This window comes from Lissotriton helveticus, chromosome 10 (assembly GCF_964261635.1).
Source record: "Lissotriton helveticus chromosome 10, aLisHel1.1, whole genome shotgun sequence".
Lineage (NCBI taxonomy): Eukaryota > Metazoa > Chordata > Amphibia > Caudata > Salamandridae > Lissotriton > Lissotriton helveticus.
Window position 1 is genome coordinate 100075659 of NC_136071.1, and position 72089 is coordinate 100147747.

The 72089-nt window shown below is 46.2% G+C and overlaps 1 protein-coding gene across 1 annotated transcript; it reads right to left on the reverse strand.

The window, feature by feature from the left end:
- Positions 1-6007: 6007 nt before the first annotated feature.
- Positions 6008-40266, reverse strand: NDUFB10 (NADH:ubiquinone oxidoreductase subunit B10). The gene is made up of 4 exons (XM_078664868.1): positions 40045-40266; positions 26996-27134; positions 21106-21245; positions 6008-6444 (listed from the first exon to the last, which is right to left on the reverse strand). The coding sequence occupies exons 1-4, from the start codon at positions 40190-40192 to the stop codon at positions 6341-6343; spliced, it is 531 nt and encodes a 176-aa protein (XP_078520994.1). The 5' UTR covers positions 40193-40266; the 3' UTR covers positions 6008-6340.
- Between the last annotated feature and the right edge of the window lie 31823 nt (positions 40267-72089).

Sequence of the window (72089 nt, forward strand, 5' to 3'; positions counted from 1 at the left end):
GCTCAGTGTCTCTGGTTATGAGGCTGCATCCAATGTAACTTGTGCTCGGGTTGTTTGAGAAAAACACAAGTGTTCGGATTATGTACTAAAAATCATTACTACTCATTGCATCCCGAGGCAAATATGTATGCACAGAATGTAACTCCTTCAGTCTTTATTTTTATTCGAGCTATGTTAATTCATTTTTATATAGCGCCAAATCACCAGCAGTTCTTGAAGCGCTTTACAGAGACCCGATGCCAGTTGGTAGTAACATAACAGCTTTATAGGGGAGGGGTAGTTTAGACAGTACCTAAGGCTTCCCTGAATAGGACTGTTTTGAGATGTTTCCTGAAGGGGAGGAGTGCAGGTTCCTTCAAAAGGTGGTCAGGCAGCTGGTTCCAGAGTTGTGGGAGTAGGACCGATAATGCTCTACCTCCTTTGGATACAGTGTTGCAGCGTGGAGTGGTTAGGCGACAGGCTTGTAATGACCGCTATCTATGGCCCGAACCATAATTCTCAAGGCGATCTTTGTTGTATGCTGGGGCATTTCCATAAAGTGCCTTCTGGACAATGCAGAGACCCTTGAACTTCACTCTCTGCTCAATAGGGAGCCAGTGCAGCTTACACAGTAGAGGGGACGTGTGAGAGTTCCTGGAAAGCCTAAATATCAGCCTGGCTGCATTGTTAAGTATCACTTGCAGCTTGTGTATTAATTTCTGGGGAGGCTGATATATAGGGCATTCCCATAGTCTAGTCTGGAGATAATATTAGCTGACAATTGTCTGTAATGTTATTGAGAGGATAGGGACCAATTTGAGCAGCTTTCTCATGAGCCCTATACAGGTACCAACCACTGAATTAACTTGGTTGGCCATGGATATATCAGTCTATTTTTAAGCCCTTGCTTTTTACAACGGATACTATGGTGGGTGTATTGCCCAGCTCTTGGGGCCAGAAAAGGTTATTCCAGGGGTTATTTTTTGTAGGGATGACAAGGACTTCGGTTTTGTGTGGGTTCATTTTTAATGAATTAGTTGTCATCCAGTTTATTATAAATCCAATAAGTCCGCTATTCCGGAGAAGCCCCTGAAGTGACTTTTCCCTCTCCTATTGGGATACAGAAGGCTCCCACAACTGTCTCTTCCTTTTTACAATGGTTCAGAAGTGTTTGTTTATACAAACTTTAAAATGGAATAGCGGGAGTTTGGACTGTGATGAGGTTTAGGCCACGAGGTAATGCTGATTACTGTTTAATCACCATTGTCTCCTTGCATCATGAGGATGTACACCAGCCTGAAAAACCTGAATATGCAAATTTTAAAATGCTGGAAACAAAATGCAACACTTTGATAATTCTCTAAACCCCATAATCTTTATTATCCCTTTCTGTACTGCACTCTGAGCTGAGAAACCAAAAGCATTAGAAATTACATAGCCTTTATCTAATGTGGAAGGAAGCTGTTGGGAAAAGCCTTTGTAGCTGCAGCACAGATGTCTGCAACGGAAGTTCTTTTAAAAGCATCTCATTAATCTGTCCCTGTGCACAACCTAAAGAAATTACCACCCCAACCAAGAATTAAAAATGCAATAGGTCTCGCTTTTCATTAAGTGAAAGCCATTTGCTTTGCTATACAATACCATTGTGAAAGCAAATGGCTTTAACTTGATCAAAGGTGAGACCTATTGCATTTTCAATGCTTGTTTATCTTAAGCAACCAACAACTATTGACAAAGCCAAGAGTCCTGGCTTAATGCAAGTGTAATATATGTATGTTGAATGATATATCAGCAAAAGACCAGTCGACTGGCTTACTATGCTAAGCACAATTTTTAGCTTCGGTGTTTTAAGCCACGCCCTAACGTACATCGCAACATCACTTTGAGACCCTCCCCCAGTTTTTCATCCCACTTAAAACCTTGATTGTCTCTGTATAATGTGTGATGTGCTCCAACACGATAATTTGGCATGAGTGGTGCTATAAAACAAATGAAATGCATGTGAGAGAGGGGCTATGGAGAGATGAGGGGCACTGTATATGATGTAAAGGGAATCCGTGGAGAAAAAGGTAATGTGGGGTCATCGAAAAAGATTGCCGCACCAGCCTTGGTTCTATCACGTCATTCTACTGTCCAGCCGATACTAAATTCCACACCTACTTTTAAGTATACAGCGTATCCTAACTTAGAACAAGCATTAGAAATGCAATCGGGCTCGGATTTATTTGAGTTTGAGCTAATGGCATTGTAAATGCCAATGTATTGTTGCTATGTGTTATGGAGTGTGTTCATGTGGTGTGTACTGCCAGTGATCTTGTGAGTGTGAGAATATTGCACCGTTACTGCCTGTGATGTCCTTCTTGTGAGAAGCTTGCACCTCTGCTGCCTGTGGTCTCCTTGCGAGTGTAAGAAGCTTGCACTGCTGCTGCCTGTGATGTCCTTCTTGTGAGTGGGAGAAGATTGCACCTCAGCTGCCTGTGGTCTCCTTGTGAGTGTAAGAAGCTTGCACAGCTGCTGCCTGTGATGTCCTACTCACTACTCTACTCACTACTCTACTCTGCACTCACTACTCTACTCACTACTCTGCACTCTCTACTCACTACTCTGCACTCTCTACTCACTACTCTGCACTCTCTACTCACTACTCTGCACTCTCTACTCACTACTCTGCACTCACTACTCTGCACTCACTACTCTACTCACTACTCTACTCACTACTCACTACTCTACTCACTACTCACTACTCTACTCACTACTCCTTCCACGTGGACGTGGCAATTCCCAGCCTGCCGGCAACACCAGCTGCCGCCTGTCTCCACAGGCCGAGGCCCCACGCGCTGCTCTCGGCACGTGAAGGTTCAATAGAGTGAGACCACATCGCCCAGCTCTAGCAGAACAGCCATGTTTCCCCCGTTGAGAAATGCCGTGTCTTCGACAAAGCGGTAACCCCATTAATCCATGCTGAAAACGAGCCGACCGATGTGATACAAACAGAATGGATATTAAATGAAAAGTAACGTAGCAGGAAAAAAAGCTACTAGAAGGCACATTTCAAGCTCAGCACCCAGCGTCTGGAATAAAACTCCTGACCACGGGTCCGCTGCTCATCCGCATGGAGATGGCAACTCGGCCCTCTAAAGACATCTCGCCTTCCCTTCCATCGAAAAGGACTTGGACTGCCCCTCGTATCCCATGTAGTTATGCATAGCCCGCTCTGCCACGCTGTGCATGCGGCTGGGAACTGCCGCCCACCTCCCAATACAGCGCTTTGTTCCTGTCCAGCTATTTGTGCGCGATGTAACTGTAAACCGCAAAAAAACTATTTATTATCGTTATGACTAGTATCCACTTTATTATACTGCCCTAAACTTACTCACTTTAAAAAGCTCAATTTTAACAACTAACAAATAAAAAAAGATTTTTAGGTATAACTATCAGTGCTTTTAATTCCACAAGAGGGATTTCTGCAATTTATTATTGCTGTTTTTAGTTTCGTGCTCGCAATAAAAGATGCAGGTTATGGTCATTCTTAGCATGCCACAAATACAAAGGAAAATGACTGAAACAAGCAAGGCATGAAACATTCCTCAGATTCCTTGATCTCTTTGTTTCAAGGCCACCAGGTGGCGCTCTGGCGTCATTGATAATTCACGCTGTTCGACACAAAAGGGCGCAATTTACTGCTTGGCATCCAACCTAAATTATATCGAGCCAGGAAAAATACCATTGCCAAATACCTCATATGTCTGGCTTTCGGTTCATAGCCAAACGTGTTTGCGCGTGGAGCAAAGTAATTCACTTTATGCTAAAGGACACAGTCGCAGTGTGAATCTGTTCGCGCTTATTAAATCTGAAGCCTGTGTGCACGTGAGGAGGACGTGCGCCCGACAAACGCACTGCTCTATGGTGAACGCGCGCACACCATCTGGAATGCATTACACGGCCACCCTGACAGCTCCTAATTAAAATTAATGCACTGCCAAGCACGTAACCGCAGACAAAATGCCCAAAATGGCGCCCGACAATTACAACTGCCCAATCGCATCAAGACTACTAAAAATACATCACCGCGAGGACCAATCACCATTCAGATAACAAACAAAAAACTCGCGCACTAAGGAATGTGTCTTTCCCGAGCCCTAAGAAACTTTTTTTTTTCTTCTTTCTTTAATAATAGGATCTCGGAGCTCCGCCCCGAGCCCTAAAAACGTGATCTTCACTCACCCTAGATTAGGAGATTTCTGCTGAAACCATTACCCTAAGCTAGGCAGCCGACTGTCACAGCAGTGGACGTAAGTGATATAAAGTCGTAGCAGTATCATGACACGGATGCGCTCTTTAATTCGTCACTGCACCCTGATAGGCTTTAATGCCCATCCCCAGAATGCAAACAAGAAATCACTTTCCACAACACCACCCACTAACTTGATGCTATCTTGGCACCTAGGTTCCACCTCACAACAAGATGCCACCTACCTGACACGGGTCTCTGGGTTTTGCTGCTCCTTTATATATCAATGTAACGCTGCCACTGGAAAGCCACGTAACACATGTTTATATTTGTTTATATGTGCTGACAAAGGGTACACCTGCTGCATTTAGTAAAGCATTCTGATTGAGCCTCCTCTCGTGTTTCATGATTCTGGTAAGTTTGCACGCCAGCTAGTACCGAAGCGCCCTGAAGCTGCCCCACCTGCAACACAGGCTCAAGTGCAGCAGTGCAATAATGCCTTTGTTTGCCACAAGGCGCTCTCTTCCGGTGCAGGGGAGGAAGAGGCACGACTGGTGTGGAGCGCTTAAGTAACTAGTGAACTGTGAGGAGGGACGGATCTTCATTTTAAGCAATGGGTGACTAAGAACCCTGGGTGTCAATTATTTAAACAAAGCATGAAAATGTAAAGTCAAATGATGATATAGACCAAGATGGGTGCTATATAAGTCCTGTGTCCAGCCGGACATGGAATTTTAATGTATCAATGTATTTAAAGGTGACATAATATGCAAACAACAATGAAGCGGGACGCAATCCTGCACCCGGTACAAAGAACACAATTTGGAACAAAAATAACAAAACAAACAAAATACAGGCAAAAAATTAAATTGGAGCTGTGGTAGCATGTGTCAAACATACAATGTGACAAGCTAAACCAAATAGTGGCCACAATAATTATACATATTAGACATTGTGGTACTATTTTATATTGTCGACGTTTGGATCCCAAGCTCTTTAGATAAAAGGGATCATCATGAGGACTAAGGAAAAAAGGATTGCCTGGTATACACCAAACTGCCGGACGGTTTGGCCAGTTGCGAGGATGGTGCCGAAAGAAAGCAACGAGCCCATGCGACGCTAATTTTTGAGATGGTCACGGCACGTTTCATCTGCCGATGGTCCAATTCGTGTTATGGGTTAAGTTGATGTCGCAGAACTTCATATCACACTTTGATTTTCCGGTCCCGGGCGCTGCCTCCGCGAACAGGGAGGTGTGTTCAGCGTGGGCCGGGCGTGTTCTTCAAAGGAAGCGGCAGCAATGTGCCGTAGGTTCCTCAGCGCGTTGGCAGGAACAGTGTGTCTCCACAGCACCGTAACTCTGATGGACTATTTCTGTACCACAGTGATTTTTATGCTGCTCTGCAATACTAATGATGACCTTCGGGACGACTGGTAAAGGTCTCTCTCTTAGGAAGAGTGATTGGCATTAACATCATCTACCTACAGATAATGGGCAGGTGAGCACGTAGTTCTGCCTAGAGGGCTACACACAACAACACATCCAGCTCGCAGCAATTACTTGCTCATTGGTGACGGAGTGCACTAGTCCACTGAGAGCACGCAACACTAGAAGCTCGTACCTAAATAGAAATATATGGAGGGTGGAATCTGCTGGCTTGTACAGTGCTCTTGCCCATCAGTAATGGATGGGCCCTTTGATGAACACCCTCAATTAAATATAAATGATACAATAATCGAACCTGTATGTGGCATGGTGCCTAGGCCCACCCTTTTAAACAAAAAGACCAGAGTATATTTTTGTTTTAGATACTTTATTGTACAGCTAGGTAAGAATCCACGTAGGCTGCTATTAGATACCAACCAGACATCTCGGAATCAATAAACCTCATAGTGCCCATTACAAAGCGCCAGATTCACAGCTTTGGGTTCTAATATCTGGTTCCTTCTGGAGAAATTCTCAAAATGGATTGCAGACATTAACCGCAGAAGTATGTTGAAGTCAAAAGACTATTTGCTCAAATGTCTGAGAACACTGCAATATCCACTGATTGATTTGGGGACCAAGGGGCACAGACACATTCCCACAATGTAGGTTGAGAGGTCAAAAGAGAGAAAAAATAAATCCGGTTAGGATTCAGCAGCTTCCGCCTGCGCTTTTCTTTCAGCTATCATTCTATGTTTCTGCTTCATGAGGCACTTCCGGGCATTCCCATACGCGCCCAGATCCGCATCTGCAAAACAAGAGCCACAGTTAACGTCGACGGTCCATAGTCAATAATGGGATTCAGCCGACAGGTCATACACCTCTACATCTTGTTACTCAGCCTTCCCAGACAACCTGAGAACATAATCTCAGGGCGTCATTCATACAAGTTGTAAAGTTCAAAGTTATGCTACCAGGTTGGTGCTAAACTTGAAAGCTAAAGATCACATTTCACAAGCTTTTTTGGTTCTCTCCACTTGCTCCCGGCTAAGAAGCACATTTATTTGCCTTACTCGCAAAAAGGCCATTCTTATAGCTGGTCAGTTCTTAAAAAGTGTTTTAAGTGGTGTTACATTTCATGATTACATCAAGATATCAAATGTAATAACATCATGTAGAATGTGTAGAAACACGCTATAAAAAGAACATACAGTTATAATTCATTAAAAGCATTGTGCAAAGTCTCTTGGTTCAAATGGCAATTAGTCGAGTTTTGAGCTTCTTGATCTAAAAGCAGCCCGCAAGAAACTACAAAAAGAAGAGTATGGTCATTGGGCAAAAGCTGCAAATACGCAAGTGCTACACAGGCATGTCTGAATTTCATAACTTTTAAAAAGGGACCGGAGGAACAGTCTCCAGGGGTAGCTAAAATATTAACATAAGAGGACAAAAGTGGAAGGTGTCCTGTGTTGACCCTAGCGCTGCGGCCACAGGGCCCACTCACGTTTGCAGGGAAGAAACTAGACGTAGGCACCGGGAGATGGTGAAGCTGACTGAATCTAAACCGAGTTACTAAAGATCTATCAGAAGCACTTGAGAGTAGACAGGTATTTCTCCATACCCTGCAATAATTTTAGTAAGACAAGCCCTGTCACAGTTGCTTTCATAAGCTCAATATTATCGCGGTGAGCAGCGGCATGTATAAAAAACAACTCCTTTACTATACTCTGGTCCTGAGGCCTCACTGTATTGCGTTTAAGAAACATATCTTCCCTGCCTAAAGCCATAAAGGACTCCTTTACATACCGTAACCAGGGGATTTTAAGGGCATGATCTAGTGACAAACAGTCTAAAAAAATTGAGTGATTTAACTGGGCATCTTACCAAGATCATATCTTCACCCAACACAACAAGGGCTTCTTTGCCACCAAATCAACTATGTAATTGCCTCCAAGTTCTTTGTGTATGGAAAACAAGGGGGTGCCCTGTGGGGCCTTCAGAATTAGTTTAAGAAACTTGTTTGGAGCGAGCTGTACCTTATTAGCCGCTGTATATCCCAAAAACGTTGCTACCGTATAAGAACTTGGAGATACATATAGACTGGTATAAGTTTAAAATCACGCCTGGAGAGCAAGATCCCAATCTGTGGGCAAAGTTGGCAATAGCTCTCATAGATTTATTCATGTCGCACAACTTTCCCTCCATCAGTTGTTTCCAGTTAAGTTTAGCATCAAATAAGATTCCCACATTGGGGAAAGCTGGGACCTTCTCTAAGTTGTGGGCTCCTGCCTTAAATGTTTTAGACCTAGTCGCCCGAGGGCCAACTTCCAAAACGTACGATTTTGTGAAATTGACCATTAGGTCCAACCTGTCCATAAAAGAAATAAACCCATCGATCAAAACTTGGAGGCCCAAAGGTGTGTGTGCCATCAGCAAAGCATCGGAGGAGTATAATAAAACTAGCAATGATTTCCTGCCCACTCGGGGGCAATCAGACAGTAATAAGGACAGCGAGGCTTCTAAACCATTAATTTAGATGGTAAATAAAAAAAGGGGTAGAACGCAACCTTGGCGGTTCCCCCTATTGCAGTTAAAATTATCTTTAAGGCCCGCCCCCTGTGAGCATCTAACTGCTGCTGTGGTGTGGGATGGAAGGTTCATTAGTAAAGTTATGATAGCAGGCTCTATTCCCTGGGAACTAAGAAGGTCCCACAGTTTATTGCGGTTCACCCTTTCAAAGGTGGACATAAGGTCTATAAAACTTAAAAATAGGGCACCACGTTGAGCTACAGTGGTCACTAATAAGTAGAGGTGAATACATTGCTCGTAGTTGATTGTCCTGAACGGAAACCGAACTGCACCTAAGAGATTATTCGATTTGTGTCAGCCCAGGCAGAGTCTAGTCAATAAAACCCAACCCATAACTTCAACTATGGAGTCAATGAAGGATATGGGGCAGTAACAATTGGGGTTGTCCTTATCCCATGTCTTAAAAATCGGAATAATGGTGGCAGTTAACCAAGAAGACAGCATCCCTTTCCTTGCTGCTGCGTCAGAACTGGGGCCAACACGTTTATGTTGTCCCAGAAAAGATACGGAGGGATCCCATCGGGTCCTGGTGCCTTGATGCCCAGGCATACTTCCTCCAAGGAGAAAGTAACTGGTGTATCACCTGGGCAGTGTTCTCTCTCATTAGGTGACCCTTCGCAATGCCCAAAGTTGTACACTCCTTCAAAGTGGTCGATCCACTGTTCCGGGGTAATATGACGGAATAACGCGGGCACTGATGGCTCTGAAAAACAAGGTCTGTTTATGACCTGCCAGAAAAAGTGTACTATTCCTCTGCTCACTCACTTGGGCTAGCTCGTCCCATGCCTGTCTCTGTAGCAAATGCCTCTGTTCTTTCAGTGCCCCCTTGTAATTGCTACAGCAGTTTGCCACCCGCGCTCTATCGCTAAGAGACTGCTTCAAGGCTTTCTCCAGGAGACGGAGGGCCCAAGAGCACTTGCTGTCAAACCAGTGCAGGGGCAGGGCCAGCCACGGGCACCGAATACAAACCAGCGACAGACTGGGCGATGAAATAAATGAGCTTAGAATCTCTTCACCAGAGGCTAAGGGGTCTAAGCAGGTTCGTATCTCCTTCCGACGGGTTTTGAAAAGAGTGCGAGTTTAAACCTTGGTGTCTATCTGCGACCAGAGTAGTCGCCTCCCCTGGTCAGTTAAAGATAATATTCCTGGGGGCATATGAGGATGCTCCGACTGGCAGTGGCAGCGGCAGCTCCTCCGCTAAGGCGGAGGAGCATCGCCCCACTGCTTTTTTGCAGTGAAACAAAGGTAAAATAAAAAGATAATAACTCGCATTATTATCATTGTATTTTCTCCATTTTTGGCAGCTGTGCATGACGGGGCAGGGAAGGGATGGTATCCCCCTCCTGAGTGCACAATGACTGCTTGGCCAGCACTCTCGGGTCGCCCAAAACAGTCCTGCGTACTTTGCATGTTCTTCATGCAGGCTGCATTACAAGTTCCCAGTCAGCGTCTGAGCACCAAAACACAGCGCTCAGACCAACCACAACGCTGCTAAGGCAGAGTTATGATTGGCTGACTGGGAGCTTGGGTGTGCTGCCTGTTAAGGCTGAGCGAGGGTGGACTGCGGAGGAGAGATGCGGTGAGGAAGCGGTGAGACAGAAAGTTTAGCTTGAAAGGGTTAGTCATGTTATCCTGGGTGAATACGAGATTGTGAGAGTGTAAAAAACTGTTCAGTTCTGCACCTTCTGGGGAGTGCTCCATATGCGCGCCCTCGTTTATCATGTAGGTTTGGTTGCTGTGCAATGAATGTAATGAGTTTGGGCACAGGTGGCAGTTCAAGCCCCTGCCAAGATAAGATTCTCTTGAGTAAGGCACTCCCACATTGAGTCAATAGCGCTACTTAAAACTGAGAGGTTTGAGGGCCCTCTCTTCCCCCTTTTTGCATTGTAAAAGTTGATAAATGCCAAGCAAAGAGATCTCCCAATTTAAGGCCCGGGAACACTTTGGAGTCCCACTTCACTGTCTTCACGGACCCACAATGCTTGAGGGCTACAAAAATAATTAAGCCCCGCTCGCTCTTCCCGCTCTAGAGTCCACGGTCGGGCCGAAAACGTTTTAAACCCCTCAAGTAATTGTTTTTGACTTCCCACGTCACCTGAAGACATATGATATTGAAGGACTTAGTAAACAAAAATCCACCTTGAGTCTAAAAACTTTGCAGAAAGACTTGCCACGTTCCACGAGATGAGGCATAAATCTTTCCCAGTACCCTGGCTGTGGCCTAACAGGGCGGTTATAAGGCTGACAGGAGAGTCTGTGACTCCATGGGAAGGTAACCTGCTAAAATGATGCTCTAAATTTAAATAGGCGAGTCCTCAGTGTCTGGAGCGTCTCGTAGGGGCGGCCCTAGGAGAAGGCCCTGGGGTATGCTTCTGTTGTCACTCTCTGGGAGTCAATCCAGGTCATTGAGATCCGCCAGAGAGGGGTAACGATTTGAAGGTGTCTGAAGCCCGCTAATGGCTGAGCCCTACTTAGAATGCTCTGAGAGGGTCTATAAAAGAAATCCAACTGAAGTGGTTTGATACCAGATTCAGGAAAATAAGTTTGGGAAAAGCAACTCAAGATATTTCTTACCATTTCTGGGTGTATGATCGTAACGGTTACACAGTCGCCCTCAAAAGATTTCCGGGAGGACCCTATCCATGAAACCCTCCGAGCCATCAAGATGTTCCTGTAGTGTCAAGACTATAGTGTAAGGGCAACAAGTTGGGGGGTGGGGGGGGGAGGTTAATTACCAGTAAGAGGGGACTATTAGTGGCAGAGCCAGGAATTTGTGTAGTTACTACGGGGCTGCATGCCGGGAGATGCTGGCTAGCAAAGGCTAAATCCTTACCATAAGAGTGAGAATTGAGAGGTTGGGTATGAGCCTTCTGACTTGTGGCTACCGTTAGCGTAGGATTACCAATGCGAGGCTGTCCACAGCTTGAGTGATCAGTGGGAGGCAAGTCAGTAAACGTGGTTTGAATCTGCGGGGGTAGGGATGTGGAAGCTTTATTGATGGAGGACAGAATTCTCTCAGATCTACCAAGCATTTCTCTTGAGTCAGCCAGCAATTTTGTCCCAGTACAGAGCCATTAAACCAGTGAGTAGGTCTGTGATTTTCTGCATTAAGAGATTCTAAAAGTCCTCTATAGTCCAAGGAGTGTTTCTTGCGTGTTCACTACCGGGCCCCTTCCGTGTCTCTTGTGGATCATCAAACATTTTGGCCTTACGCTTCTGTTTAGGGGCAGGAAGGATCATCAAGTCTGTGCTAGCATGTAAGGTCAAGGCAGCAGTGCTGTTAGTGAGGACCAGGCTGGGGGTGAGACAATCTGGGACTATCAATGATACCTGTGTCTCTGACTCCTGAACATGTAGGATGGCAGAGTGAGGAGCCTTCAGGGACAATGACGGGAAGAGCCTCCAGGACCTACAGAGAGCCTCCTTTCCGCCCGGTCAATTTCTTTTGAAATGGGCCCCACAGCTTTTGCTAGGAAGGAATCAAAGGTTGAACGGTTCTGTAGTAGGGGATCTCTGTGTATAGTCATAATCTAGTGAATAGTCCCGCCCATGTGCGTGGACCCCGGAGCAATCAAAAATAATCTCTTACAGTGTCAAAAAATGCAGAAAATGCATAGACACTTAAGAGAGAATTTAAAGACAGATAATGCAGCCAAAAAGGCTACACTGTCCAGTACTTCAACTAGAAATTCCACCATAAAATCCACAAAACAGCAAAGCCTGTACAGATTTCCCTTGCTTAACAGCAAAATCCCTCAGGAATGATAGAGAGAAGAACCTGGACAGACAAGCCCCATAGGCTGCCATTATGTGGCTTAATTAGGATACTGTGCCTTTAAGGAACCTTCCAGAACCTTCTCTCAGTATCCCAGAATGCATAGCAGGTCCAACTTAGCCTCAGTTCTTTTTTCCGGCTCCTGCAAGCAGGACCCTGGAGCATTGAGCTCTCCCTTTTCAAGGGTTTTTGTTAGTGTTTTACACTGATTTCGATTTTTGGTACTTTTAAAGTACTTTGGTGGCTTTCTTTCTGTGTTTCTGCACTCTTTTTTGTCCATAATGCCTGCATTATTCGACAAATGCCCTGAGTGCTCAAGAAAGAAGGCCAGGTCAGACTCCCATGAGGTCTGTATTCTCTGCCTTCCCTCTTCCCACATTCCTGAGGAGTGTGTGATCTGCAGAAGCTTCTCTGGAAGGACCCTGAAGGAGAGGAAGAAGATCAGGCTTCAGGGACTTGAGGAGAGAAAGTTGAAGGCACGAGGTGGGTCAGGAGGGGCTCCTTCTACCCATGCTGAGGCCTCTGGGGGGCTCCCCAGGGGCAGGAAGACCAGCCCTCGCCCAAGGTCTCCGTCTGGGTCAGTTGCGCTGACCACGACGTCGAGGGGACGGTCAACGGCCAGTTCCAGGTCTCCCCAGGGCTCTGGGTCGAGAAAACGTCGCCCGTCGACGTCGAGGAACGTGTTCCGGCCGCCGTCGAAGCCGGTGTCGATATCCTCGTCGTCGCTGTCGGCGTCGAGTGGTCGACATCGGAGGGCCCGGCGTCGGCGCTCGCCGTCGAGGCGACACCGCCGTTCGCCGTCGAGGACATCGTCGTCGAGGGGATCCTCGTCGTCGAGGTCGCCGTCGAGACGGAAGGCGTCTCCGGCGCCGAAGAGGTCGACGTCGAAGCATTCCAAAAGACCGACGTCGAGACGGTCTAGGAGATCGACGTCGAGAAGGTCAGAGAGGTCGACGTCGAGAAGGTCCAAAGTGTCGACGTCGAAGCGATCCAAGAAGTCGACGTCGAGGCCGGCGAAGAGGTCGAGGTCGCCGTCGAGGCACCATCGCCCGTCGTCGAGGTTCCGTGGCTCGTCGATCTGGTCGGGGTCGACGTCGAGACGGAGACACGGTTCGACGTCGAGAAGTGTGATTCGGTCGACGCCGAAGGACCGTTCGACGTCGAGGGGACATCGGTCGTCGTCTGGACACCGGTCTTCAACGTCTGGAGGTCCTAAGGACAGGCCCAGGACTGTGGGGGGCTCCCCACGCTCCGGAAGAGATGGTGGCTCGCCGGGAACGGCGCATTCCGGGGTGGATACTCCGATGAAGCCTTCTACGCCTCCTTCGCGGCCTGCTGTGCCGAAGGGCCCGCCTCCGAAGGCCCCTACCCCACCTCCGAAGCCGGCTCCGCAGAAACCGCGTCCGGTTGCTCCTCCACCCCCGGTCCAACCGAGGGCGGTGTCGATGCCTAAGTTTCCGACGCCTCCGAAGAAGACTCCTAAGAAGCCTAGGACTCCTGACCCTGGGAGGCCGAAGGAGCGTCCGAGGCCCAAGAGGTCTAGGTCTCGCTCGGGGAGACGGGACAGATCAAGGAGTGGCCGTGGATCTTCCTCACGATCCAGGCGTCATCACAAGAGACGTCGGTCCAGGTCACGTTCTCCATCTGGGACCCGTTCCTACTCGCCCACGCTGTCCGATTCGCCGGAGACTAGGGTGTCTCCTATAGACGATATAAGCACATTTCAGGAGGTTCTCCTGCGTGGAGCGGCGAAGTTGGGCATTGAGGTTGAAGCACCTACGGCTTCTACCTCGGTGATATTTGAGACATTACACAAAAGGCACTTGTCTCGCCCCCTGTTACCTCTGGTGCCGGGGCTCCTTGAGCCCGCCGAACAGCTATTCCTGACGCCGGCAACGGTGAAGTCTGTACCTTCCAGGATCCTAAAAAAGTACAGGGCTCCGGACTCAGACCCAGCCTTCTTGAGGAAGGACCCGGTACCGGATTCGGTCATCGTGACTGCTGCACGGAAGCTTCATGCCACCTCCCCGGCGTCCACGGTGCCTCCGGACAAGGAGAGCCGTTGGATCGATTCCGCTGGTCGCAAGGCGTGTGGGACATCCGCCTCGTCCATGAAGGCTGCCAGTGACTCGGCTTTGCTGGGACGTTACGACCGGTCCCTGTGGGACTCGATGGAGCAGTTCGCAGACCTTGTCCCTCGAGACCGCAAGGAGGACTTTGTGGAGATCGTCAAGGAGGGGATGCTGGTCTCTAATCAGGCCATCGGCGCCGCAGCGGACATATCATTGCTGTCCGCGCACGGATATTGCCACGGGATTCACCAGAGACGCCACGCTTGGCTCAGGTTGACGTCCTTGAAACCGGAAGCACAGCAACGCGTGGCGAATCTCCCGTTTTCCGGAGATACCCTCTTCGGGAAACACGCGGATGATGAGATGGCCAGGATGAAGGCCGAAGCGGAGACCCTGACGGCAGTGGGCTTGGAGAAGCCCAAGGAAAAGAAACCCTTCCGACAGTACCAACGTCGGTTTGGGTCGCAGGGTCGTGGAAGGGGGCAGTCTGCTGGACAACATCAACAGCAGCAGCAGCAGCAGCAGTACAGGCGGCCCTTCCAGAAGCGACAGGGTGGTAGAGGTCGTCAACAGTCCTCTACCGCGACCAAGGGCCCGGCCGGGTCCCGTCCCTGAGCTGTTACTTCCCCCTCGTCCGTTACCCGCTCCGGTGGGGGGAAGCGTTCAATTTTTTCTGGCAGAGTGGAGAAAAATTACTCAGGACAAGTGGGTGCTGAATATTGTTTGCAATGGATACAGTCTACGTTTCACCAGCCCTCCTCCATCGATTCCTCCCGTCAGCTCGCAGTATCAACTGCGCGAGCTTCAGGCGGAGGCGGACATTCTGCTAAGGAAAAGGGCGATCGAAGACGTACCTCTGTCTCAAAGAGGAAGAGGTCTTTACTCTCGGTTCTTTCTTGTCCGCAAGAAGGACAAAAACGAGTTCAGGCCCATTCTGGATTTGCGACAGGCAAACAAGTGGATTCGCAGAGAAAAGTTTCGCATGCTGTCGTTGCATCAGATCTACCCTCAGCTGCAACGAGGAGATTGGATGTGTGCCATAGATCTACAGGACGCATACTTCCACGTGCCCATTGCATGCAAACACAGGAAATTTCTGCGCTTTCAAGTCGGCACCAATCATTATCAATACACGGTGCTACCCTTCGGACTGAAGTCTGCACCCAGGACATTCTCAAAATGTATGGCAGTGGTAGCGGCGCACCTGAGGAAGAACAAGGTGTTTGTCTACCCGTACCTGGACGATTGGTTGATCAAGGCCTCCTCCTTCTCGGAAGCTCAAGCACACTTCCAGAAGACGTGCGTTCTCTTGAACAAGCTGGGGTTGCACATCAACATGTCCAAGTCGGTCCCGATTCCGGTACAGTGCATCCAGTACTTGGGGGCCTCCATCGATACGCTGTCAGCAAGCGTGTCTCCTTCGGAAGAGCGACGTTTATCACTCGTTCGGAAGGCTCAGGCTCTCATGAAAACTCCGTCTACGACTGTGAGGACGGTGTCTTCTCTACTGGGGTCGATGGCCTCTTGCATCTTTCTCACTCCACACGCACGGCTACAGATGAGACCTCTGCAGGAGTGCTTGGAGGATCAGTGGGACCAGAGGAGAGGTTCTTGGGACGACAGGATACGACTGTCTCTACATGCTCTTCAGTCTCTGAAGTGGTGGTGCTCGAAGGAGAATCTCCTCAGAGGCGTTCCCTTCCACAAGAACATTCCCACACAGACCATCGTGACGGATGCGTCTCTCCAAGGTTGGGGGGCGCATTCCGGAGACCTGCAAATTCAAGGGACGTGGTCCCCGACGGAGTCCACGTACCACATCAATTTCCTGGAACTGAGAGCTGTTCACTTGGCACTGAAGGCCTTTCATCCGTCCTTTCAGACCAACTCTCTGCTTGTTCAGACGGACAACACGACAACGATGTATTACCTCAACAAGCAGGGGGGCTCGAGATCGCGCACTCTGTCGCAGGAGGCGCAGGCGATCTGGCACTGGCTTCTGGCTCGAGGACTGTCGATAACGGCCACCCATCTGCCAGGTGTGCAGAATGTTCAGGCAGACGAACTGAGCAGAATCGTGCAGGAAAACCACGAATGGGTCATAAACGACGAAGTACTAGGAGAAGTCTTCGCAAGGTGGGGAACTCCAGACGTAGATCTGTTTGCCACCGCCGAAAACAGCAAATGCCGAGGCTTCGCCTCCAGGTACTACCAGCCGGGGACGCTGGGGAACGCGTTATGGATCAACTGGTCGAACAGCTTTCTGTACGCTTTTCCACCAATTCCCCTGATTCCGGCGGTTCTCATCAAGCTGTCTCAATCCAGGGCGAGGATGATTCTGATTGCCCCGGAATGGCCCAGACAGTGGTGGTTCACGGACCTACTTCACCGATCTCTCCTTCCTCACATGAAGCTGCCGTGCAGGCCGGACCTTCTCACGAAGTTCGGGGGGCGGATGGTGCACCCCAACCTCTCGTCTTTGAGTTTGGCGGCATGGCTCCTGAAATAGTGCAATATGGCCATCTGAATCTCCCAGAGGATTGTATGGGCATACTGAAGGAGGCTAAGCGACCTTCCACTAGGACTTCCTATGCTTACAAGTGGAAGAGGTTTTGCATCTGGTGCAAGTCTAAGAACTATGACCCTACGTCATGCAAGGAAGATGTCATCCTTCCATATCTGCTTCATCTAGCGCAGTCGGGCCTTAATGTCCATTCCATTAAGGTTCATCTGGCTGCTTTGACTGCCTACAGGAAAGGCCCTTCACAGACTTCCTTTTTCCAGATCCCTGTGATCAAAGATTTTTTGGAAGGCTTGAAGAAAGTGTTCCCTCCTGTCAGGCTTCCTTCGCCTTCATGGGACTTGAATGTGGTGCTGTCCAGATTGATGAAGGAGCCTTTTGAACCCATTCATAAGGCTTCGTTGCAGCGCCTGTCCTGGAAGGCGGCGTTCCTCGTGGCCATTACATCGGCCCGCAGGGTGAGTGAGATTCAGGCATTGTGTTGCCAAGAACCTTATACTGTATTTCATAATGCTAAAGTTGTTATGCGTACTCACCCTAAGTTTCTTCCCAAGGTTGTTTCTGATTTTCATATCAATCAGACTATCACTTTGCCTACGTTCTTTCAGAATCCTTCATCTCCGGCGGAAAGGTCTTTACATTCCCTGGATGTGCGGAGGGTGCTGAAGTTTTATCTTGATAAGACTAAAGACATTCGTAGGTCAGACCAATTGTTCGTCAATTATGGCTCAGTCAGGACAGGTCTTGCTACCTCTAAACAGTCCATCTCGAGGTGGATTGTGTCCTGCATACAGTTGTGTTACTACAAAGCTAATAAGACCTTAGGAGGTAAGCCTAAGGCTCATTCCACCAGGGGCAAAGCTGCTACGACAGCTATGCTCCGTAATGTTCCCATTGCAGAGATCTGCAAGGCGGCCACTTGGAAGTCGGTCCATACCTTTGCTAAGCATTACTGCCTGGACACTGATGCCAGGGCAGACGCTCAGGTTGGGCAGGCTTCGCTGCGGAATCTGTTCGCACAGTAGTGGCGTTATTTTATTCTCCACCGCCGCTTGGTGTGGGGATGGGCTTGCCATTCTATTCACTAGATTATGACTATACACAGAGATCCCCTACTACAGAAGGAGTAGTTTCTGTCCTGTAACTCCAGTTCTGTAGTAGGGGTATCTCTGTTATAGTCATAAGCGCCCTCCCGCCTCCCCGGTGGAGTGTTGTTCATGATCATAATGCTACAGGTCTGGCGTTTTCTGCGCCTTCAAAAAGAACTGAGGCTAAGTTGGACCTGCTATGCATTCTGGGATACTGAGAGAAGGTTCTGGAAGGTTCCTTAAAGGCACAGTATCCTAATTAAGCCACATAATGGCAGCCTATGGGGCTTGTCTGTCCAGGTTCTTCTCTCTATCATTCCTGAGGGATTTTGCTGTTAAGCAAGGGAAATCTGTACAGGCTTTGCTGTTTTGTGGATTTTATGGTGGAATTTCTAGTTGAAGTACTGGACAGTGTAGCCTTTTTGGCTGCATTATCTGTCTTTAAATTCTCTCTTAAGTGTCTATGCATTTTCTGCATTTTTTGACACTGTAAGAGATTATTTTTGATTGCTCCGGGGTCCACGCACATGGGCGGGACTATTCACTAGATTATGACTATAACAGAGATACCCCTACTACAGAACTGGAGTTACAGGACAGAAACTACTCCTTCAGATTCATGGGTGTCATAGTGGGCATAGCTTTCCTTTTCCCCATAGTCACTCTATCGCAGAAAACCACCGGGGGGGGGGGGCAGAACCACATGGCCACAGTATGACGGGATGGCTACTTATTGCGGAATCTTCTCATGTTCCCTGCTGCCAAATATGCCGCTGTAGTCACTGCACCGGGAGAGTTGGGAGGTGAGGGCTTGATCGAGGAGGCTGAAGAACTAAGAGAGCAGGCCCAGCCCAGCTTCTCCGGCTGCTGACTGGCGCAGATGGGCCCGTTCTTAGTCCGGGCAATGCCCGGGCATGACCCACGCAGTGGAGCCGCCTCCCGGAATTTGAAGAGCTCTTCCAGGCGCAGGGAACGTGCGTCAGCGACTTCCAGTTGGAAGGAATCCTGGGGGTTGTGGTCTGCCTGCGCCACAGCGCTTCTCACAGCCCAAAATGTATGGATTAGAGATGGTCACTGGTGGGTTGTTCACTTTTACTTAGAAAGATCTCAAACTTAAAATAGAACTAGTCAGTCCCTCTTTCAGCGGGCTCAGTGGTTCCGTGGTGGGGGTCGAAACAAACTGCTCAAAATCACAATTCGGAAATTATACTCATCATTAATTCTCCTATCTTTCCAAAGGATACAAAACTTTCTGCCTGTACCTAACCCCCCTAACCTTGCACTAAAAGTATGCAGGTGAGTTCTACACAGCACTGTTCTCCGAAACCATCCTTGCTGAGCACAACAGTCATCCTCTTTTCTATTCAATGAAGAATTATTGTTGACGCAGTATATACTGCTTTTTTATGGAGTGGTTAAAAGACTGCAAGCATTTATTATTTGAAAGGAAGGGATTCTATAGAGTTTATTCTTCAATGCCAAATGGATTACACTTTGTGCTTTTTCCCAATTAATGAATTGTTGAGATGATACTGGAAGCTGGTGAAAGAACAATACTCCCACCGTAAAACAAGTTTTGTAATTCCACGCCCAGTAAAGTCATCAGAATAATCTCCTTTAACCACACGCATGATACATTAAATGCATAAATGTAATGAAAGGGAAGCAAGTGGAACACCAACATTAATGGTCTCAATCACTCCCTCACTGGAGGTAGAATAAATAATTCAGAGAAACTGTTGGCTGTAGATACCTGTAAATCCCTTCTCCCTCATCTGCAGAGCTTTCCGCATGGATGATCTTATAACCAGTGTTTAATTTGTAAATGAAAGAGTGCCAGTGCCCAAAGCTCCGACTCAGAATTCTGTGACTGGTGCAATGAAACGTCTGCTTCTTTAATTCACTACCAGTCACTCCTTTACAAAACTTTAACTTACTTTTGTATGTACTTCCTTTCTCAGTTTGTGATGGGTTTTCCATCTATGCCTTCCTCGGTCTTTCCTGTTTGTGTGTTTTCCCCTCTTTTGCTCTCGGGGAATAACGGATGTAGAAAAATAAGTGCCAGTCCCCAAAAATAAGTGTTGGTTTCCCCTATCCCTTCTCGAATTGAGCACTACTTGCAACCTTCAGGGATTGGAAGTTGCAAGTTGGGGAATGTCGTGCCAGTAAGCAACGCGTCACTGATACAAAACATAAGGCCCATTGTTGGGAGGCAAAATGGACAAATAATGCTTTTTCGGAAGGCTGATAATGAGTGTACATTTGGCTAAGGCCACTCTGATTGCCCTTGGACCATTTATATTGTGGTCCTCACACTTAGAATTTGTTTTTGGGTTGTTGGAGGTGCTAGCACAGAGACAGAGAAGTCCGTCCAAATAGCAAGCACTTTTAAAGTAAAGTGAGAATGTGTGCAGCGTAGGGCACTTTGAAAGCATAAAGGAAAGAGTAGATATGTTTGACATAGAAGCATAACTGTGAGTAAGGAGTAGCATTTGCCCCTTGGCTCCAATGTCCTGCTGTGGGCGGGCTTGCCTGTGGAATGCAAGGAGTGCGGCCGCACAGCGACAACTATTAAATAGGAGTTCGTTATTTTGCCCATGCTCAGGAGGAAAACTGATGCGCTGCTTCCTCAAAATGGCAACCGTGTGCAGCACGTTCTTCAAAAGAAAACCGACTCCCCAGGTGAGACCCAGAAAGCCCACAAAAAAACTGAAAGAGGAGCAGACGGATCTCACGCTAGCACACAGTCAAACAATGAAGGCAGACTCTAGAACTAATAACAAGCAATTAATTTGTTTCTACATGCTGGAAACAGCAAGAAGTCACTTTAAAAGCCATGTAGAGGATAAAATGATATTAAAAGGATCAGACTATCTAGAAATAATTACAGATATACAAAATAAAAATCAAAGAGTAGTTTAAGATTTGATTATAGGTCTGGATCAAAAAGCAATGAAAAGGAGCAATGAAATTCAGCAACTGGAGATTTTTCATTCTCCAACCCAATGAAGGGTATAGTGAGGCATAGCTCATTCTGCACTCTAGTAAATAATCACAGTAATCTGCTATGATCTAATACAGAGTAGTCCGTAATCAGATCTAGGGTAAAATAATCAACTTAATCTGCATCATAATAAATAATCAGAGCAATCCCCCAGATTCTATTAGAAAACTAAATATTGTTCTGCATACTAATATATGGTAAAATCATCTATTTTTTGTGAAGTTTTTTTCTTTTTCTTTTAAACTAAACACAGCGAATCTTAATGCCGCTGGAACCTGGCTCAGGTGGATCATTATTTAATTTGATAAAGTGCAAACTTATTTTATTTTACATCATGATGAATAAGCAAATAATGCTGATAAAATTATACCTGCTTTACAAACACATTTAAGCACAGTCAGACACTTTGGAATCACTCACATCTTGACCGAAAGCCCTTTGCAACCTCCTCAAACTGTTGCACTTCCTTGGCACAGTTCTGGATGTAGCTGTTCCCTTCCCGCTGATGGCAGGCTTGCATCCTCTTCTGGACTATCTGCACTATCGCCTGGTCAACTTTACTACGTAAAAGAAAGAGAACAGAAGTACTGTGGATATATTTATGATTGGTGCACAAATCCTTCGCACGCACATACATATAATGTATTTATCTTGGCTATTCTTATGAAGGCAGTCACAACAAGAGATGTACAACAGGACCTCGCAATAAGAGGCCAGCGTTGAAACTTTAAATGAAACTTGAAAAGGCGTACAGCAAAAAGACAAGTAGAAATGTCCTGGAATGAAAGAAGATATTGTTTGGAGGAAGCCATGACACACACAGTGACAGGTGTGTCATGGCAACTCCCCACTCACCCAACAAAATATAATCAACATCTTTTACGCTTTTTAGGTTTGCTTTAATCCCACATTCTCCCTTTTTTGCATTCCACTGCATTAGGATGATGCATGCACGGGTGGAAGAGTGGATGGGATAGATTTCCTTGCCACAGAGTTGTTGGACCAGGTACCAAGGCATTATGATTTGAAAATATTGAAATGCTTACATATTAGCTACTGTTCATGTGTTTTTTTCATTTTACATTTTCGGGAAAAACAAATGCTGATGAATATCGATTTTAATATTGGATTCAATGTGTTAATAATACCAGAACGTAGCTGAAAAGCTCTTAAAATGATGTACAGAAGTGTTTATTAACTTATTTTGGTTAGGCCACATTTTGCAAAAGTCTCCATTTAATTTAATAATTATGCGGTCTGTTGCTCAATCCGGTTTCTTTCCGACTCTCAACTCATTCCTGTGTGTATTTGTCCTTCCACAGCTCTGCAGAGTGACACTAAATTATATCACAGTTGTGTGCATGTATTGGGAATTAACTTTTGTAGAGTTTCTAATGTTGCAAGTGCTCATGGTTCTTCTGCTGTAGTTCAATTGCTGGGCATAGTACTTTTCCAATAGTGTATGGTCTATTGCTTACGGTGCACATCAGTTGAGTTTTCTATGACAACGTGACGCCGAAGATGTTTGAAGCTTTCTTAGAAATGGGATAGAGTTATAGGCCATAGGATGACGATTCATACTCCGATTTACTCCATATTGGTTACTTTAGTCATGTCATGATGAAACTGCAAATTTCTCTCATTTGCTATGCAAGAATTGTGTACAAGAACCCCCTGATTTGGGGGTGTGCCAGAAGACTTTCCTGTAGCTATGCAGCACAATTTCTTATGATTTTGCTTTTCATTTGGGATTTAAGAAAAATCTGATTTCCTGACTTCTGAGCCTTTATGGTATTTATAATTTACTCTAAACCACTTGGTTTCTGAGATTTTTGTAATAAAAGCCTTTAACGTTTCCCTGATTTAGAACTCATTTATTGAGTGGTTCTAATTACTGATTTGCTACTCTGCTTAACTAAATGTCGAGTCTATTGATGGGGAGGGTGCCTTTTAATGCAAGATAAACCCAGAACGGTATCGACGGATGTCAATTTTGGGCGTTTTGCATTTTGAGGTGTCCTAAAAGTGGGGTTCGGGGTTTTGCTTGCACACTATGCAACACTCCCTCTGATGAGCTTCATGAGGAGTTAAATGCATGCTAGAATTTACAGTGGAGCCGAACGTTAGGAAATTAGGTACTATGCGAAGAACTACAATGAACATAATACAACAGGACCTAATAATTTGGACTACAGAAAACTTCAATTATATGTAAACTGTGGCACACACAACTAAAGGTCCACAATGGAATAGAAGCACAGAATGGAAGGACAATTCAAATCGCACCATAGAGAGACATTGCGATATAAGTTCCTGGTACTAAACCATAAACCTTGTTTCCTTGCATTTAAACATAGAATCTGGGATTCTGGGCGTAACATGAGTGAAAGAAGAAACATGGGTTACAGGTACTGCTTACAGAAAGCAAGCTAGACCCGGTTGTAGAAGCGTGCAGTGAAAAGTCTGGTAAAGACATGATAGGATCAACTTTTGAAATCAAACAGATCAGCAGAGTGAGCATGACAAGAGTGTACGTTTCTGCCCTATTCATACCAGAAAATTCTTTTCTGATTGGAAACACTCTGAAAAAGAGATACACTGGGATGTTTATATGGACAAAAGAAAGTTAGGGTCTCTCAACAACCTAAACCCTCCTCATCACTCAGTACTGTTAAGAAAATAAGATGTTAAAGCGTTAATATAGACCCCCCCCCCCCAAAAGATTTTTTTGAAATGTTTGTGAATTTGAGAAACACAAGGGCACTTCCAGCTACCAAATGTAGCTTGGTCCATATAGAGAGTGCGCGGATGAAAGAAAGACTGCACAAATGCATAATTTGTAGAATCTAGGAGTTTCTGTATCATGAAGTACCCACTTTGCATTTCCCGGGCACTCAAAGGGCGTCAGACATCGAGAGAGAAAGACATAAATCATTGAGCACTCTAAAGTCCAATTCAAGTGTTCTGTTCGTGACTTGTTATTGTTCCTGTCTTGACTTGTTACAATTAAATCTTCATTGAAACAGTCTTCATTGTGAATCCCAATTGATATGCAGCCAACGAGAGAGAGAAAGATGGACTCATATTTAAGCCACACGTGCCACTCTATACTTCAACTGGTCTCCAAGGGGCAGCCAATGATGCCACAGAACACAGTTTTCCGTGGCCATACTTTCACCTTCCACAAACCTTCGAGCTGCAAAAACAACACTGCCATAATAGGAACAAAATTGCTTTTATTAGGCTGCCGCAGGGTAAGTATACACCACCACTTAAGTCTGGCCCTCAGAGGTAGTCACACTGGAATAAATGGTTAATTTTCTGAAGAAAACAGAAAAAAGTGATGACTTCTCCACATTCTAACCAGGCCCAAATAAAAGTGAATGAGGCTAGGGCTATGTCACCAGAATCTGCTACCAATATGCCCATCCACTCTAGCATGGGCAGATGAGAAATATCACTGGCCAGCAGCAGATTGCGGACTTCGACTGAATTTGGAAAGATCACCGTCAACCATCCACTAAAAACACAATCATCTCAAAGAAGGTGTCTTTACCCGCACAATCTATGTATTAGTTTTCGGAACAGACAATGCTTGTATTCACTGGCACGTCTCTAAAGAAATATAACCAGTCTTCAGAAGTACAAAGATTCTCATTTAAATTTTTTACAACAGAATGAGGAGGACATGGTAACTTCTGTTAACAGCTGCAAAATAACAAAATGATGCGGATGCCACACAGTGCATAGTGAAATGCAACTTAATAGGAGGAATATGGAAAAGATTATTGTAATCCCGGGTAACAGGTTTCCCTCAGCTTTCCATCTTCTGAGGTTTATAAAATAGGTACCAGAGTCGGATAAAAACATTTGTCATCCTCGCATACCAATAAGAATCACCACTGAATGAATATGCACTCTAGAAATATACTCAATATGATATGTAACGCACAATGCCTAGCATTTTACTGGCAATCGTGCAGTTTTTCAAAACTTGGCTATATTAACTTGAATAATACCTAGCCAAGTCTATCTGCAAAGCTGAGCTTGCACTAACAACACGAAAAACGCATTAACGTTCAAGAGCAGTTCCATGCTTCTTGCAAAGAAGTACATAAGCCTTTTATAAATGAATGATGCTCAACCACCACTAGCTTATGGAACAAAATACAACTGTAGGAAATAGATTCTGCATAGTACTGTTTCTTGGCAGTGAAATAAAATATATGCCTAATGTGCACTGAAAGAAGGAAGAATCCATTTGACCAATCTACTAAGAAAAAATGTTAATAAAATATAAAACCACTAGCAGCCCGTCCCGACGTTGTCAGGGTATGAATTGCTGCCGGCCAGTAGTATATTGTTTTGTAGGATTTCGTTTTGATAGCATTTCTTATCTGTGACAGGCCTGTGAAACGCTCCGATTCACAGTGCACTGCTGATGCACTTAAGTGGTGCGAGTTCAGTAGTGTGTGAACTTGAGTTTCCCTACTTTATTTTTCCTTGCAATATTATATAGTGCAAACTCGACAACATGGCATGAGCACAATTTACATTACAGAAGAACACATTCATTTGTGGTAGGCACAGGGAGACCAACCGATTTGCCTGGAATCACAGGATGTTGAGCTGATGCCGAGATTCGAACGTAGCTCCCCAGCTCTAAAGTTCGCAATTCTAGAACTTGTGGCGGGAGGTGTGTCTAAAAGTGTATGTCGGTGCTGGCAGTCAATGAGAGAGACCTGTGCATTTTTCAAATGGGTGGTGAAAAAATATGAGTATGTTGCTGGAGATGTGGGCCGCCGTGCCACCAATGTACTTACCGGGGGAGGGTAAACACCCATTATTCCGCAACTTTCTTTCCTCATACCATCACTCCGCATACTTTCATTACGAAAGTACCATGACTCCGCAATGCCATTATAGCGCATGGGATTACATTTTATATGCTTTTACCACGCATTCATTTACAACGAAATTCGTTGTAAATGCATGAATGGTCAAAGCATGGTTTTTTTAATGTTTGGATAAGGTAAGTATGGGTATATGTTTTGGGGTACTGAGGTATATGTTTTGGGGTGTTTGGGTATTTTAAGGGTTCAGATATAGTTTTGGGTTATAGGGTACAGGGGTAGTTTTAGGGTTTAGGGATAGGTATGGGTTTTGGGGTACAGGGGTATTTTTAGGGTTCAGGGCTAGGTTTTGGGGTATAGGGGTATTTTTAGGGTTCAGGGGTAGGTTTGGGTTTTGGGGTACAGGGGTATTTTAAGGGTTCAGGGCTAGGTTTTGGGGTACAGGGGTATTTTAGGGTTCAGGGGTAGGTATGGGGTTATTTTTAGGGTTCAGGGCTAGGTTTGGGTTTTGGGGTACAGGGGTATTTTTAGGGTTCAGGGGTAGGTTTGGGTTTTGGGGTACAGGAGTATTTTAACAGTTCAGGGCTAGGTTTGGGTTTTGGAGTACAGGGGTATTTTAGGGTTCTGGGGTAGGTTTTGGGGTACAGGGGTATTTTTAGGGTTCAGGTGTAGGTTTGGGTTTTGAGGTACAGGGGTATTTATAGGGTTCAGGGATAGGTTTGGGGTACTGGGGTATTTTTAGGGTTTAGGGATAGGTTTTGGGGTACAGGGTATATTTATAGGGTTAAGATGGGTTGGTGTTTAAGGGTGTTGGGGTATTTTAAGGATTACGGGTGGGTTATGATTATATGATTATGGGGTGCAGGGGTATTTAAAGGGAGCAGGGTGGGATTAGCACACGATACAAGACATGGCATGAAGGGCGGAACGTACCACACGCCCCCAGCGTTTGTCACGCCCCCAGCACAACGCAGACATGCTCACAAGGGACTACTTTGCTGGCACGGTTCTTTTACCTTTTAAATGTATATGGTTGGCGTCTGCATAGCCTATGTCCTTCTGCTGCAACTGCCCTTTCCGTCGCTGTATTGGGTGTTGTGATTGGTGCTGTGGTTCCTGAGATTACCCACCTCAAAGGTTTGGGCTCTCTCTTTATTATATTAGTATGGATTATACAATGCATATTCAAAGTACACACGAGGTCTATGTGGAGCAAAACAGTAGCTTTTATTCCGAAGTGTAATTTAGGGAGATTCTTTATTTTGCGATTTTCTCATTGTAACAGGTACAATGAAAATCTCACGCTTTATGTTCTGCTGTGCAGATCTGTTTTCGGATGTTTGCTGAGTAAGGAGAACAACCGATTAACCCACATGACTTCCGCCCTTCTTTTATATATTCAATCCGCCAGACAGCTTAAAAAAAAAAAAGTGGTAAAAAAAATACAGTTTACATACTGGTCTCGTCTCCATTGCATCTCTGCTTCAAAATGGCATAGGTAATCCTTCTCCTCACACTCAGTCAGATCTGGGACGCGGCGGTACTGGCGGTGATAATAGTAATACCTGTTCTTTTCACGCTGGCGGTCAATCAAATCTGCAAACAAGAAATGGAAAATGCAATATTTTGCCAAGTATGAAAAGATGATTCACACCCAATATTAAAAACTGGCAAAACAAACAAAAATAGGGTACTATTAACTCCAAGCCGGTGTCCTGGAAGAAACACTAGAATTTGTAAACTTATCGATATTACTTATCTACAATAATTACCGAAATTTCTGAAAATTAAAGGATATGTTTGGTTTAAATAAACTTGAAGACTTGTGCCCCCACTAAGCTCTTTAATGTTTTCACTCGGCCTTGTTGAGATTTAAAAAGCATTTAGTTCAAGGGCTGTGCCCGAGAATCTTTATTTTCTAGGGCAACGAGCCTGTGACAAGAAAAGTTTGAGTCAAATCTGCGTGACTGACCCAAACTTTTGACCCGCTGGTTTGCAAATTACCCAGCTCCCAACACAGTGGAACCTTTTTAGATGCTTTAAGTCGTACCATGGGATCCAGCGGTTCTAAACTGTGGGAACCAAAACTGTCAAAGACTCGGAAACGCCTCAATTCAAAGAACCAATCATTTTCAGGATTGACGTCTTGAAGATGGAACTCTTCTAGGGATACCATATATTTTCTTCAGAAAACAGATCAATATCCCTTTTTGCAGTACCATCCAGATAACACATCCTCTCTCCCTTCCTTTCAGATATTCGGGTCATACTGCTGGGCAATGCGCTTGTTGCCAACCTAAGACTTGGTTGAGCAATTGGTAAAGTCATTCATCTAAACCACAGACCAAGAGCAGATAGAGAAATCCCATACCACCCAGCCAAAGATGAACCAACCAAAAACAATTTGAAAAACAATACCTGTAGAAACAGGAGCTCATACCTCAGTCTGCAGTGGAAATCAAGGACTAATGACAGCCAATAACTAACTATGAGGCTGAACTAATGACAGCATGTACGTTTTGCAAATGCCTGTGAAATGACACCAGGAATTCTCCAGTCCCATAACTCCCTCTCTAGCTATCCTGGTTAGTCCAAGGTTTGACTTCCATTGATGCCAACAGAAAATCAATGTAAAGAAACATCACTGCATCCTCAACCTCTTACGTGTAATGCACGCTGTTGCCCATATGGGTTCTGTGTACGCATATAGGAAACTAACATATGCTATGGCAAATCAAAAACAAGCAATGGCAAATCCTACAGGTCTAGTGTTGGCTGGTCGCCCTTTTGCACAGGCAGTGCTCGTTTTGTCCTGGTTTTAGTAAATCTTCATTTTAGAGGACTAGCCGAGCCCACATCGATTTAAAAAATTGGCTAAAAGAAAAAACATTATTTGATATGAAAGAGCAAAAAAAACACAAACATACTGCCATAATACTCCATGGCTCTGAAGTGAAGTACTTTGTGCATAGGTGTGCTCCTTTAAAAAGAGCAGAATGCCGTCACAGTGAGATTAGGTACATGTAGAAGTGGTCGGAGTCTAATATTTTTGGAGTAACAAATACCTCAAAAAATCAAAATTTTTAGGGGGTAACTTAGCTTATATCTAAACCATAAATGTCACTCAAAATAGAACAGGTTCATACATTCGGTGCATATTTTTATTTTTGCACATCTTAATTATGAATTGATCAAATTCAAAACATTAGAGTAGAAAATATTGCAATTAATTCATTGGCAATATAAATCAACTTAAAGAAAGCACATTTAAATACAATAGATACATTCAAGTATGTCAACGCGCTCACAGTGAGATTGGCAAAGGGCTGACCCACTGCGGGAAGTGGTGGAAGAAAAAATGTGAATGGCAACAAACCAGTGTACGAATAGGGCTGGCTGAAAGCTCATATATGTGATAATATATACATAAAATTACAGAGTGGCAGTAGCCACTCTGTAATTATAGTTAGAATTCCCAGCGATAAGAAGTCCGATTTTTGCTTGCTAATAACTTTGCTCCCATCTAACGAATCTCCACAAGACTTTGCAGACCTAGTCCTGTTTCTAAATTGATGGACGAAGCAAAGTTTCGGGTGAGGCCGATTCACAACAGTAAATGTACACTTTTCTGCAAGTTTACCATTGTTTGCTATTTACAAAGGCATTTTAACAGTAGTTTCTTTATGACTGCACACCTTCCGCATCCATCTTTTCACGTGCAGAGACTCCGCAGACAAAGATACTAGTCCTAAAGTACCTTTGTGAATAGCAAACAATTGTTACCTCACACTAAAGTGTATGTTTACTTTTGTGAATCATAGCCTATAAGTTAAAAACGACAATTTACATCTAATAGTAACAAGCATTTACAATGCAATAGGTCTCGCATTTGCAAAAGTTAGAGCTATTGGCATTGTAAATGACAAACCTTTTATTTATGTGTTGATTTTGAAAACAGATAAATAAATGGCATTGTCATTTACAATGCCAATAGCTTAATCTCTCGCAAATGCGAGACCTATTGCATTTCCAATGCAATAGGTCTCATATTTACACGAGTTTGAGCTATTTACATTGCAAATAACAATGCGTTTTATTTATGTTTCAAAAACCAAAACCTAAATAAAAGGCATTGTAATTTACAATGCCGTTAGCTCAAACTCGCGTAAATGCGAGACCTGCTGCGTTGCAAATGCTTGTTACAGCACGGCATAAACAGCAGCAAATTGTCGATCACCAGCCATTTTGGAAGCTACCAACACAAGGGTGTCTGATTTCTGGCGAGTTATAAAACAATTACATCCACATTGCTATGGCCCTTTGATATCCCCAACCTGCCCAGGAGGCTTCAAAGGTTCCTACAGTACAGTTTCTGGAGACTCAGCCTAAACACAAACACACTTATATGGCACAACGGAAAGGAAAGGCGTCCCCTGTAGTGGCCTAGTAAGCAATGCCTTGGGCCCTGGCACTTTTTTATTTACAAATGAAGCACTAGATTATCAATACGTTGTGGGTGAAGTGGGATCTGAGAGGAATAAAAACAGTAACTGTAGTGCCTTTTTTTAATACAACACTTTGGAGTATTTTTATGCATATTAAATATCTGGTGATAGTTAAGCGTATTAGCTGTAATGGCGCTCAATGTACTGACCCCTGTACACATAAAAGGCTGAACTGATTTTTAGGAGAACCCATAACTTTCTTCCTGCCTCTTCTATGACATTGTGACCCTGCCCGCCTGTGTCACGGAGTCACATTGTTCTTGTGTGGTCAGTGTGTCCATGACTGTCTGATGGTTGCCTGCCTCTGACTGTTGTGCGTCTGCCTTTCCATCTTCCTGTCTTTTCACGGACTGTGTGACCCTGTCTGTCTCTGCCTGTCACTGAGTAAGATTGTTGTTTTGTCAGCCTGCGTGTCCCAGGACTGTCTGATTTTTCCTGCCTCTGACTGTTGTAGTGTGTCTGATGTTCAAGCTTTCTGTCTCTTTTATGACTGTGCGTGCCTATCTGGCGCTGAGGCAGATTGTTGTTTTGTGTCTTCCTTTCTGTCCCCCCCCCACCCTCCCCCTTCTATGACACGATGATCCTGCCGGCCTGTGTCAGATGTGCAGGTAAAGCGCTATGTAAACCACAGGTTAGTTATCTTCCCAGAATGTGTCTCCGCCATTCCACTACACTCAGGGTAAATGCTTTCATCCTGGACGGCAGGATGGGTTAGCGAGTTGAACGCAAGTTCCCGGAAAGTGAGGTGATCTGTAGAGGGTCTGTGGTTTCCGGCAAGGCTGACTGAGTCTTCGTCTATTCGGCGTTGGGAAATTGAGACGTTTTGCATTTACAGCACTTAAAAACACAGATCCGTTGGTTTAAGCGCTACAAAACAAAAGTTGTTATATTAACCAGTACTGACCTTATCTGGTCATCTTATCTGCTCGCTGTGTGGTAGGTTCATGTCAGTGTTCCGCTGCTCCAACTTTAGCCCTGATGTGGCATCAACTTTATGGCCCTGCCCCGTTGCTGACACTAATACTGCGAGCTATGGCGCCCGTGGAGTCGACGTCACATCCAGTCACTGACTGTGTGCTTGAACTTAGTGGCAACATAGAACAAGTCCCCGCCGGGCCGCCTGCGACGACCCAGAACCGGTTGGGCAGCCGGCGAATCCCATCGCGGCCCCAACCGGAAGTCCCGCCCCATCGCGGAGAGAGCGAGAGAGAGCCACGAAGGCTCCGGATTTAGTCCCGGTCCCGAGATGGGGGACCGGGTGAAGAGCGGCCGGGCGCATGGGGAAGGCGGGGCTCTCATGTGGTGAGAGAGCCCCGCAAAGCGCTACCGCCGCCCGAGAGGCAGAACCGCCGCCGAGCACCGCCAGAACAGGTGAGTGTGTTGAGGGAGAGGAGGGGTGAGTGGGGGTGGGGTGTACGCGTGTGTGTCTGTTTGAGTGTGTCTGTGCGTGCGTCTGTCTGTCTGTGTGCGCTTGTGTCTGTTTAAGGGAGGGTGCGTGTGTGTATGCAGTGTGTGTATGTGCGCATGCGTGAGTGTAGAGTGTTTGCGCAAGGGAATGAGGCACGAGAGGGGCACGGCGCCGTGCGCGCTCACGAGGTAAAAACTGAGCAAATCTGCGCTCGTGCACCCTCTCGTGTCCACATTCCCAAAAACGGGTAGCAATAGTTGTCGAAGCACACTGCAATCAATGCTTACGCATTGAATGCAGGTCGTGCTTCGACCTAAAAAGGACCCTTTACATTACATAAGCTATATTTCTGACATTTCTTTTACATCCTTTCACGCCACTCGACAACACCAGAGTTTACACTATTCCACTGTATGCCACTCCGTGCTATTCCTTTGTATGTTACTCCACTCTACGCCACTCAATGTCATTGTAGTGTACGCCTTTCAACTCTATGCCACTTATACTCTACACCACTCCACTCTACGCCCAGAGTTGCAGAATTCCCATAGCCCAGGACATATTGTTTGGCGTCAAGGACAACAAGTTTCCATGTTTATTTTGTCTTTGGGACAGGTAGGACCACCCCCCTGCAGCACAAATCCCTTGTCTACCAGTTTACAGGAACACTTTATGGATTAGGGCACGTAGCTGTCCGCATTTAAGGAAATAGTTGTGTCCATGTGTTAATGCTGTTTGAACTTATATTGATGGTTCATTAATGCAAAACCTTTATTATTAGGGTGAGCACTCTAAGAAAATGCTAGAAGCTCAGACTGCATTACTGACAGTCGTTATGGTATAAAAATGTGTACACGAGTTTGCAAAGTTTAACAATATGAGGCTACATATAATGCTTGCAAAATGATCTCTGATTAAATGCAAACATTTGCAGAGGTTTGAAAGCAAGATTGAGGATTCTTGGCGTTGAAAAGAAAATGCTAATTTAAAAAAAGAAAATGCAACTAAGAAAAAAATGTTTCCCTTAAATATTGTGAAATTTTAGGTACCTTTTCTTTGAAGCATCATTTAATAAAATGTGTTGATGCATGCTAGTATTTCCCAAAAATATTTATAATGAAAAATCAGTGTAACCAGTTTCAACAAGATTATGGGAAACATGAAAATAAACAAGCATTGGCAAAACCCAACTTGTCTGACATTGGTGGCCCGCCTTTTGGTTTTGTCAATGTGTGTCTTGTTTTGACATGGAAATTTCCAACCTTTCTCAGTAGGGAAAAAGATTAGAGAAGGGCTGGCTAAACCCCCTAAAATATGCAAGTTAGTACATTTGCAGAGATTCAAAAGGGTATTCCAACCCACGAACTATTGCTTATCGCTACCTCCAGCTCCAGTATGTAGATTGTGGATAGAAGGCAAAATAAGGGAATTGCTTGTATTCATACCATACTATAGTATGACTCCTGGCATAATTGGAGCGCTCCTTTATAGTGAGAGTGCTGCCATGGTGTGTTGCCACACTACGGGACACCAGAGATGTCGATTTTTTTACAGGACAAGTAGATTTAGGAAGCAACCTATCCCATGGACAAGTAGATATTGTAATAAATTCCACATACATGTACACCACTCCACTCTACACTATTTCACTGTATGCCACTCCTCTGTACACCATTCCACTCTACTGTGTGCCAATGAACTCACTAGTCACAGAACATTAACTATAACTCATGCCTCTATGGTGCACTGCTTATAACCCTTCATATTACATCAGTAATACCATGTATGGTTCCATAGCATTTTTTAAGAAAACTCATGACTTATCAAATGACATCATTTCTGAGAACAATGTACATGGAACAGTGGCATGTTATAGTGAATGTCTTGTGGCAAGTGCGTTGACCACACTGTGTATGGAGGTGTGCGAGTTCTAGTAATTTGATGGTGGTGTATACATTTTAAATTTAAGGTATAACTATGACTTTAGAATTTCTAATGTTTGTGTAGTTTAAGTAGGGGTTGTATAGAAAGAAAAAAATCAATAAACTTTCCCTAACTATAACTAAGTTTTAACATTTAGTTTTTTCATTGAATACATATACATACACACACATACATACATACACACACATACATACACACACATATATTTACACTATCTACAGCATGGTGATTCTCTGATGTATATGAAACGTGTAAGCTCACAAAACTTCAAGAGGGCGCAATTCTAGTTGCTTTTGCCTGCCATTATTGTGTAGTTCCTTCTCTAGTGCAACATTCTAAATCTTCACTGTTTTTGCAAATCAACTCATCCTCTCCCTCTACAAGGACCCCACCACCACCAGAGCCAGATTCAACAGGTTCATGAAGCACATCGCCAACTGCATGAAGACAACTGCTTGAAGCTCAACATCAACAAGACAGAGATACCGATATTCTACAACAACTCCCTGGAACGCCTCCTGATGGCCTGCGGAATTAGGACCAGCACCCTACCCTTCTGACCACGCCAGAAAACCCGGCATCATCCTTGACAACAAGCGGACAATGAAATCCCAGGGCAATAGAGTCCCCCCTGCCTGCTTCTTCACTCTGTGCAAGCTACGAAAGATCTTCAAGTGGCTCCCACAAACACTAAATGCACAGTCACACAAACCCTCATCACAAGCCGCTGGGACTTCCGGCAACATCTGCCACTCCGGGATCCCTACACACCTCCTCCAGAGACTGAAGGCTATCCAGAACACCTCAGCCAGACTCATCCTTGACATCCCTGACGGACCCATATCTCCCCTCAGCTTAGGGAACCCAACTGGCACCCAGTACAGAAGACATGCTAATTCAAACTATTGACCCACGCAAACAAGGCCCTCAAAACCTAGGACCTACCACTGCCTGAACTTTAATCAGCCAGCCAGACAACTACGCTCCGCCCTCTCTATCGCTCACCCTTACTCCCTGCATCAAGAGAAGCTCAACAGTGAAAGTTTGGAACAACCTCCCCCTGCAGCTCCGTACCTCCCCATCTCTCCTGGAATGCCGACGAACACTGAAGACTTGGCTAATCAAAACAGCCTATTGCACCTTGCAAGTGCCTGGATACTCTCTCGGGTGATTAGTCGCACTATATAAATCGATTGATTGAATCAGTAAAAATCACCAAATGCGGAGTGGGGAGTAAGGCAAGTGGTCAGAGTAGGAAAGAACCTACTAAAACTAAATCATCAGTGAGCTGATCTCCTGACATTCAGGAAAAGCATACTTTACCACTGCCTATATCATTTGACACCACAAAAACATGGTGCCCACATGACCACATATAACCAAACACTACCACTTGTGTGAGACAATGGTAAAATACTGGCACAATAAGCCCCTTGAATGCTAACACAGACCATTTCTACAAATCGGTCAATGTTTAACTAAAAATTATGCAACCCTTCTTGTATAACCTTCTGCATTAAGCAACGGATTTCTGTATCAATCCATATGAAGCACACAGAAGGCATTATATCAAATATAAATCGGCAGACGCTTGCCAGAACTTCTGCTTACCTGGTAGGCATATATAAAGACCAAATACCACAATTCCCAGTGCAGTTATCACTACCACCAACTGTTAGACATGAAGAGATCACTTGGTAAAACAGCAGACTATAGCCCCCCGCACTTTCTTTTTTTTATATATCATTTTTATTCGGAAAACCTCATATTTATATTCCAAACCAATACAGGCACGGGCCTACAACCTCTCGGGCCGGCCGCTAGATAAAGTCAAGACCTCGCGGAGAAAAAATAACACAGTGCAGCATCTCTAGAGCCGGAGTCATAGCAAATCTAGAAAGCAGGATTGACATGTAAGCGTATCTATGAAATATCAGGATTTGAGAGGATTCCATATTATACCATGAGGAGAAGGATCCAATGACATACAATCAGGCAAAGTCGTATTCAAAGCAAGTCGTGGAACAGGATATTTGCCGTCTATACAAGCGCGATTAAAAAGGTGCCTTGAGAACGTGTAAATCAGAATATACCAACATACTATAACTACACACTAACTCAATATCCTACTCGTAGGTCCAACAAACATTGTAAGGAAACGCAAGCGCACATTGCAAGATTCTGCCCTAAAAAGAAAAACAAGACTTGACCCCCCGTCTGAGTGTAGGTATGTAAGAGACAAAGAAAGAAAAGCAAGAGAAAAAGGAAAAACAAAGGCCATAGAAACAAAGTGAAACGAAAACAAACCCCATCTCCCAACCCCCCACCCTGCATACCAGCAGAAGGCTATGGCCCACCCCCCCCATAGGCATGCCTGTCGCCCCAGCAACTGAAACCCCATTTACGAGAAAAAGGAGGAGGAACCTTACGTCCGTCCCCGGCCCCACCCCCCCACCCTCACCGCATCTCAGAAGAGAATGTAAGCACCCCAGAAAGGAAGCATCCATCATTATGTGTCTGTCTCACTCCCCCCCCACAATCCCAGTAACGAGCCAAATCCCGCATCACCACCGGAGGCACCAAAACAACCACGTAATGTTCATCCCTGGCCAGTTCGAGCAAGAATAAGCAACCCCTCCAACCCAGCAGTTCCATAGGCAGATAAGCCAGGAGACCAAACTTGTTTCTTAGGAGCCTCCCAGGAGTTCAGCGAAGGTAGAAGAACAGTGACAAGACCGCTGCGCCAATAGCCACTTTCCAATAGCGTGAGGGCCCGTTGTTGCTGTTCTGTAGTGCGCACATATGTCAAAAAATCAGAGGGAATGTCCGTCGTGCAGGTCCGGCCGGCAAGTACAATGTTCTCATAATCCAACACTTTACGCCTCGGGAACTCCACAGTGACCAATAACTGAGTGTTAACGGGCGCCCGACCTATCATACTCCTGTTTGCGCCCCCCGGTCCCAGTTCAGGAGCAATGGACGTCAGTGAGTCATGGAGGGCACACAATCCACGACACAGGGAGAAATGAAAATCATGGATGGCCAAAAGAACATCTTTCAGTGTGTACTCCCTCTCTCCGCCGTCAGCGGTTGCAATGCTCCCTGCTCCCGGGGGTCCCCCTGGCGAGATAGTAAACATCGTATCAGGCATCCGGGGTCGCAATGTACCTGGTAGTCTATGCTGGGGTCGGAGTGGAACCGTTTAGGACCCCCTTTAGTGCCGCGACACCAACCTCTCACACGCTATGCCCTGGGGAAGGATCCATATTCCGACATCGGCCATGGCCGGCTGACGATCACACTGAGGGCCGGGTCGCCCCGGGGAGACCACCAGAGAAGACCGATGCGGGCGACAGGACTGCCCACTGTTCCCGGGACCTCCAGTGCCCAGAAAATCAGCCAAATGCGTGCTGTGAAGCTCTGGGCGCTCGCATCGCGCTCCGCCAGCAATATCACGCAGTCTGTGATTCCCGTCGGGGTCTATCGGTTCTCTTGACTCGGCCGCGGCTGCTGGTGTTCAATTCCTCTCCGGCCACATCACAACTCCAGGTCGCGGATCACAGCTGGCACAGGCCACAAATTTTGCGTCGACGTTTCTCAACCATCCGAGGTGCCCGCGAACTCGGAGATACACGGTCGGGCACCGAGTCCATTCAGCCGTGCGGGGGCGCGGTGCAGACACAGGATCGATGTCAGGATGTTAGGGAGGGAGAGGGCGAGCGGCGGAGCCGGGCTCCTAAGCTGCCATTTTGGACGCTGTCTTGGCTCCTCCTCCCGCCCCCCGCACTTTCCATGATGCTACCAGATATCCTGGATTCTACCTTCTATGCTAACATACATGATACTATCAGCAAATAATCTGAAGTTATGTTTGAACTAAAGGCCTCCCTGTTATACACATTGTATTCCCTTGTTGATCAAATTGCGCTGCTGAGCTGCGAATTCTTCATTTCAGAAACCCCATCAGAGTTAGATCACCGAAATGTAAATTGGATACTGTTCAGTCCAAATTAGGGAATCTTAGTTCTGAGTAGGCTGCTATAAGCACTCCAGGATTGGATACATGTGTGGGTTTTACCATATCATCTAAATGCCAGGTATTCTGTTAACAAAGGACTTGATTCACAAAGCAGTCTTAAATCCCAGAAGTGTGCTTATGCCTACTCCTGCTGGGATTCCACACTATGTGCCCCTGATCACAAAGGGTCCAGGCATACGTCATGGACCCTTTGACTTTCTATGACTTTCACAGATTTCTAGGAGTCGTATTGTTAATCTCAAACCTCACACAAAGGGGTTGTCTACAAACAGCCAATCCTCCAAATTAGGATTGCAGGGAGTTTTGCACTTGCACTATTTTTTTCTCTGACCCTTAAAATGACAATTAAAAAAAGAGGGTGTGTTCCATGCCCCATTCCACACTAAAAACACACTTACTCCTAACATTTCAGGGGCACGTTTACATGTGATTTCAGGGGGGTCAAATCACTGAGAATATTTGGGGGGTGGGGTACAAAAAGTGCTTCAAAGCTGCAATCACACCTCCCCATCCTGGAAACATTCAATCCATCCCTTTAACTGTCCCTAACCTTCACTAACTCTAGCTCCTATCTAAGTAGGCTTTTTGCATAAGTAAGTGAATTATCGCATAGAAGACTAGTCAAATCTAATTAGTTAAATCAGAAAAGCAACTTTCCATGCCAAAGCTCTGTTTTGTATGGGCACAAATGCAAAGGGAAATTTACAGGACCGTCGCTGATGATTCAGCTGACCCAAAGTAAAGAGGTATCAGCAGCAATCTGCAAAAAACGCAGCAGACAGTATCTTGCCGATCTGCCTGTGACTGCTGTTGCAAATGAATGACGACCTAGAATCAACACATCTCTGCAAATACCCAAGCTAAAACGAAAAGGCATTCAGCATAGGGCATGTAAAGTTTCAGAGCATCTGAAGTCTGTTAATAGTAAACCATACATAGAAACAGAACAACAGAATTCAATTTGGAGGGACGAACCCGAGGACAAAAGTGCACTCATTTACAAAAGGTCGATGAGAACATAACTTCCAAACTTCAGAATTCACTCTGTATGCTAACGGGTGAATGCTCGCAGGGACCACTTATCCTTCCAACGTCAATAATATGAATTACATTTAATTTGCTACACCCCGTACAAGTAATATAAAAACATAACATATTATTATGATTCCAAAGACTGGTCTATACAATTCTCTGACAATGGCAGACGTGTATGAACTGGGAGGGATTCATTCAAAGAATTTTGGGGCAAAAGATAATAGGGCTTGATGGCGAGGTCATGAAATCATGAATTGCAGTGCATTCAGGGAGCAAGGGGTGGGGTCCCACTGAAAAGTATGCCGACACGGCCACTGGAATAATAAGATTCTGCAGCTGATGCGTTTTTCATAAATTATCGAATTACTGTATTTAACAAATAATCCATCATTTTACTAGTTGCAGCGCAGTGTCATACCCTTTGCTGTTCAGTGGTAGGTCACCTTTCAGATGTTCATTGTTTTGTTTAAGTGTTAAACTGATAACGAGGTGAAGTCTCTCCCCAGTGTTACTCGTGCATGAAATGGCAAAATAATGGCATAATACTGCTACAAGATGTGATGCCTTAGACCACATAATTTGACTTTTCTTGACACACAATAGTCAACCCTGCCACACAATTTGGTACGCTACTGACACATAATTCCTGTGCCCCTGGTTATAGGCAGAGCAGGGACATTATCTAAAAGTAGGCTTTGGATGCGGTTTAATAAGGGGAGGCCAATCAATGTTGGTATTAAGAGGTCCAAGAGAGTCAGTGAGGGGACGTCACCCAATGGGAAGACCCGAAATGTTCGAAAACTATAGGTCGAGGCAATGTGGGTATATTCAAACGTGGGGTACAGAGTTTTTCTTCCATTAAGTGCCGTTTGGAGAACAGTTCCAATGCAAAGTACTGAGGCGTAGTTTGGCAATGTACACACCTTGAACCACATACGTTTTCCTGACAAGAAGTTTACTAGTCAGCCTAAAGAGTGGCGGTGCTTTCAACCCACCCACCAAAAACGTTACCCCACACAAATTAAAATAGTAGAACACCTGCCCTTGACGTGTACCTAATATGAAAAAAGTTATGAATGGTTTGAAAAGCGGTAGACTAATGAACTCATCTAGAGATCTCAAGGTTCGGTGCTATGTTCTGGGTGCCACCCACTTTCCTTTATACATTGATATTGTTGAATAGAAGCAATAAATTCCAGATAATGGAGGGAGAAAATGCGAATGATTCCAAGAACACGTGATCTGACCTCGAGATCTTAATTAAAATTAAGCATCTTAGTTCATGGCCAGACACTGAAGCATGTTTGGGGGAGTTAATCAGTCACTGAGGCGATGTGAAGAGGGCCTATTACAAAAGCCCAAAACAGTAATAGGGGAGGGAGTGCAAATAAAGCGGTTCGCTAACATGCTACTGAGGGGATGCTCTATGTATCGATAAATTAGGTCATGTGCACCAATGGGAAGGGGGGTGAGTGTCGGGTAGTGGGTACAGCGACATCCCAATAACGTTAGATGGTAGTTTGGGATTCACTATGTGTTGCAGCCTGCTCAGAAGGTTCGGTTTCCGGCTCCTACCCCTGAAAAATGTCACTGGCACATCCACAGCATAGTGATAAGCCCCGACCACCAGCAGGGCGGGGTTCGGCAGGGACGTCTCCGGCTTGATGTCCGGGGTGCGAGGAGGCGGCTCCTTGTACACATCTTTATCCACCTTCTCTGGCATCTTCTAAGCACAGTCTGTCAGGGCCGCTGCAGTCACGACCTCCGCTCCCCTTCACAGCAAGGGTAACACCGAAGTGATGCGCAGGCGCCGAGTAAGCCGCTGCTACCCGCCATCTTGAAGTGGGGTGTCTGTGCCTTCAATACACTAGAGCTAACAAAGACAATATAGTAATGAACAAATTTCTGGGAAAAAAAATTAGTTGCAATTAATAGTTTTGGAAATGCACATTTCTAAATTCACGCAAAATACCATTAGATAAAAAATAACAGTCACATTGTTCCTTTAATAAACATTTTTTTTAAATATCGTACTATTGAAAATATGAAAATATTAGCGATGTATACTTGAAGAAAAGTAGTTTACAACTTGTTCCTGTGCTTTATATATACATCGTGATAAAACTGCACGTTCCAAGTTGGCTGACATCGTTACATCAAATGAACAGTTATGGACAGTTGTTGTCCTTTGTTTATCTTGATGCCAAGAAATGTGGTGGCCATTTTGGAATGGTCACAGTTTCCCTGTATTTTATTGAAAACAATAAATGTGTTCTATTGAAAATAATAACATATAAGTACATTTGCTGGAATGAAAAAATAAGCTAAATTATCGTCGATTGACGGAAAACGCTTATCCAAAAGCCAGTTATAACACAGATGATGAAGCTTTGAAATATAATTGGGGAGTCAATTTAGTACAATACTCAGTTTCTTTGGTTTGACCTTAAGTGATAGTTTTTAGATCTGTTGGTTACCATTGGCTTTGTGGTTTGTAACTCACATTTTCTGGCTTTCTATTTGCTGGCTTGATTTGCTTAAGACTATCCAGGCTCAGTTCGTTCCTCTCATTGACTAAATGGTGTTTACTGTATTCTTCCACAAATTCGCTTTCTGTGAACAAGCCTTTAAATCGTGTTCTTATCTTTTCACATTTGCTGTACATTCAAAGACAAAGGTCAAATGTCAAGCTGTGTCTTCCAGGGAACTTGATGTTTATTTTTCTTTCTCCCACTTTAAAATGAGAGGATTTATGTGACAATCATGCTGGGTCTGGAGGAGTGCCTGAGGAAGGCTTCCCAACGTTATTTTTTTTTACTAACACACATCAAAATTTAAATGTCTGTAAATAAACTGTGCTGACCATCAAATCAATAAATACACTAGGTGATGACATTTCCACACATTGTTTGTGCACTGCATACGTTTTATCAGTAAAACAATTATGTGAGTGCAAATGTAATGGTCATTTCAATTGAAGAATTGTTGTCTGTACTGGCAGTACGCTACCATACTATCCCTACTCCACGTTTCCCTACTCCACGTTACCCCACTCCACTCTACTATACTCTGCACCACTCCACGCCACTGCACTCAACTCTTCGCCATTCCACACTACGCCACTCCAAACTGTGTCACTGCACTTTTCACTGCCCCACTCCACTCTACACCTCTCTACCCTACACCACTTCACTCTGCTCTATGCCCGTGCACTCTATCCCACACTACTCTGATATGCAGCACTGTACTCTTCGCCACTGCACTCTAGACCCCTCTGCGCCACTTCACTCTATGCCACTCTACTCTGCAACACTGCACTCTATGCTACTGCACTCTACGCCAATGCACTCTACTCTGCACCACTCCACGGTATGCCAGTGCACTGTTTGCCAATCCCCTTTATGCCACTCTACTCTGCACCACTGGCCTCTACTCAGAAACGATCTACTCTACGCCACTGCACTCAGCGCCACTCCACTGTACTCTGAACACTGCACTTTACGCCATTATACTCTACGTCATTGCACTCTATGCCATTGTACTCTGTCACTGCACTCTATGCTGCTCTATTGTACTCTGTGTCACTGCACTCTACGCCACTCTATTCTACTCTGCGCAACTGTACTCTAGGCCACTGCTCTCTATGCTACTCTACTCTGCACCACTGCACTCTACACCACTCTACTTTCCACCACTATACTCTACGCCAATGCACACCATGCTACTCTACTATACACTACTGCACTCTACAACAGTATACTCTGCAACACTACATTCTGCCACTCTACTTTATGCCATTCAACTCTGCATTGCTCCACTCTACACCACTTCACTCCACACCAATCCACTCTAAACCACTCTAATCCACTCTGGACCACTGCACTCCATGACACTCTAGTCTACACTAATGCACTCAGTGGCGTAGCTAGGCCTTTTCTTGCCCGTGGTGGTCCCTGCGTTTCCCACCCATGGCGGTCAAATGTAAGAGCGGGGGGGGGCGCTGGTGATTCCTGCGTTTGCTGCACCGCAACGGCCGCAGGTAAGTGCGGGGCAGGGGGAGTACTGGGGTAGGAGGCTGCCGCCCCCAAAACTCGTGCCGCCTAGGGTGAACCACCCCCACCCCCCTGCTACGCCACTGACTAACTGCACTCTACACCACTTCACTTGTTAGACTTGGTTTTTTCATCTGGTTTACCCCCAGACTTTTTGCCTTGTTTTTACCTTGTTTTTTTGTTGTTTTAGGACTTTGGGCACTTTAACACTGCTAATCAGTGCTAAATCAATCAATCAATCAATAAATAAATTTGTATAGCGCGCTACTCACCCGGAGGGTCTCAAGGCGCTTGGGGGGGGGGTCTGCTACTGCTCGAATAGCCAGGTCTTGAGTTGCTTCCTGAAGGAGAGGTGGTCTTGGGTAAGAGGAAGGTGGATGGGGAGGGAATTCCAGGTCTTGGCTGCCAGGTAGGAGAAGGATCTCCCTCCCATGGTGGCTCTTCGGATGCGTGGAACGGCGGCGAGGGCGTGGCTGGTCGATCGTAGTTGGCGGGTTGGAGTGTAGAAGGTCAGGCGGTTGTTGAGGTACCTGGGGCCTAGGTCGTGGAGGGCTTTGTGTGCGTGGGTGAGGAGGCGGAACGTGATTCTTTTGCTGACGCGGAGCCATTGCAGGTCTTTCAGGTGTCCGGAGATGTGGCTGTGGCGGGGGATGTCCAGGATGAGTCGTGCGGAGGCGTTCTGGATGCGTTGGAGTCTTTTCTGCAGTTTGGCTGTGGTTCCGGTGTAGAGGGTGTTTCCGTAATCCAGTCGGCTGGTGACAAGTGCCTGGGTGACCGTCTTCCTGGTTTCGGTGGGGATCCATCGGAAGATCTAAGCGCATATGCCCTCTATGTAAATTATATATGATTGGTTTTCCATTATTGAGATATTTGATTTGGTAGTAATCCCTAGTACTGTGAACTGTATGTGACCAGCGCCTGGAAATCGAATGCTACTTCTGGCCTTGCAGCACTGGTTGTATCACCCACACAAGTAGCCTTTCAAAGGTGTCTCAGACCTGTTACTACAGTGTCTGAACCCAGTTTGAACTGCCATGTCGACTTGGAAAGTGCACCCACTTGCCAGGCCCTTCCCATTTCTTACATCTCAGTCATCCCTAAGGTATGACCAAGGTACGCCCATGGGCAGGGTGCAGAGTATGTGCAAGGTAGGACATGTACTGGTGTGTGTGACATGTCCTGATAGTGAAATACGGCAATTTTGTTTTCACTATTGAAATGCTATTTGTCCCATAGGCTAACTTGGGAGTTGCTTTGTAACATCTTACCAGCATAACTTCCCATTGGGACAAGATAGAGAAGTGGAGAATAGTTTAGTATGCCTGAACTCAGGATTTAAAAATACATCTTTTAGTAAAGATTATTTTTATAGTCTGTGCTTGAAAATGCCACTTTTAGAAAGTGGGCACTTTCTTGCTTAACCATCCTGTGTGCCTTTGCCTTTTGTGTATTGCTGTCCAGGTTTAGAGTGACAGGAACAGGGAATGTGCATTCAAACTAGACAGACACGAGGGGGGGGGGGAGGGTTGCAATGTGTTCCGCATTTCCTGGATCACTCATTATCAGGCTGAATGGACCCGGCTGCATTTAAAGTAGTGGGAGGAGTTGCCACTTGCGCCTGAATGGACTGTGGCTGCCTCTCACAAAGCTGTCTCTGCCTCCTGTGGTGAACCTGACCTGAGCCAGGCTAAACTGGTTTATTTGCGCCAGAGGAACTTTGTTTGTATCAACTGTAGGAGAGTAGGGTCTGCAATCCTATGATCACCCCAGATTTTTGCTTTTTGCTTCACTGGTTTACGACTTTCCCTGGCTGTGGGCCTGCTAATCAGACCCACAGCCTAGCTGTTCTCTCTATTCCAAATTGTACCCAGGTACTGAATTGGCACTGGGCCCTCTCTTGTGTCCCTGTAACCAGGGCAGAGGTGCACCCAGAAGTCTCCCAGGGGCTGCAGCATGTATTATGCCACCCCTGGGTTGACTAACTAAACCAGACACAACTGGCTGCTTGACAGCTGGGGCAAGGTGGTGTACACACCCTTTGCTTTAGATATAGTATTCCTATATCTAACCCTAAAATGGACACATATATTCCTATCAGTTACTCCTATGGCAGGCCTTAACAATCCTGAAGGCAGAGTGCTTGGAATAATGTGAAATGGTGCTCTGGCATGAGCTGAGCCCGTTTGCAGCTTGCGGAACCAAGTCCTAATAGCTGTTCCATGATAACGCTATACCATATACTCTTAAGTGCATTATGTACCTCGCGGTCATATGCTAACTTTGGTATAGCATTATCAAAACATGTTGAGTAAGGTGTCATACGAATTGGAATACTAACCCCTCGCCAATTCTGGCGACGGGGTTAGCATTCCACCCTTCTAGAGGGACACGACATGTTGGTAACCTGTAACCCCGGTTAAAGTCAGACATAGCCTCAGCTCCACAAGATGGATGCTGCCACCGAGACACCAGTCTGCCCTCCTGCTGCTGGGAGTCCTTCCAGCAACGGAGGCAAGGACAAAGGGTTTCCTGTCAGGGGCGGTGCCAGCACCATCCCAGACAGGATTTTGTGTATCCCAGGTAGGCAGGGCTTTAGAGGAAGGTGACTACAAGTGGCACCCCGGTGCTCACTATGCATAGGCCGGCTCAAACCAGTTCTGGGGGCACACCAGCCCCTGAGCTGGGGAGAGACCGGACAAAGGAGAGGGGTGTAACCACCCCCCTCCTAGTCCCACCCATAGGGCAGGACTTAGTCGCGTGCCAGCCCCTTTTCTCAGGATAAAGGTAGGAGCAGGCCCCCTTCCAAACTAGATCATCTTTGAATCCTGAAACTACTTTCCACGAAAGGAACTCAAGACTTCTTCCTAAGATTTTTCCCTTGTGACTAAGGAGTAGTCACCCTGCACCCGCAGGCACCAACCAAGCATCGCGGTTTGCTGTAAGTCTCTCCTCCGGATCAAGACTGCCCAGCTCGACGAGAACTGGCTTCCCTGGCACCTCTGACCTCTACCTACATCATCAGCCCAGCTGAGATTCGTGGGTGTGACGAGACCTCGAGGGACCGGCCATCTTCAAGACTGCACGACGCTTGCCCAGCACGACCACCGAGAGACCCTCGGGTAAGTGCTTTGGGGTTTGAGAAGCCCCGACCCTGAGCAGCTCCAGCACCGAAGTCCATCCCCCTTGCATCCACGAGATCTGCGTGGGGCCCTTCTGCTCTTTGCTGCTCACCGCATTGTCCAGGTCACTTGCCCGTTGGCTAGTGACCCTCCCGACGACGAACCACAACGACAACACTGCTGGTCTGGTTGCTGCAGACTGGCCCATGCTCCCCTCTAACCGAGGAGCACCCCGGACCCTCCTGGTCCACTCCAGACGCCATTTTGAGTCCACCGCGTGGGCTTGCATTTGCCAAGAGTTGTTGCCCCAATCCTGGGTCCAGCGACGTCGACAGCAGATACCTCCGTGGGACAGCTCGCACCTCCATCCTGATCGCCGACAACGCCTCCTGGTCCGAGAGACTGCAGAGCCCAGCGTCGCCCACTCACCTGGTCGAGGTGACTTCGTCCGGTGCCATCCTGGTGCCCACCTAATCACTGGCTAGTGATTCAGAACTTGGTCCCCTCTGCTTACAGGTCTCCTTCTTCCCCGATCCAGGCTTGGATCCCTCCGAATCTCTTCACTGGTCGCCTGCCAGCAACTTCTTCTTTCAGGCTCCATAGACTGCAACGAGGATTCCCGACGTCTTTTCAGACCTATGCAGCCGCAGCCCCTGGGCTAGGTAACCTGAGCATTTCCGTGCTCCAGCATAGCTTAACTATCTAAGTGTCCAGATCCTTTTTCGTTTCAGCTCTACCTAGTCGGATTCGTCCGATAACACTAACTTTACGAAATCTAGCATCCATAGACTTTGTTCCGCATCCCGCGTGAGAGTGCACACTCTGCACCCGACCCCCCTAGGCCTCCTGCTAGTAATCTAAAGGTTCAGTAGTACAGTCCTAGCGATCCCAAAGCCTCTGAGATTAGTTACTTACCTGCTAGTATTTCGCATTCCACTTTTGTAGTATATGGTTTTCCGTGCCCCTCGGGCATTTGTGTAAATTGTGCGACTTTCAGTATTTCTTTAAGAGTTTTGTTGTGTGCTTAGCACCCTGTCCTCATAAAGAGTCCAGGGTTGTTGTGTTATAAATAAATATACTTTATTTTCATAACAACTTGTGTGGTGTCCTTTCACTTGGTGTTCAAGGGGTAAATGTGATGGTAAAACAGCTGGCTTAACACGCCCTCTAGAGTCTAGCCTTAGACTGCTCTTGTCCATGCTACTAGGATATCTGGTCTATCAGGTTGACTTACAACCAATCATCAATAAGGGTTGTTTGGACTGATACATAGTGATCACTAGAATAGTGAGCACTGCATATCAGGCCAACTTCTCACATTGGCGAGCAGCGGTTGGGATTTGAGCTTGCTGTTGTTTTACCACACGTATCCTAAGAATATCATTTGAAAGATCACATAAGTACCAAGGTACATATAACTTAGCTTAGAATACTCTGAGTTCTACTGAACCAGCTGTTGTAGTTCAACAGGGCTTAGCACACCCTGACTACAGCTCTTAGCAAGGGATCAGTAGGCAAACAAATAGTGTAGGTAAGTGCACCACTTACACCTCACTAGAAAAGCATGTCTACCCATGGAGAGTCTTCAGAGACTCCCCTAGTGGCTAGTGACCCTCCACAGGTCATCTCAAGATATGCAGCTCTCAGTTTCCAGGAGATGAGACAAGTGTGTACCTCCAGGAAACTGAAACAGGGGTCTAACCCCACCATTCCCTTTCTGATAAGTCTCTTAGAGACATATGATGCTAGGAAAGCTTCTCATACAGATGGGAATATGCCAGCCTTAGAGGGTACCCTTGGTGATCCAGACCTCCTTGACACTGACAAAGCAGTTGAGGAGGAGGAAGAAGAGGAACTCTCTGGGGATGAGGCAGACAACAGGCCTGAACTAGTCAGCAGACTTACTAGGGCCAACTTAGACCTACTTAGGGAAGGATCTGGGGGACCCCCAGTACTGACCCTAATGAGGCCTAACCTTGGAGTTAGGAGAGATAGATCTCCTTCTAGGGACTCCAATAGATCTCTGCACTCTAATGCCTCCTCTCAGAGGAGAAGGATTTCTCCCCAGTGGAGATTGACTTCCCCTCAGAGAAGAGAACATGAAGCAAGGATGAAACAGGCTAGTCTAAGGATTGAAAGGGAAGAACTTGCCCTGGCCAAAGAAAAGCTTGCCTTTGCTAGAGAGCAGCAGATGAGTGGGACAGTTCCCACTGGTGGCAGCAATCTCCCAAGAGATAAAGAAAGGAGTTTAGATACTAAACACCTGAGTAAGATAGTGCCCCCCTTTAAACAAGGGGATGACATCCACAAATGGATGGCTGCTTTGGAGAGGGCCTGCACTGTCCAGTGCATCCCCCAAAGTCAGTGGGCAGCTATACTGTGGCTCTCCTTTGAAGGCAAAGGTAGAGATAAGCTCCTCACTACTAGAGTTGAGGATGCTAACAATTACCAAGTCCTGAAAAATACACTGGTTGATGGGTTTGGCTTAACCACTGAGCAGTACAGGTTGCTGTTCAGGGATACCCAGAAAATTCAGTCTCAGGATTGGTCTGACTTTGTGGATTGTGCCACTAAGGCTTTGGAAGGCTGGTTGCTGGGCAGTAAGGTTACTGATTATACAGGGTTGTACAATCTGATCATGAGAGAGCAGATTTTAAATAACTGTCAGAACCAGTTGTTGCATCAGCACCTTGTGGACTCAGATCTGACCTCTCCCCAAGAATTGGGAAAGAAGGCAGACAGATGGGTCAGAACAAGGGTCAAGCAGAACCCGACTCAGAACCAGGGTGGTCAGAAGAAAGCAGACCAAAAGGGTAGTAACAAGAGTGAACAAAATGACCAGAAGTCTTCAACAGGTCCCCAACAAACCAAAGAGGGCGGGGGTCAGGCTTCACAGCAGAAAAAGAAGACTCAAGAAGGCCAGTCAAAAAGGTGGTGCCAATACTGTAAAAGTAAGTCTCACTGGTTTAGTGAGTGCACCAAGAGAGGAGGGCAAACTCCTACCACTACAGCCCCTAAGGCAACTGCACCCCCTAGTACAGTCAGTAGTGGTAGTGCACCTCCCAAGGGAATAGTTGGGTTAACCTTGGGAACTGAGGGGTCTGACAACTTAGTTGGCACACTCACTCAGGCTGTCCTTGTCTGTACAGGGGATATGGATATATCCCCTGATGTCAGTCCCAATACTTTGGGCAAATACAGGCAGACACCTTTAATAAATGGCAAAATGGCTCAGGCCTATAGGGACACTTGTGCCAGTGTCACAATGGTGACACCTAACTTTGTGGACCCTGGACAGATCATGCCAGGTACAGATTTCCTGGTGACCAATGCCAGCAACGTCACTACCAGTCATAGTATGGCGATTGTTGCTTTCTCCTGGGGAGGGGTAAGTGGCCAAAAGAAAGTTGTGGTTAGTTCAGACCTCCCAGTGGATTGTTTGTTGGGCAATGATTTGGAGTCATCACTATGGTCAGAAGTGGAGCAGAGGACTCACATGGAGATGTTAGGCTTGCCAGCACATGTGCTTGCTGTGACTAGGTCACAGGCCAGAAGATGCCCCACTGAACAGGTGCTGGATCCTGGAACCATGGACCAGACACCTTCCAAGAAGAAGAGCAGTAGGGTTAAGGCATTGCCTTCCCCCTTGCCCCAGGTTGTGGATCAAGTCTCAGAGGAGGCTGACCTTAAGGAGCTGAGGGAAACTGAGCCTAAAGAGCTTGAACTTGATCAAGTTGAGTTTCTGGGCTCAGGGGGACCCTCCAGAGAAGACCTGGGGAAGGCACAGTTAGACTGCCCTTCCCTTGAACCCCTCAGACAGCAGGCTGCTGCTGAGGCTGCAGGGAACGCCACAGGTGCCCACAAGGTATACTGGGAAGATGGACTCCTGTACTCTGAGTCAAGAGACCCCAAGCCTGGTGCAACCAGGAGGCTGGTCATCCCCTTGTCTCAGAGGGGTTTCCTTCTCACCTTGGCCCATGAGATTCCCCTTGCAGGACACTTAGGCCAGACAAAGACTTGGGACAGACTTGTCTCACACTTTCACTGGCCTCACATGAGTGAAGATACCAAGGAGTTTTGTCGCTCCTGTGTCACTTGCCAAGCCAGTGGTAAGTCAGGTGGCACAACAAAGGCCCCCCTCATACCACTACCTGTGGTGGGGGTCCCCTTTGAAAGAGTGGGGATTGACATTGTTGGTCCAATGGAACCCCAGACAGCATCAGGGCACAAGTTTATACTGGTGGTGGTGGACCATGCCACCAGGTATCCTGAAGCTATTCCACTTAGGACCACTACAGCACCTGTAGTGGCAAGGGCCCTAGTTGGAGTGTTCTCCAGAGTGGGCTTCCCTAAGGAGGTTGTTTCTGACAGAGGTGCAAACTTCATGTCAGGATATCTGACTGCAATGTGGAAGGAATGTGGTGTCAACTACAAGTTCACCACACCCTATATTCCACAGTGCAATGGGCTTGTTGAAAGCTTCAAAAGGACCCTCAAAGGGATGATTCATGGACTACCTGAAAAGCTCAGGCGTAGATGGGATGTCCTGATACCCTGCCTCTTGTTTGCTTACAGAGAGGTCCCACAGAAGGGGGTTGGCTACAGCCCTTTTGAACTTCTGTATGGGCATCCTGTAAGAGGACCCCTGTGTTTGGTGAAGGAAGGATGGGAGAGACCTCTCAAAAAGCCTGCAACCAACATAATGGACTATGTACTTGGTCTCCGCTCCAGGATGGCTGAGTACATGGAGAAGGCATCTAAAAACCTTGAGGCCAGCCAAGAACTCCAAAAAGCTTGGCATGACCAAAAGGCTGTCCTGACTGTGTACAAGCCTGGACAGAAAGTGTGGGTGCTGGAGCCAGTGGCCCCAGCAGCACTCAAAGACAAATGGTCTAGGCCCCACAAAATCATTGAGCAAAAGGGAGAGGTCACCTACCTGGTGGACCTTGGAACTCCCAGGAGCCCCCTCAGGGTGCTCCATGTGAACAGGCTCAAGGCATATGTTGACAGGAAGGACATGAGCTTGCTCATGGCCACAGATGAGGGACAGGAGGAGGAGAGTGACCCTCTCCCAGACCTGCTCACTCAGAATCCTGATGATGGGTCAGTAGATGGTGTTGTCTTTTGTGGCAGCCTCTCTGAACATCAACAGAAGGATTGTAAACTAGTTCTCCAATCCTTCAGACATATGTTCTCTCTGACACCCAGTCAAACTGATTGGTGTACCCATGAAGTTGACACTGGAGACAGTCTGCCTGTCAAGAGTTAAATCTACAGACAGCCTGATCATGTCAGAGACTGCATCAAGACAGAAGTGCAGAAAATGTTGGAGTTGGGAGTCATTGAACCCTCAGATAGCCCTTGGGCTAGTCCAGTAGTGCTAGTGCCAAAGCCTCACACCCAGGGTGGTAAGAAAGAGATGAGGTTTTGCGTAGACTACAGGGGTCTCAATGCAGTCACTAAGACTGATGCCCACCCAATACCAAGGGCAGATGAACTTATAGATAGATTGGCTTCTGCCAACTACTTAAGTACATTTGACCTGACAGCTGGGTATTGGCAAATCAGGTTAGCTGAGGAGGCCAAGCCCAAGACAGCATTTTCTACCCCTGGTGGGCATTATCAGTTTGTGGTAATGCCCTTTGGTCTGAAAAATGCACCTGCCACCTCCCAAAGGCTGGTGAATCAAGTTCTCACTGGGCTGGATGACTTCTGTGCAGCATATCTTGATGATATAGCTGTCTTTAGCTCCACCTTGGAGGATCACCTGGTCCACCTGAGGAAAGTGTTAAAATCTCTGCAAAAGGCAGGCCTCACTATCAAGGCCACCAAGTGCCAGATAGGGCAGACACAGGTTGTATACCTGGGCCACCTTGTAGGTGGAGGCCAGGTTCAACCCTTGGAGAGCAAGATACAGGCCATCAAGGACTGGGCTCCTCCAACCACTCAGACTCAGGTTCGAGCTTTCTTGGGCCTGACTGGTTATTACAGGAAATTTGTCAGAAATTATGGATCTATTGTGACTCCACTTAATGACCTGACAAGCAAAAAGATGCCAAAGAAAGTTCAGTGGACAGCAAGCTGTCAGAAAGCATTCGATGACCTAAAGTAGGCCATGTGCACAGCACCTATCCTAAAGAGTCCAGACTTCTCCAAATCATTCATTGTCCAAACAGATGCTTCTGAGTTGGGTGTGGGAGCTGTTCTATCTCAGCTGAATTTTGATGGCAACGACCAGCCCATTGCTTTTATTAGCAGAAGGCTGACCCCCAGAGAGAAAAATTGGTCAGCTATTGAGAGGGAGGCCTTTGCTGTGGTTTGGGCCCTGAAGAAGCTGAGGGCATACTTGTTTGGCACTCACTTCAGAATTCAGACCGACCATAAGCCCCTCTTGTGGCTAAATCAGATGAAGGGTGAAAACGCCAAACTGCTTAGGTGGTCCATTTCCCTACAGGGGATGGATTTTACAGTGGAGCATAGACCTGGCACTGATCATGGCAATGCAGATGGGCTCTCCAGGTATTTCCACTTAGAGCAAGAAGACTCACCTGGTCAAGGTTAGTTTATTGTCCCAAAGTTTGGGGGGGTCATGTAGGAGAGTAGGGTCTGCAATCCTATGATCACCCCAGATTTTTGCTTTTTGCTTCACTGGTTTACGACTTTCCCTGGCTGTGGGCCTGCTAATCAGACCCACAGCCTAGCTGTTCTCTCTATTCCAAATTGTACCCAGGTACTGAATTGGCACTGGGCCCTCTCTTGTGTCCCTGTAACCAGGGCAGAGGTGCACCCAGAAGTCTCCCAGGGGCTGCAGCATGTATTATGCCACCTCTGGGTTGACTAACTAAACCAGACACAACTGGCTGCTTGACATCTGGGGCAAGGTGGTGTACACACCCTTTGCTTTAGATATAGTATTCCTATATCTAACCCTAAAATGGACACATATATTCCTATCAGTCACTCCTATGGCAGGCCTTAACAATCCTGAAGGCAGAGTGCTTGGAATAATGTGAAATGGTGCTCTGGCATGAGCTGAGCCCGTTTGCAGCTTGCGGAACCAAGTCCTAATAGCTGTTCCATGATAACGCTATACCATATACTCTTAAGTGCATTATGTACCTCGCGGTCATATGCTAACTTTGGTATAGCATTATCAAAACATGTCGAGTAAGGTGTCATACGAATTGGAATACTAACCCCTCGCCAATTCTGGCGACGGGGTTAGCATTCCACCCTTCTAGAGGGATACGACATGTTGGTAACCTGTAACCCCGGTTAAAGTCAGACATAGCCTCAGCTCCACAAGATGGATGCTGCCACCGAGACACCAGTCTGCCCTCCTGCTGCTGGGAGTCCTTCCGGCAACGGAGGCAAGGACAAAGGGTTTCCTGTCAGGGGCCGTGCCAGCACCATCCCAGACAGGATTTTGTGTATCCCAGGTAGGCAGGGCTTTAGAGGAAGGTGACTGCAAGTGGCACCCCGGTGCTCACTATGCATAGGCCGGCTCAAACCAGTTCTGGGGGCACACCAGCCCCATAGCTGGGGAGAGACCGGACAAAGGAGAGGCGTGTAACCACCCCCCTCCTAGTCCCACCCATAGGGCAGGACTTAGTCGCGTGCCAGCCCCTTTTCTCAGAATAAAGGTAGGAGCAGGCCCCCTTCCAAACTAGATCATCTTTGAATCCTGAAACTACTTTCCACGAAAGGAACTCAAGACTTCTTCCTAAGATTTCTCCCTTGTGACTAAGGAGTAGTCACCCTGCACCCGCAGGCACCAACCAAGCATCGCGGTTTGCTGTAAGTCTCTCCTCCGGATCAAGACTGCCCAGCTCAACGAGAACCGGCTTCCCTGGCACCTCTGACCTTTACCTACATCATCAGCCCAGCTGAGATTCGTGGGTGTGACGAGACCTCGAGGGACCGGCCATCTTCAAGACTGCACGACGCTTGCCCAGCACGACCACCGAGAGACCCTCGGGTAAGTGCTTTGGGGTTTGAGAAGCCCCGACCCTGAGCAGCTCCAGCACCGAAGTCCAGCCCCCTTGCATCCACAAGATCTGCGTGGGGCCCTTCTGCTCTTTGCTGCTCACCGCGTTGTCCAGGTCACTTGCCCGTTGGCTAGTGACCCTCCCGACGACGAACCACGACGACAACACTGCTGGTCTGGTTGCTCCAGACTGGCCCTTGCTCCCCTCCAACCGAGGAGCACCCCGGACCCTCCTGGTCCACTCCAGACGCCATTTTGAGTCCACCGCGTGGGCTTGCATTTGCCAAGAGTTGTTGCCCCAATCCTGGGTCCAGCGACGTCGACAGCAGATACCTCCGTGGGACAGCTCGCACCTCCATCCTGGTCGCCGACAACGCCTCCTGGTCCGAGAGACTGCAGAGCCCAGCGTCGCCCACTCACCTGGTCGAGGTGACTTCGTCCGGTGCCATCCTGGTGCCCACCTAATCACTGGCTAGTGATTCAGAACTTGGTCCCCTCTGCTTACAGGTCTCCTTCTTCCCCGATCCAGGCTTGGATCCCTCCGAATCTCTTCACTGGTCGCCTGCCAGCAACTTCTTCTTTCAGGCTCCATAGACTGCAACGAGGATTCCCGACGTCTTTTCAGACCTATGCAGCCGCAGCCCCTGGGCTAGGTAACCTGAGCATTTCGGTGCTCCAGCATAGCTTAACTATCTAAGTGTCCAGATCCTTTTTCGTTTCAGCTCTACCTAGTCGGATTCGTCCGATAACACTAACTTTACGAAATCTAGCATCCATAGACTTTGTTCCGCATCCCGCGTGAGAGTGCACACTCTGCACCCGATCCCCCTAGGCCTCCTGCTAGTAATCTAAAGGTTCAGTAGTACAGTCCTAGCGATCCCAAAGCCTCTGAGATTAGTTACTTACCTGCTAGTATTTCGATTCCACTTTTGCAGTATATGGTTTTCCGTGCCCCTCGGGCATTTGTGTAAATTGTGCGACTTTCAGTATTTCTTTAAGAGTTTTGTTGTGTGCTTAGCACCCTGTCCTCATAAAGAGTCCAGGGTTGTTGTGTTATAAATAAATATACTTTATTTTCATAACAACTTGTGTGGTGTCCTTTCACTTGGTGTTCAAGAGGTAAATGTGATGGTAAAACAGCTGGCTTAACACGCCCTCTAGAGTCTAGCCTTAGACTGCTCTTGTCCATGCTACTAGGATAGCTGGTCTATCAGGTTGACTTACAACCAATCATCAATAAGGGTTGTTTGGACTGATACATAGTGATCACTAGAATAGTGAGCACTGCATATCAGGCCAACTTCTCACATCGACTTCAAAGGAAAATGTGGTATAAATGTTGGGGCCCGACCCCAGAACTTTAGATTACTGCTGGACTAAGGAACTTGCTAGAAGAGCTGTAAGAGGTGCGAGGAGAGACTACCACCTTGCTGTGTGCTTTGCTGGGTTGGCCTGCAGTTGCTTCTTCTGTCTTGGGCAGGTAAAGGACTGGACAGTTCTTTCTGCATTCTAAGTATTGCCAAGAGCTTGATGTAGAGCTTGTCCCCTGTTGGTGATCTCAGGGAAATCAAAGACTTGAACATCTTCTGGGACCAGCTTCTGGAACCGGATGTTTCAGCTGCCACAGAGGAAAAAGGTAACTTGATTACATCAATGAAGCCGCGGCCGGCTCCGTGGCCTGAAGGCACTGCAGAGTGCACTGCTGCACTTTGCAACGCAACCCTGGTCTCACCGCCACCGAGCCGCTGCTTGCACCATGACCTGTGGGCACCACACTCCGGATCACCTCACTTCACACCTCTGCCCTGGTATCCCTTGGTGTCCCTGACGACGCTGCCTGCACCATGACCTGTGGACACTGCTCGTGGAGAAGAGCATCTGGTCCCACTGCTGTCGCCGCTCCAAGTTGACATTGCCGCTGCTGCCTGCACTGTGGTTTGAGGGCACTGCTTGTAGGTTACTTGACGCACCGCCCGTCACACACTGCAGCCCTGGCCCATCGACTACAGATCGTCAACTGACGCCGCTGCCTGCACCGGAACCTCTGGGCCCCGCACACCACATAGCCCTGTCTCGCACTACAGCCTTGGGTCTATTGACGACAGCGCTTCAGCAACGACGATGACGCTGCCTGCACCGTGACCTGTCAGCACTGCAATGAGCACCGTCCTGCTTCGCACCGCATCCCTCGTCTCATCAACGCCGCTGGATGACCGTCACCAAGCCACTGCCTGCATCACAACCTGAGGCCACTGCACGTCACATCGCTTAGCTTCACACCGCAGCCCCAACGCCTACCGACGCCAGCGCTCCTGCCTTCAAACTCAAGAAGTTCGACCTACAACGCGTGTGACTTCAAGGGCCCGATGACTCATACACCGACTCCCGGAACTGATACCTGTCGACGCTGCTGTTCCGGAGCTCACCGCAAGGCCCAATACCCTGCATCTCCAAAGGGACTTTTTTATGGGTCTCCCCGACACTGTAGCTGGCCCACGATGTAACAGTCGGCCAGCCCTGTTGGATTTCTTTGCTTACGACGCCTGCTAGCCCTGGAAAGAGATATCAACTTCAAGGAACTGTATATAAAGCCTATTGTTGCATTATTTGTATATTGATCACTGTAAGTTGGATTTTTATCGTTCTGGTCTTGTTTTACACAGATAAATATAGGATATTGTTCAAAAAATGGTGTGGTGTCATTTTGCTGTGTTTTCATTGTAGTACTGCTGGTTGTGTGTAAATGCTTTACACACAGCCTCTGGGATAAACCTGATTGCTCGTGCCAAGCTACCATGGGGATGAGCAGGGGTTATTTTAGATGTGTAATACCCTTATTCAGACTAGAGTGGTGGATTCTGCCTTGCTTAGGTGCAAACCCTAACCAACCAGAAAACCAAGGGGTATATTACCAAGGGCCTTATCGCCGCTTTAGCGGGAATTTTTCTAGCTAAAGCGGCGATAATTTTATCGCCCTATTACCTAGCTGTCGCTAACACCAGTTAGCGACAGGTAGTAGGAGATAGCGATCATCTTGAAGCCCACTTTGCATGTCAGCGATATTTATCGCTAATGACATGCAAAGTGGGAGTGCCAAGATGTTAGCGACTGGAAACAGTCGCTAACATCGCTATCTCCTATTACCTACTTTTGGAACTATTCGCGCTATGCGAAAATATCTCCAAAAGCTAATGCCTGCCCAGAGCAGTTCTTAGCCATGTTATCCAATGGTAGGTGGATAACATGGCTAAGAGCATTAGCTCGGTAATGCATGAATATCGCTGACTTTTCAGCGATATTCATGCATTTCGGCCGATTTTTATCGCTTAGGACAGTGGTTCCCAAAGTGGGCGCCGCGGCGCCCTGGTGCGCCGTGATTAGAAGCCAGGGGCGCCGCGCAACAGTGCAGGATGTGGGTCGTAGAAACTGCAGCCACAAATCTTCCCCCTCCTTTGTGCTGCCAGGTCAATTGATCACAGCCCTCGCCCTCTGCATCTGAATGGCTCCATGAAGGGCTGCGCTCATCAACCCCAGCACCTTACCTGCTCCTGCTGCCCCAGTGACGAGCTGCTCATTACCATATCTGTGCAGATAAGGCCGCCCAGGGTGGGGGGGGCCTCTGTGATTACAGCGAATGGGCCATCACTCCCCAGAACAAGGGCACCTCTTTAATCGGACCCCCAGGGGGGCTGGGCCAGATAGAAACATCTGCGGCCTTTGAGAAGAGTAGAGTTAAACGAGGCACACCTCGGAAATGCACGGAAGAGAGGTTTGAGCTGTGTGTCTGCTGTGAGACAGGGAGGCTTGCTTGTTGCGCACATGCTGTATGGTTTTCGAGAAAGCAAAGCTTGCACTGTCTGTCTAATTTCCATCTGTCTTTATCAGAGGATAGCTTGCACTACTGCTGTTCTGTTGTACTTGTTCTGTGGGGAAGGTTCATGCCTACGCCTGTTGCCCAATCTGTACCTTTTATGTGAGGGCAAGACACTAGCACTGTTGATACTGCAGTTGTATCTATTTTGTGAGGAAGAGAAGCTTGCACGGTGCCACCTGGTGTTGTACCTGTTCTCTATGTGTGAGAGAAACCCCAGTGCCATTCCTCCTGCTACTGCCAACTGTCCTTTCCCTTTTCCTTATTTTAGGGAAGCATATACTGCTTCCCCGCATGCTGTGCCTGTGTTGTGCATTAGAAAGATGTGGTATACATCTTTTCACTATACAAATGCCAAACAAGCGGTATTGTTGGTGCTTGGTTGAATGCATGATGTGAATGAGAGAGTGAATCATCACAAAATGTAAATAAAGCCTAATTTTCGTTTTGCCCTTAACCAAGCACAGTTTTTGAAGTGGCCCAATAGTTGTGTGACATTTTATTATCTGCCATGTGCCTCTAGGTCATGTGTGATATCTTCAGCCAATTCTGGCTTTGTAGCCAATATCATTTTGCAAATTGGGATGTATGAACCGATAATGTGTGTCAATGCTGAAACGTGAAAAAAATACACTCCACGATTGCATGCCTTTGCGAGTAAGATTCTTCAAAACAGATCGGAGGCGTGTTCACAACTAGTGGAGTTATGTGGATCAAGGTCCAACAGTCTGTGTATACTTTTATGTTTTCAAAAACTCTGCCCTCCAAAGGAATTGGCAAAAAGAATAAATGTGATAGTATATCTGTTGTGTTTTATTGATTTGGTCACAACAGATTTAAAATAGGTTACCAGGTTAAGGTCCCTGCTGCAATATGATGGGCATGTGATTTTGAGAGCTTTGGGGACCCCGAACTGTTCATTGTTCTTAAATCGCACACAAATGTTACAACATTAGTATTGCTAATTAAGGCCACCAGTATTACCCTGCGCGTCACCTGAAAGGAAGGTACCCTTGGGAAATGCCAACTTGTCATTTTGCTGTGCCCGCAGCAGTCTTTGAGAGGATGCGGCAGTCGGGATGGAGGGGCTTAGACTTTGCGAGTTCGTTTCATGTGCAGTGTGATCACTGCTGACCTGGGAGAGCTGCCTCGCCCCGATCAGGTTGGGCTCCAGCTGCAGATCTGAAGCAGCGACTCGACTTGCCCAGTGCATGCAACTCGAGTACACCCAAGAGCATGAATGTTGTATTTGGCACGCCCAAGAAAAATGGTGGGGAGCCACGGCCAACTGCCAATTAGGTCAATGGAGCCACGGGTCTAAAAGGTTTGGGAACCACTGGCTTAGGAGATAAACCTTGATAATAGCAAGGCTTCTAAGCGATAAAAATCGTCGAAGCACGGCGATAAAATAATAGCCGCTAACCAAGCTTAGCGATAATTATCGCTATTGCTTGGTAATATGCCCCCAATTTCTAACATCACTCTACTTTGAAATAATCTGCTCTATGCCACTGCAGCCTATGCCACTCTATTCAATCTTGAGCAGCTCCACTCTACGTCACTCCACACCACTCCACTCTAAACACTGCACTGTACACCACTGCACTGTACCCCACTGCACTACCTGCCAATGCACTCTACACCACTTTACTTAAAACCAATACACTCTATGCCACTGCACTCTATGTTAATCTACTCTGCACCACTGCACTGTATGACACCATACTCTACACCTTTGCACTCTATGTCATTTTACTCTACAACACTGTAAAACCATGCACTCTACACTGATGCACTCGAAGCCACTCTACTCTATAGCAATGCACTCTATGACACTGTACTCTGAACCACTGCACTCTCTGCTACTGAACTCTTTGCCACTCCACTGTAAGCCACTCTACTCTGCACCACTCTACCCAATGCCACTCTACTGCACTCTACATCAATGCACTCTATACCACTCTAATCTACTGTGCTCCACATCACACTGACACTGCACCCTATGCCACTTCAATCTACGCCTCTCTACTCTAGTCTGCAGCATTCTACTCCATGGCAGTGGACACCACCCCCACTCTACTATGCACAACTGCACTCTTTGCCACTGCACTTTACACAACTCCAGTCTAGGCTGCTCCAATCTGCACTAGTCCACTCTACGGCACTCCACATTGCAACACTGCACTCTACGCCACTACTCTATACCACTCCACTCTACCCTGCACCACTGCTCTCTATTATGAAACTATCTAGTGTACGCCACTGCACTCTATTCCACTGCACTTTATGTCACTCTACTCCAGTCTGTGCAACTCCACTCCACTTGGCACCACTCCACTCTACGGCACAGCAATCAATGCTGCACCACTCTACTCTATGTCACTGTGCTCTATGCCACTACTCAATGCCACTGCACTCTACCCTGCACCACTACACTCTACCCTGCACCACTCAACTTCACTCTACTCTGAAACAATCTACTCTCCACCACTGCACTCTATGCCACTCTACTCTACTCTACGCCATTCTACTGCACTTTACGCCACTGCACCACTCTATTCTATACCATTGCACTCTACGCCACTGCACCTGCATCCCTCCACTCTATGCAGCTGCACTCTACCCTGCACCACTCCACTCTGCACCACTCCACTGCATTCTATGACCCTCTACTATATACTAGTGCACTCTACGTCACTTCACTCTACTCTGAAACAATCTACTCTACGCCAGTGCAGTCTACGCCATTCGATTCCACTCTGCACCACCCTACTCTATGCCACTCCACACTATGTCACTCTATTTTACACCTCTGCACTCTATGCCACTGCACTCTACAGCAATTCACTCTACACTACTTTACTCAAAACCAATGCACCCTATGCCACTGTAGCCACACAACTACTTTGTACCACTACACGTTATGCCACTATACTCTACAACATTCTACTCTATGCCACTGCACAGTACATCACTCTACACCATTGTGCTCTACGTCACTGCACTCTATGCCAGTCTATTCTACTCTGCACCACTGTACTCTATGTCACTGCTCTCTGAACCACTCTAGTCTGCAACACTCTATGCCACTACATTCTATACCACTCTCTGCACTCTACGCCATTACACTCCATGCCACTGCACCACTCTTCTCCACTTTTCTCAGCATCACTCCACTATATACCACTGCACTCTACCCTGCACCACTCCACTTTATGCCATTTCACTGTACATCAGTCTACTCTGCGCCATTTTAGTCTCTGCACCAATCTATGCAACTCTACTGCCCCAACCCAATGCACTATCTGCCACTCTAATATACTGTGCACCACTACACTCTATGACACTGCACTCTACTATGCTTCACTCTACACCACTCTACAGTACTCTGCACTGCTCTACTCTAGGCCAGTGCACTCTACTCTACTCTACTATGCACCACTGCACTCTCCAACACTCCAGTGTAGGTCACTCCTCTCCGCACCGCCCCACTCTACGCCACTCTACTCTGCACACTGACCTCTACGCCAATGCACTCTACCCCCCTACTCTATACCACTCCACTCTACCCTGCACAACTCCACTCTACACCACTTCACTCTACTCTGAAACAATCTACTCTTCACCACTGCATCCTATGCCACAGCACTCTACACCACTCTACGCCACCTCACTCCAAGCCACTGTAATCAATGCTGCACCGCTTTACTCTAAACCACTCTACTCTATGCCACTGCCCTCAACCCTGCACCACTATACTCAACCCTGTACCACTCCACTTTACTCTGAAACAATTTATTCTATGTCACTGCACTCTATGCCACTCTACGCCACTGCACTATACGCTATGTCACTCTACACCTCTGTAGTTTATGCTATGCAACTAAAAACAATGATGGATTCAGCCCAGATCTGTGACTGGGGGTGAGTGTCTGAAAAGTTTCAACGGTTCGTCCATCATCTCCTTGTGTTTGCTTTACTCACCCTAAGTTGACAATGTATGCCCCGGGGTGGGTCCCTTGCTCACTTTGCCACTGGATTCAAGCTAGCCTGGCTGATATGGGGTGTTACCCCGAAACCAGTCCTGGCTTGGCAGTTCAGGTTGGACTTTTCCCATGAGGCACAGGGCCAAGACTGATTTGCACATAGCTGGGTCTGAACTGAGGTGGCAGAGTGGGCTAAAGAATGATGATGGATTCAACCCAGATCTGTAACTGGGGGTGAGTGAAAAGTTTCAGCGATCCACCCATCATCTCCTTGTGTTTCCTGTATACTCTACACCACTTTACTCAAAACCAATGCACCCTGCTCAACTGCACCTTTGCCAACTATTTTGCACCACTGCACTTTATGCCACTATACTCTGCAAGATTTTACTCTATGTCACTGCACTCTATGCCACTGCACGCTAAGTCACTCTACACAATTCCACTCTACGTCTCCACACTCTAAGCCACTCTATTCTATTCAGCACCACTGTACTCTAGGTCACTGCTCTCTGCATCACTCTACTCTGCACCACTCTACTTTGCACCACTGTAGAACCCTGTCCTCTGGAACTCTATTCTGCATGACAGCACTCTAAGCCACTGCACTCTACTGTGGACCACTTAACAATTCACCACTCTACTCGACTCTACGCCACTGCACTGCAAGCCACTCTAATCTACACCTCTGCACTCTAGCCTGCACTACTCCACTCTACCCTGCACCACTCTACTCTGTGCCACATCACTCTATTCTACTGTACTCTGCACTACTCCACTCTACGCTATTGCACTCTATACCACTGCAATCTACTTAGCACCGCTCTACTCTATGCCACTGCACTCTATGCTACTCTACGTCACTGCACTCTATGCCAATGCACTCCACACAACTTTACTCAAAACCAATGAAGTCTACACCACTGCACTCTACGACACTCCATGATACTCCACTCTATGATGCTCTTCTCCATTAAACTGTGCTCCACGGGCACTCTGCTCCACTCTATACCACTCCACACTTCAGCACCCTACGCCAATTCTACAGCACTACTCCACTCTACAAAGTTCTATGCAACTCCCTCTATTCAAGTCCATGTCACTATACGCCACTCTATTCTATGACACAGTACTCGCAGCCAATCCACTCCACTCGGACAATCTACTCTGCTCTACACCACTCTACTCTACAACACTCTACTCCACTCTACAGAACATCCTCTACGCTATACAGCTCTACTCTCACCACTCCACAACACTCTAGCCACTCCACTCTACAACACTCTACTTAACTCTGACACTCTACTCCACTCTACGTCACTCAACTCTATGCCCTTCCACTCTACGACACTCTGCTCCCTCCACGACACTCCACAACATTGTACACTACTCCATGACCCTCCACTTCACTACTCTCTGTGACAATGAATCTACTGTTCGCCACTTCACGCCATTCCATAACACTCCACTGTACTCCACTTTATGACAGTCCACTCCTCACCACTCTCCTTATATCACTAATGTTATGTTATGTTATGACATATTTATAGAGCGTGCAGCTACTCAAAAGAGTGTCCCGGCGCTAGTAGATCACGCACACATGAAACAGGTAGGGCAGCTCTAGACATACGAAAGGATTATTGCAAAAATAGCCATGTTTTGAGTTGTTTCCTAAAGAGCCAGATGTCAGACAATTCCCTTAAGGTGGTCGGAAGTTTGTTCCATAATTGGGCAACTTGAACTTGAAAGGTCCGGCCACCTTTGCGAGAGTGCGCAAACTAACATTTGCTGTGCTGGACAGCAGCCATTCGAGTGTACAACCTTGCTAAAACAAAGTTTATAGCTCTTGCATAAGCGAAAACTAATGGCTTTGCCAATGCTTATTTGTTTTCTGCAGCATACAAGAAAATGTGAAAAGATGTGCCCAAAGCGGTTTCTCACATCAAGTGAAGTAGTCTGTGGGAAGGCTTCTTCATGCACGCCAATACACTGATTCAAGCGGGAGACTCACGATTTTTTAAGTCGAAAATGGCTTTATTTAGGGCTATCTCCCGTCTGAAATTGCCTCTGCTTCAACAGAAGTCAATGGGAGAAATGCATTCTCCCAATTATTTTTTTTAAATCTCCCACTGTCCTCTTCTAAAATGTTGACATGTATGCTTTGTTGAGGCTGAATTGCTTCTGAACGTTTTTAAAGTTCCCGGAAGCTGCTCTGTGCCCAGCAGAGCTCTGAAAAGAGTCGCATGTATAGTTCATGTGATAGCTCTTTTTTCCCATATGATATTTAGCCTAGGGCAGGGGTCTTCAAACTGTGGATCATGCACCCGAGGGGGGCCACAAGTGATCCCAGGGGGGGGGGGGCAGGCTGTGGCCAAAACAAACATTATGCTGATAACAGTGATTTGTTTTAAGCAAGGAAAAATTATCAGCAGTAAGCTGCTCTGTAATGGGCCATCACTAACATCTTTTGTCATTTATATCCTGGCTGGGAGAAGGTGTCAAAACGGAAGGGACTCCAAATATTCTTCAAAATCCCCATCCCCACTTCTAATAATCCCACTCTGGACACTTGTACACATTATTAAGCCTGTCTGATCAGAATATATGTTTGGCAATCAAGAATGTGGTTGCATTTTTAAAACAGCAACAGAATGTAACTGCAATGTTTAAATATGTCTTGTTGTGTTTGAATAAGTCAAGCCATATTTAGACATTGCCAATTTAATGGAATAATTGTGAAAAATTCTGCGGGGGCAATTCATTTTATTTTCTCACTGGGGGGAGGGGGCGTGGCATTTAAATGTTTGAAGATCACTGGCCTAGGGTGACCAGGCGTCCCGGATTTGCTGAGACAGCCCCGGTTTTTCATCCTCTGTCCTGGCATATTTAACTGAATTCAGAACATGTCCTGTTTTTGGGAGAGGATCGACTTTGAGCTTTTATGTTTTCCAATACAGATTAGTTACCACCCTTTTCAGAAATCCGTTTAGATGCTGAAGAGTGCTGTTGTTTAAATCATTCTGTGCCCCTTGGTTGATGTGCACATTTTAGTCCTACTTTCATGTTTGTGAAATGTAACAGTTTTTGGTTTTCAAAATCTAGTCATGTTCATTTAGCCTGCTGTGAGTGAGAGCTCAACCCATTGCCCAAATGGATGTGTATCACTCACAATGAGTATGACTTTAGGTCTCTGAAAACGTGTCATGCAACTGAGTTCCACATCATGTTACTATACACCCATGACGTCACAGGTAACAGTCTAAAAAAATTCAAGACACAGCCACTTTGCCCTCTTTCTTTGCCAGCTGTCAACCTCGGAGTCTTCAATTGGTTATTACCAATCTTGCTTCTGAACCAAACCTATCTCGGCATAAAAATAAATATGCAATTAATCATAACCTCTGGAAAAAAACATATGACAGCTTCTTGTCAATAGCATGTTATCACATGTGGGGGTGTATCAAAGAGTTAGGAATATGAAATGAAAAATATCTTTGATACATACAAGTCATGATATACCGCCAGGGCACCCGTAGGGTGTTTGTTGCGCTTTATAAATGCTATATACAATACAATACAATGTCACAAAGTCTGGAAGGGATAATACTCGCCTCAACATCCTTAATTGAATTAAAACTTTTAGATGCGAAAGCTAAGAAACTTTGCATTCCAATACAGGACTGGAGGCGAGCATTATTCTTAGTCAAGGCTTCCTTGACTCTGTGAATGCTACATTGGTCCTTTTTCGGAACAGAATCTTCTGTGCATTAAACCCGAAGACAAATCTGCAGCTTGCATTATGTGCTCTGAGCAGATACCCACCTGGGTCTACTTTGTTGCCATTGCTCCTTTAACAGAGTAAGCACCAAATAAGCCCACATTTATTCCTGTCTCTAACATTATCCATTTCACCCATCTCACTAGTGTGGCAGTGTACGTTGAGACAAACACCCTTACATTCACAAAGCAATAGTTGGTAGCATCTCTAGGTCTTACCTGCTAAGATCTGACTGCGTATTCCGTCAAGCACCGGAACATGAAAATATGTGGTTTCTGAATAAGAGCTGCAGTCTTACAGGGAGATGGGAAATCATTTGATAATCTAACAAAATTGCAAATTGAAAGGAATTCAGAGTTCCCTAAACCAATTATTCCTGAGCTAGGTCAGATAGGAAGTTCACAATATCCTTTTCATCTGCCTTCATGGGATCCAGACACCACTCCAAACACCAACTTGCCCATTTGGTCCAAGCTGACCTATACCTCTGTTGAGGTTTCAGTGTTCATGACTGGTGCATATAGAATGGATCAGATTGTAAAAAAACTGTCATTTCTAATGTCTCCGTACAGTTTCCTAACTTAAGGCAAAGTTGACCTGATTTGATCAATTGGTTGACTGACCCAGTGGGTTCTCCAAAAGATGATGAGATTAAGAGAGCAGAATTGGAGAGGCAACAGGCAACTCCATCAAAATATGGAAGCAGACTTGTGCTGTCCATAGTGGGTCACAAGTCCCACGTGTGCTTGTTGAGGCCTGAACTGATTTGCTGCTCTTTAGATCATCGAAAAAAAGGGGAAAGGTATATTCCTTATCTCCCTCCCAATCCTGAAGAAACGCATCAGTGGCTTTAGCGCCCAAATCCGAACGTCAAATGTAATAGTTTGAATCTGGTGATTCGGGTGAGAAGCAAATAATTGTATAGTCATGGCCGTACAGTTTCCATCACTGTTAGGAGATCTGAGGGTTAGATTCCAAATACCTGTATCTGTGGGATGTCTGCATTGCTAGGCTGCCACAGAGTTGATTCTGCCCTGAAGGTGGTCTACTACTAGTAAAGCCACCATATGGTCCAAGAAAAGTAGCTATGCTCTCTGGCTATGTTCGCTAATGTCTCTGACTTTGTTATCCACGGCTAATATATGTGTACTGTATCGCTGAGATCTTCTCCACCTTTAACAGAATTCAGTCCGTGACCTTGTTGTTGGTCCAGGAATTCATTGCACAGGATCTAGCTGAATCTCAAAGAATTGTATGCGCAGAGAGAGATTCGGTTCTAAGCTTGAGCCTCCTGATGATACAGAATCACATCTGGCTCTGTAGCCCGAACATCTGTCATCTGATTCTATGATGAAATACAGTGAGGATAACAATATTGCTCTACTGTTCAGCTCTTCCTTGTGTTGAAGCCACCAGTGGGTTCTGTTCTGGCTACTTGTTAGACAGGGAACAAGGCTGTGGAGTTCAAACCTTTGGTGTGCAGTATTTAATTGCTAATGGGCTCGATAAGGGAGAGGGAAACATCCTTTACGACGCAACTTTTACCACGCAGTGCCTTTACAACGCAGGTTTTTCAACACAAGTCATTACAACGAATTGTGCTGGGGGGCGCTCTAGTATAGGTAATAGTTTAATTTACTATCCAACACCTTCCCTACTATCCACGGGGACTGGAGTTGGAATAGTAAATTAAACTATTCACTATCCAGCACCCCCCAACGCAAGTCGTTGTAACGACTTGCGTTGAAAAACCTGCATTGTAAGGCATGCGTAGTAAAAGCATGCGTTGTAACAACGTACATCCTAAGGGAGAAGTTCTCGTAATATGGCCTGCATGACTGAAGCCACAGGCCCGACAATCCTTGCCAGATCTCTGGATGAAATTAAATATTTGGACCGATTCAGGGAATTTTCTTATTTATTGCCTTGATTGTTTCCCTGGTCAGTTGCGAAGTCACTGACATTAAGTCAAGCATGAAATCCAAGATGTCTAGCCATTTCTTGTGAACCAGGCCTGACTTGGGACCGTTGATCAGGAAGCCTACACTCTGGAAGACAAGATGGTCATCGTGACCTTGCGTCTCTGGGCATTAAGATCATCTTGTCAAGGTATATGTATAACCTCTTTCCCATGTCCTGAAAAAGCTGTACCACTGGTGGAATTACCTTGTTGAAGCACTAAGGGGCCGAGGAAAGTCCAATGGGAAGAGTTGAGGACTTGTAAGTTCGACTGTTCCAAATAAACGATAAATAGTTCTGATGAGATGGATACACCCGACCCCCCTGGATATTGCAGCACAGATTATCAAATGTTGTGGCACCAAAAATTCAACCTTTGAAGCCCTCAATTGTTTTTTTGCCACTTTACTGCTGGTCTTTAATTTAACCAGCCCAATGCTACCCCCCTACCCCCGAAACTGAAAGATAAGAATAATGAGGGGTGTTTCCCCATACTAAACCTTTAGCAGCTAAGACACTTCTGAGAATTGTGGCACAACTTCACCAATAAGTGGCATAGCTGCCCATGCCTAGGCACAGGCATAGTGGGTTAAATGTTCAAAGAATACTGGTCTTGACCAGTCATATACTTTCCTGTCTTCTCTGACACCCTCCTCCCGATGCTATGAAATTTGGACTTATAGAGCATTCTCATTGTTGCCTTGCCTCATGTGATTGAGAATGGTTTGTTATTTGGCGATAAAGATCACAAAACGCCTTTGTCATAGACTCAATAAAGGGGTGGATTGAGGTGAGTTGGGATCTGAGGGGTTCAAGATGGGGCGAATTGTTGCATTGGAAAGGGATATAGGCAAGGGTATTATGTTGTGTGTGATATAGAGGTTGGTGGCTGAAACTAATACAGAATCTCACATCGATTCCATACCGATAAAGGATGCCATTTCATAAAATCGTATTGGAGGAGGAACACAAATGAAGGTTCCCACAGTGGCCGCAAAATACATACTTGACATGGGTAGTATTGGGGAAACATCTTTACGACGCAACTTTTACCACGCAGTGCCTTTACAACGCAGGTTTTTCAACGCAAGTCATTACAATGAATTGCGCTGGGGGGCGCTCTAGGATAGGTAATAGTTTAATTTACTATCCAACACCTTCCCTACTATCCACGGGGACTGGAGTTGGAATAGTAAATTAAACTATTCACTATCCAGCACCCCCCAACGCAAGTCGTTGTAATGACTTGCGTTGAAAAACCTGCGTTGTAAAAGCATGCGTGGTAAAAGCATGCGTTGTAACAAGGTACATCCGTAGTATTGTGGTATATAGATGGGACGTAATGGGGGCAAGGGAGCATTGGGTGGATGAGTAGAGTGAGCAAGAAATTGGACTTTTGAAATGAAAATGGGTTTTGTAAAGAGCTCAAATGCCTGAGGGCGTCTTGGCACTAGACTATCACAGATAGGTTAGGATGGTGGACACAATTGAGGGACTATAGATTAAAAAGCCAGGTTTTAAGATGCTTTCTAAAGGAAAACAGGGATGAACTGGTCTTTGAGTGAAGAGTTAAGGCGTTCCACCGTTTGGTTGTTCCATAGATAAAGCTTCTTCCACCCCAGCAAACTGGCTTAAATTTGGGTACTGTAGGGTTGACTGCTGATGAGGACCAAAGTGGCCTAAAAGGGGGTTGTCAGTGTTCTGCTACATATATATGTTAAATGGGACAGTTTTAACTGAACTAATATGTAAATGTAAATGTGTACTTGTAAATATGGCAAATTTCCATGTATATATGACATGAAAATAATAAATAGAAGTTAAAAAACACCCTGACTGAGTCTTTCATCCTTACAAACTTGGTAATTATGTGCTAACGAAGTGGTTACTTATTACACCTATTGTTTTCCATGCTTATGAGTAACAGACAGAGATAATATGAAGCACTATATAATTACATCTTAAATGTAAATTGTTTTCCCATCAAAAATTCAATTAGGATAAAAACATCAATGCTTATTTCCAAGCACGAGGGCTCCAATTTTCAATGCAATATTTCGAAACACTTGTTAATGCCAGACTTTGCACATTACAATTCCCAGAATTCCAAAGGCCTTGCTCCACTTTCTTAGGTTGACCATGGCTAGAGAGCTGCGTGAAACTGTGCCTGGTCCTCTGCAGCATTTTTTAAATGTATTTTAGTTTTATATAGCGTGAACTCGACCTGAAGGTATCAGAGCACTTTACACAAGCACCAGTTGTGTTACAGATGGACACATTCATTTTGCACGGGGAGATTAAGTGATTTGCCCAGAATCACAAGATGTTTAGCCTGCCTGCCGAGACTTGAACCCAGTTCCCCAGCTTCGAGGTCGACCGCTCTAGCTGTTAGGCCACATCCTAACATTGTAACGGTATTTGAGAAATTTAGTGCCTGATTATGATCTTGGTTGATGGGTTACTCCGTCACAAAGGTGACGTATATTCGGTACTCTGAAATATAAACCCTATAGGATATAATTGGATTTATATTTCAGCGGTTGGGATATCCATCACTGTTGTGACGGAGTAACCCATCTGCAGAGATCTAATCAGGTCCTCAGTCACATTGTGAGGTGGATTTTTTAGACAAGAATAAGATAAGAATCATCTATAGTCCTTTGTGGTTGCTAAACACATTGAGAAGAGTGGTCTAGTTTTGAAGGACTGCACAGCCTTATGTGCCAACCTCCTTGACAGAGGCAATGAAATCTCGAGAGCAGTTTCGCACTTGGTAGAATCAGATATGATCTTTATGAAACTCCGGTGGCAGAAGACAGAGGCTCAATCGCCCACATGTATGAGTGAGTGATGGCAGATTGAATTTGGTCCCTTATTTTGGATCTGTTAGAAAACCCTGCAGCATGTAATTTAGTGGGTATAATACTGGAGGCACCTTGAAATAAATCTCAACATTGATGTCAGAAGCCTGCTGCAGGAATCCAAATTCTCCATCTAACATGCAAGCGTCAACCATGACGCTCTTCTTCTGAGCTGCAGAGATCGCGTTCAGGAAGTCAATGTATTGAACTTATGATCATATTTTCCACCTTTGCTTACAGAGCAATTAGCTCTTGTTGGGGTATTCCCAATCCATGCAACTGGACTAAGGACATTATACTCCCTGTCAAACTGTCTGCAGAATATTTAACTTTTTCATCAGAGGTCAACAGTAATCACATTCTGCTCAGTTCCTGCTTCCATGAATGGAAGACCTTGATGGAGCCATACCTGCTTTGGCAATCACACCATAAAATGTTCATGTTCAGTGCTGACTTGCATTTTAAAATGTTTTTGTTGATGGCCAAAGTGACGGAATTCTTGTCATCACCAGCTCTTCTTTTGAGGCGCATCAGAAAGAGTTTGCATTTCATCTTGACTGCACTTTGGATCGTGACTACCAGTCGCAGCACGTACACATGCGAGATACAGGTGAGGTACTCTGTTTTTTAATTTAACAAATAGACGCATCCCGGTGTAGTACGGGTTAATGCTCGCAAAACACGGCTGGAATAGAGTGTTTAAAGGGCCATATGTGTGAAACTACGACGAGGAACAGGTTCATTTGACCACCAGTGTTTTCTTTTGCGAGAGCAGTGATAGATGCCTGAACGATTGAGCATTGATAGGGTGTGCTGAAACTCGCGACCCTTGCTTGAACACTTCTGGATGCCCTGAAGAAGCCATATGTTAGCGAAACGCATTGGCTGCACACTTCTTTGCCTATGTGTGAAATAAAGCACGAATAATAAAAAAGAACATACTCCAACAGAGGACCTTGTTGCCTTACATTGGTCTTTATTATCACTCTGACTTAAAGAATAGTTTATTTAGTTGTCTCTAAATTTTGTATAACTGTATCCATGCATGGAAGACCTTGATGGAGCCACACCTGCTTTGAAAATCGCACCATAAAATGTTCATGCTTAGCGTTGACTTGAGGGCCACAATGTGTGTTGAGGGCTAAAGTGACAGAATCCTTGTTATCATCAGGACCTCTTTTGAGGGGCATCAGAAAGAGTTTGTGAACTTTGTTCCCAGCAGGTTGTAGAAGAAGGGAGTCCATTGATAATAGATCTGTCTTCTTCATGGCCCCAAAATAGCTCGCCGGTCATTCCTTTCAGCACTTCCATCACAGCACCAGTACAAATGGAGCATGAGGATGGATCAGAGGTAGAAAATTTATTATGCTGCTTGTGTTATTCTGATCGCTACTTCACACACATGTTTTGTCTAACTTGAATACCATTTTGGTCAGTATTTCTAGTGTTACAAAAGTTAGTGATATGGTGCATTTCGTATTTAAAATTTTACTCAGAATCCACCAGATAAAGAAGTTCAAAAACCTGGAAAATTGAGCTGGAAATGTGTGGGTTTTTACTGGTCCTACATTTAGGAAGCAATTGAAGTGGACTGCAGACTCAAGAGAAAGTCCAGTTCAGCACACTTCGGGCCCGATTATGACTTTTGCCGGTGCCCAAGCGGGCGGTATGCCACTGCCATGCACCCGCACGCCACAGCCATGTGAGCACAGCCTGCCAGATTACGAGTTTTCTTGTGTCTGGCTGACGTTTCTTTGGTGGTCCCATGGCAGTGCCTCTGAAAATGGGCACCGCAATGGGAGTGCCAAAGGCAGTTTCTACATGGTATGTACTCTGCAGTCCATGCCATGCAGGAATAGGGGTGCATACACACTGGAGGGCACAACATGTGACCCCCTGCATGCACCCCAGTGCACATGGGCAACAGGGTACCCCACAGGGCCCCCTTTTTTTCCTCACTGCCAGCCTTTTCATGGTGGAAGAACCTCCATGAGACCTCTGGTGGTG

Coding starts and splice junctions, on each gene's coding strand:
- NDUFB10 (XM_078664868.1), bottom strand. CDS start 40,192: ATGCCAGAGAAGGTGGATAAAGATGTGTACAAGGAGCCGCCTCCTCGC. Junction 27,135..40,044: donor GCCAGTGACATTTTTCAGGG/GTAGGAGCCGGA, acceptor TCTTGTTTGCAG/ATTTGATTGACCGCCAGCGT. Junction 21,246..26,995: donor ATGCAATGGAGACGAGACCA/GTATGTAAACTG, acceptor TCTTTTACGTAG/TAAAGTTGACCAGGCGATAG.